At 41.1% G+C, this 64,065-nt stretch overlaps 5 protein-coding genes and 1 long non-coding RNA gene across 8 annotated transcripts; 5 read left to right on the forward strand and 1 right to left on the reverse strand.

Moving 5' to 3' along the window:
• The first annotated feature begins 16,856 nt into the window (after nucleotides 1-16,856).
• si:ch211-153b23.7 (TNFAIP3-interacting protein 3) lies at nucleotides 16,857-24,742 on the forward strand. Its single transcript, XM_035411700.1, has 8 exons — nucleotides 16,857-16,951; nucleotides 17,242-17,376; nucleotides 20,615-20,765; nucleotides 20,898-21,041; nucleotides 21,341-21,475; nucleotides 22,286-22,522; nucleotides 23,161-23,286; nucleotides 23,462-24,742. The coding sequence occupies exons 2-8, from the start codon at nucleotides 17,261-17,263 to the stop codon at nucleotides 23,750-23,752; spliced, it is 1,200 nt and encodes a 399-aa protein (XP_035267591.1). The 5' UTR covers nucleotides 16,857-16,951; nucleotides 17,242-17,260; the 3' UTR covers nucleotides 23,753-24,742.
• A 2,196-nt stretch (nucleotides 24,743-26,938) lies between these two features.
• LOC118224002 (probable alpha-ketoglutarate-dependent hypophosphite dioxygenase) lies at nucleotides 26,939-31,473 on the forward strand. The gene is made up of 7 exons (XM_035411149.1): nucleotides 26,939-26,988; nucleotides 27,792-28,071; nucleotides 28,378-28,690; nucleotides 28,792-28,883; nucleotides 29,071-29,210; nucleotides 30,782-30,886; nucleotides 31,164-31,473. The coding sequence occupies exons 2-7, from the start codon at nucleotides 27,858-27,860 to the stop codon at nucleotides 31,254-31,256; spliced, it is 957 nt and encodes a 318-aa protein (XP_035267040.1). The 5' UTR covers nucleotides 26,939-26,988; nucleotides 27,792-27,857; the 3' UTR covers nucleotides 31,257-31,473.
• Nucleotides 31,474-33,269: 1,796 nt separating this feature from the next.
• Nucleotides 33,270-36,929, reverse strand: si:ch211-153b23.5 (glutamine amidotransferase-like class 1 domain-containing protein 3A, mitochondrial). Its single transcript, XM_035410648.1, has 5 exons — nucleotides 36,856-36,929; nucleotides 35,506-35,614; nucleotides 34,766-34,937; nucleotides 33,829-34,030; nucleotides 33,270-33,643 (listed from the first exon to the last, which is right to left on the reverse strand). The coding sequence occupies exons 2-5, from the start codon at nucleotides 35,608-35,610 to the stop codon at nucleotides 33,451-33,453; spliced, it is 672 nt and encodes a 223-aa protein (XP_035266539.1). The 5' UTR covers nucleotides 35,611-35,614; nucleotides 36,856-36,929; the 3' UTR covers nucleotides 33,270-33,450.
• An 884-nt stretch (nucleotides 36,930-37,813) lies between these two features.
• On the forward strand, nucleotides 37,814-46,743 carry LOC118223725. The gene is made up of 2 exons (XR_004764489.1): nucleotides 37,814-37,914; nucleotides 46,442-46,743. It is a non-coding gene; the product is annotated as an uncharacterized LOC118223725 (long non-coding RNA).
• si:ch211-153b23.4 (uncharacterized protein LOC335392 homolog) lies at nucleotides 38,992-45,934 on the forward strand. Of its 2 annotated transcripts, XM_035410647.1 has the most exons (10): nucleotides 38,992-39,117; nucleotides 40,351-40,464; nucleotides 41,063-42,742; nucleotides 42,871-42,970; nucleotides 43,213-43,361; nucleotides 43,688-43,800; nucleotides 44,343-44,432; nucleotides 44,552-44,674; nucleotides 44,813-45,019; nucleotides 45,188-45,934. In XM_035410647.1, exons 1-9 carry the CDS (start codon nucleotides 39,051-39,053, stop codon nucleotides 44,978-44,980), a joined length of 2,604 nt encoding a protein of 867 aa, XP_035266538.1. In that variant the 5' UTR covers nucleotides 38,992-39,050; the 3' UTR covers nucleotides 44,981-45,019; nucleotides 45,188-45,934. The 2 variants fall into 2 exon arrangements, with proteins under 2 accessions (XP_035266538.1, XP_035266537.1); XM_035410646.1 differs by having other exon boundaries at nucleotides 44,813-45,934.
• A 653-nt stretch (nucleotides 46,744-47,396) lies between the features above and the next one.
• LOC118224020 (probable alpha-ketoglutarate-dependent hypophosphite dioxygenase) lies at nucleotides 47,397-52,098 on the forward strand. Of its 2 annotated transcripts, none has more exons than XM_035411169.1 (7): nucleotides 47,397-47,825; nucleotides 48,604-48,858; nucleotides 49,153-49,462; nucleotides 49,564-49,655; nucleotides 49,850-49,989; nucleotides 50,753-50,857; nucleotides 51,568-52,098. In XM_035411169.1, exons 2-7 carry the CDS (start codon nucleotides 48,669-48,671, stop codon nucleotides 51,658-51,660), a joined length of 930 nt encoding a protein of 309 aa, XP_035267060.1. In that variant the 5' UTR covers nucleotides 47,397-47,825; nucleotides 48,604-48,668; the 3' UTR covers nucleotides 51,661-52,098. The 2 variants fall into 2 exon arrangements, with proteins under 2 accessions (XP_035267060.1, XP_035267059.1); XM_035411168.1 differs by having other exon boundaries at nucleotides 48,607-48,858.
• The last annotated feature ends 11,967 nt before the right edge of the window (nucleotides 52,099-64,065 follow it).

The raw sequence follows: 64,065 nt of genomic DNA on the forward strand, positions 1-64,065 counted from the left end.
AGGATATGTCCACCAGAGGGCACGTTCCTACTACCAATCCATAGCATTCCGTGACATCACTGCCAACAAACAGCCTCCATGTAGATGAGCATCGCAAAACATAATGCAATCACATAGAGCATTATGACTTCTTCATAATACATTTGTCAATATCTTGTCATGAGGCTGTTCTGATATGGACTTCAGAGCATATTAATGAATGGATATTGAGCTCTTCATAATACATTTATTACAGCCATACAGAACAATACGTGAGTATGCATTATGTCACCCTCCAGGATAGACCTGATCTATGGATCACAGTAGAAAGAATGTTGCACACATAAACCATTCTCATGAGTACTCCAAAAAGACTTACATTTAGGACTATATTTCCATTTTAATTCCAGTATTCACATATTTCTGTATTTATTTCTCATTATGCCCGTCTGTAATGAGAAGAGTGACAATAAACTCAACTTGAACTTGAAAAATCTTTTTATTTTAACTATATGTAGATGTAATGATAACTACATGCAAGTTCATCTGTGTCTTTTCTTTTGACCCACATGACTTTTTTGCTAATTTTCCACAGATTTTTCCATGTGTTGTTCTATCGGTGTTAATATCCTTTCCTTTGTTGGACCACCACCTTTGCCTTTCACCCTTAGGTAGCATATAAAAGTTTTTATTTTATATGCCACCTAACAATCATGACATATTTTATTTACATCCTTTATTATACCTGATGAATAAATTTTGCATGTGATGTCACTCCAAATTTTTGTCCTCTCCATTGTATTATATGCTGTAGTATGGCGTTGTTAAGCTGTAGTTTGTTGACCATTGCTTGTATGTCCTGATGTGTTAATTTTATTGATTTAAACTTATCTTGTTCTTTACATTACATTGCATTTATTTGGCAGAACTTTTATCCAAAGGTCTTGCACTCCCTGCCACCCGGGTGAATGGTTCTCACTCGTCCATACCACGGATGTACTTTAATTTAATCTTTATCTTGCAGTTCCCTCGTTACTTGTGACTGGTTGCTCAGCAGTCATTTCTTAGCACCTTGTAATCTGGATGTGCAATTACGCCATATTGTTTCTCACACTTTTTTGTGTCTCCTACCACAAAATTGCGAGTGAGGGCATTTCAATTTGATTGCGTAAATAGAACCAGTGTTGGTAAACTGCTTGTTACACGCCCATATCTGTGATCACAGGGCCGCAGCATAGCGAATGTTTTTTTGGTTGTGACTATTTCCTTTGTAAATCTGGCTCTAAGTGTTTATGGATGGTTCTAAAATTATGTGTCATGGAGTTATGTATTTGAAGACAAAAAATGCTTGTGTTACTGTAATGCATTCATAATCAATTTAAAGACTAGATTATTCCACCTTCCAAACCCAAGTTAAATTCCTTCAATACCTCTCTCACAGCTGCTATATATCAAGGAGCTCTTATAGTGTGCAGCTATGCAGTTACTATAGCATACAGTACCATCAAAAGAGAAAAAATTATTTTCAGTGCTGTATGTACAGCATTGGGAGGAGTCTCAGTAGTGTGTTTTCTCCTGTTGTGAGATAAGGAAATTGTGACAAAAAGCAGATGGAGCTCTATTTATAGGCGAACATGGGAGTGGTCTTTACAGAAAAGGTTCGGTGTATGGATCTACTTAATTGATTATGAATCCATTAATGTGAATAATGCATTCTCAGTTCTGTATTTTGACAAATATATACAGCTGATAACATGCAATTTTTGTACTATTAAAATACTGTGTGTGTTTGAGTGTGCTATGTGTGTAGCAGTTCGTTATGAGTGATCCATAGATCGGGTCTATCCCAGGTGGTGCATGTGGGCATTTTCTTGTTTGTTCTCCCCACTGTATAGTGTACAAACATCTATGGAAGTAGTACAATTATCTGAATGCAGGGACATTTTCACCATGCCGTTCCTCAATCTGTTGGACGCAGCTTTTCACTGGGGTAGATTTACAGTGAAAACAAACACATTTGTCTGCATTTGGAATTCACATCAATATAAGCATTCATGAATATTGCATGCCATTCCTAGCAACAATGCACAACACAATTTGTTTCGTTTTGAGAGCTTGCCTCGGTACTTTTCTGTAAGTCACTCATAGTCCATTTATGAAACTACCCATATATTTATCTTTTAGGGTGAGCAAGAATCCATCCATTTTCTTAAACCACTTATTCCTGGTCAGGGTTGCAGGGAGCTGGAGCCCTTCCCAGGATGCAATGGGTGAAAGGCAGAAATACACACTGGACAGGTCTCCAATCCATTGTGGGGCCCACACACCATATACTCACTCATTCATACCTATGGGCAATTTAGAGTCTCCAGTTAGCATATGGCTTCGGACTATGTGAGGGAACCGGAGTACCGGGCAGAAACCCACAAATACATGGGAGAGCTCCACACAGAAAGGCTATTGGTCGGGATTCAGACAGTGCTATTCACTGCACCGTCCATGGGGGAAAATGTTTAAGGCTTCATCTATCATTCTCAAAGGGTTACACTGAAAACTTGATCAATACAGCCCCAGACGGAATTTTAAAGAGATTGCAGGAGAGTCAACCGCGACTGTGTATTCTCTACACTCTGCCTTATGTTTTTCAGCAAATCATAATTTCTGCCTCAAGGCCATATAACATACATCTTGATGCAACTATATTATCCACCTTCCATCATGTAGGAAATAAAGACCTGACAGGATATTTTTACTTACGGAACATATTAACTTTTTGAAAATTATTAAATTGTATTTTATAACTGAAAGTGACATCACATAAACTCCTAAGTTCTACCACAAATTACATAAATCTACCATGTACTTAGCTCCCTTATCTTACAGTGTCGGCCTCCCTGATTTTGAAACCAAAACAGATTTGTGCTTGATATGCCTTAGAAATATTTGTGAAGGAACAAATACAATACTGTGGTGATAGATGTTCTGTACAGGAGTATAATACCAGAACCTTCTGATGCCAATATGAACTGAAGGATCACAAGAGTCGCCCATCTTGGTTAGTCTATAGAATCTGGTTCTCCACTAAATGGCAATTAGTTCGGAACCAAATGGGAACTCAGTCTCATTTCTCTTCTGATAAACAAGCATGTTTATGCACCACTGAGTGAATATATTGTATGCTTGCCCAGAACTAGTCAACTTTATTGTATTGTCCCCTCTGTCAGACATTTGTAGTTCCTCAGTGTAGGTTAAATGGTTCCCTCTTCCAAGGGTGAGATTGCATGAAGCAAGCGCATCTATAAGGCCTATATCTGTACCCACATCGCCAAGGAAACATCAACACTTTGTTCCAATCAGCTGTGCATTTGACTGGGAATCCCTTGTAATTCAATATGTGATGGGAGAAAGAAGTCTCGGCACAGATGGGATTTCTGGGGATAGTTCTGGGATTAGCTGCTGCAGTGCTCTTTCTCTCTCCCTGCCTTTCATTATAAAATCGCTCTACAGCAAGAGAACGGAGGATCCCAGTAATGAGCAACGCCTGCTTTGGAGACTACAGTGCCTAGACACATAATATCATTTCAACTTCAACTAGTACATGGAAAAGCAGCTAAGGGCTGGGGGGAAGCAAAGGGAACATGGGTTGGGAGGGAGACCCACCGCACAGCCTGTCAGACATCACACAAAAACATTTAGTTTAAGATGGTTAAGTTTAATGTTCAGTTGTAGATGCTAGTCCATGGTCCTGCTAATTCCTCTGGCTCCTGGCGTATTGTCTCTGACAGAAAAAGGGAGGCAATGCTTTAGCAGAAGCTCTGAAGCGTGCGCTAGGTGGGGCCGGAATCAGTTTACTGTCTGTTTTCACAGTGACATCTCTTTCCTTTATGGGGTCACTGGTCTCTTGTTCTGCCATTTCAAAGATGTGCAGCACAGGCTTTTGAAAAGGTTCTCAGTGACTCTGACTTATTTTGAGGAATCAGAGCAGAGCCAGTGAATGAAACAATTTGGCACTGAGAAAGAGGGTGAAATAAAGAGAATGAACCACTGAGAATTTGGACAGCAAAATTGATCACTCTGGGCACTGTGACAGGGGTACAGGGCATGGGGTCATTTTGGAGAAGCCCCTCATTGTTAGTAAGTGATTCACACCTGGAGGCAACACTGACCTTTTTGATCCACTGATCCATGATGAAGGGAAAACGTGTTTTTATTGCAGGCTTTTTTGGGGATAACAGTGTGTAAGAGAGTAGCTCTGTTTATGTGTGTGTGTGTGTGTGTGTGTGGTTGCATAAATCATAGTTTGTATTATTGCCTCTCTACCATGTTGTATTAAACAGTTATTATTGTCCGGGGTCTGCCGAGGCAAACTTCCCATTGGTTAAATCTCATACGATAAATAGTTTTTTTTTTACCAGTTCATGGCCCGGAGGAATTTAGAGCCATTGTAACCAACACCAGGCTAGGATAACACACTAAAAAACAGGTGAAGCTCACTTCACTGTACAGTCAACATGTCAGTGCAACTACATAGGTACAGTACATAGTGACTAGCCTCTAACCAGTTTCCCATTTCATACTGCTTCACGTGCAGCAAGAGTGACAGATGGTTATAAAAAAGCCTATACATTACTGAAAATATCTCTTCTGTCATATTAAACAGCCACAAAAATAAATGGTAGTTTACCATGTGTTTATATATTTTTTTTTTACAGTTTACTACCGCTTGTTTTGGCTGTTGTTGATCTCCTTGTGTGTTTGGTAGAGGTGGATTGAGGAGGGGGTGGGGGGGGGCTGAAATGCATAGTTCCCATATTGGAGTAGTGTCTGTCTGTCTAACTTCACTAGCTGCACTGTTTTAACACAATCAATAAAACACAGCCATACTGAGGTGCAGTGACCAAGTAAGTGCCATTGAAAATTAATTTCCATCTAATGATAGACACTCCTGCTTGGGATTCATTGGCAAGACCACCTTTGAAATATTTGCCTTTATATGCCAAAACTCTGTTTGGTCACGTTTTAAAAAATATTTATAGTGCGATATAAATGAACTTATTTATGCTAGCATGCTCGCTAATGTTTTCTATTGACTTGAATGTTGAAAGTTTCAGAGAATGCCTCTGATGGAGATCAAAACAAGGTCACAACAATAAAAATGAATGCACAGCTCATGGTTGTGTGCTATATACGTGCGGACGTGAGGTGGAGTTACTTGACTGTCATGTGTACCATTCAAATCACATGTGCAGAATATGTAAAATCACACCACTTGCCTTCTCTGAACCTCCGCTCTAGTCCTCTAAAGTGAGTTTTGTGTGTGTGCGCGTGTGTGCGATTGTGGAGTTGTGTATTCCCCAGTCTCAAAGGCAATCAGTGGAGATTGCACCATATGGGAAGCACAGTCAAAACCTAAAGCACCTCAGTTCCTGAAACAGCTCAGCCTGCTGGAGAGCCGGATACACGGCAGAAAAAAAACTATTTCCCTGAGCGCAAACATAAGTACAAATTATCAGGAGCTGGTGCAGGAAAGCAGAGTGTCAGTCTGGAGCTTCCTCCTGGCAGTAAAGCAATAACCTTCTCTAGCATGGATTGCATTCACAATTTATAACAGGAGGCCTTCCAGGCAGCCATCATCAAGCAAGGCATAATTAGGCCTGCGGCGCATCGTAGACTCAGTAGCCATTAATGCAGAGGGTATGCAGACTGGAGGCATGAGGAGTGAAGCTCTACCTCGAATCGGATTTCTCACATGGCATATTGCCTGTTGCAGTCATCAGGGGTGCTTCAAGATCCAGTTTGCTGGCATACACCTCTTTTGCTCCAATCACTCTGATCTCATTCCCCAGTGTTACTAGCATTCCTGTTCCAAACGCGGCCTTGCCGGGTCAGGCCAAAATTTGATTACTTTCCTTAGAAACCGAAAGCTAGCGCTCTGAATTCTCCGGCGGCCTTCTAATCTGGCGCAGTGCAGGTGATGGGTTTTGAGTTCCCGACTCCGATAATGCGTCAGGGCCGCGGGGCTGGGATGTGCAGCGTTGACCTCAGATTATACCAGCCCGGTGGCTAGGGAGGAGATAGCGTTTGGAGCGTCTCCTGAAGAGCGTGGAGCCGTCCTCAGTCTGCAGTTTGCGCAGCGATGCTGAGGTGGGCAAAGCCGGGAGGGACTGTCTGAGTTGATTTGCCATGCAATTTTTCAAGTTGGAGCCAGTCAGTCATGTAGCTGAGGGCCTTCTGCCTTCTGCTATTGGTCAAGGCAAATGCGCAGTGCCGCCTTCCCCCTGCCACAATCTTTGAACAGTAGCATGAAGCAGCAGCAGAATATTTATTTCCCATTTGAACTCAGTACCAGGATTTCGCCGGGATTTAAAAACCCTGCACTGCAACACAATACTTCATTCCTGTCATTCCATACAGTATTTAATTCAGTGTGACGAGGTGTGAACTCCAGTCCAATCAATGTTTTCTTTAAGCCTGCGCTTAAAACGTTTTTAGCCAATGTAGAAAAATTGAAGTAGACATGCTGTACTGGATTTCATTCTCAGCCACTCAACAAGTAATGATGGTCCGTAGTTGCGACCGTATGTGGATTCATCACGGTCTCCTTATCTCTGCTTTATTTTGCGAGAGGAAAGTATCATCTGGCAGTGAATGGTGTGCTGGGAGGACTAGTCATTTCTGCCCCAATGGCCCATTGTATGTCACTCAGAGGCCACAACCGGTCTCATATCAATGCTCGGGGGGGGGGGGGGGGGGGGCAGTGTGGAGGAAACAATGCCCCATTCCCTCAGCGTATTGCTAAACTGCTTCCTCCTGGCATGATTTAGACTGAGAATATCTATTGACAGTTCGATTGGGCTCCTGGAGAGATGCCTGGTAATGGCCGCAGCAAAGAAACATTCCCCTCTCTCAGCATAGCATTCTCACAGTCTACAAAGATCATTTACTATTTAGATTGCAGCCTAATTGTGTAGTCTTTTCTGAGTCCATTCTTCTAATGACTTTTAGATTTAATTTTCGTTCAGTAATTGAGTACCATTATTCATTTCTTTATGTTATTTTTGCCACAGTAAGATAACTTAAATACGTTGGGAATGATAAAAGGAAATGAGCTTCCCAGAAATTACATTTAAAAAGAAGCATTTTATTTTATATAGCACCATTCAAGGATCTGAAAGCATGGTAATGTAACTCATCTTAATATTATCCAATGTAATGCTCCCATTTGGTTCAATTAAAAAAAATGTCATTAAAATCTTATTATCTTACTGGAGGGAATTATTTGGCAACAAATTGGCATCAAATTAGTGTTACCCTACCAGTTTACCAAAGGAACTAGCCCTTCATATCGACCAGGGATTATCAAACCATACAGAGTAGCCAGACCCCTCTGTTCTGTTCTACACCTCAGCTACTCCACACCACCCCCCTCTAGCAATTTTTTGTTTTGCACTAACAGCTGTTTTATTTGCCTGAGTTTTTTTTTGCTGTTGTTTGCTTAATGAAGCTTAATGCTCAGTTGGGTCATTTTATTCTTGATTGTATTACTTAATTTATTGTTCGACAGGGTTGTTGATGAGTTGTCAATCCAGACGAGACTTCCTGCACTTCTTGTGTCTCTCTTAGGACTGTGCTTTCCCCCTCTAGAGTTTCTGCTAAATGCCAGTAAAGTAAAATAATGTAAATGTTGGATTGGAAACGTTGGCAGTTTCCATGTCGTTGCAATAGACACAATGAGCCCCTTCCAGCCCTTCACAGAAAAATTTGATTTTACACTTTGTCCACAAGTGGGAGCACTGGCTAATCACATAATGCAGCCACCTGATATCACTTGGGGGTTTCTCTCTTGCGTGGGAACCAAATCCAGCCATGTCACTCATCCAGCAATGTATCAAAGTTAAAATGTTATTGATATGTTGCCTGCTGTAATATCCTTATTATGATTATTTATTTTCCTAAAGGTGCCGTTGTACAAACACAAAATAGGATTTAAGAGGTGATTGAAACTGCAGGGATGGTGAGTCACAGCTCGTGGTCAATGGTTGGTCAAAGTTGACATTCCCTAACTAAATATACATATGCAGCACAGTTTGCTCTGTTTCTCTCATGTGCTTATACTTCTTCTCTTGCCAAGTAAAAACAAGAACTGGAACCAATAGTGCATCATGTTGCAGAATCATTTACCTAATTCTTCATGTTACAGTGGATCTATGGAATCTTAGGCTGGAAACATGGAAAAGTCCTGTATAAAATTCAGCACTGGTATAGAGTAACACCGCTGTTAATATCACAGCACCTGTGGCAATGCTAAAATGGTCTATAGCAAGAAAAAGTTTTAAATGAGTTTGAAATCCAAGAAAACAATTCCATGTTTTTTGGATGAGCACTACAAAAGACAATGAGAGTCTGTACAATGTAGATACCCAATGCTAAGAGCTTTGTTGCTTTTGTTAGGAATCATCTTGGGCTGTACTAGTGTTCTGATACACATTCGGTCAGCTAATAAACCTAATGTTAGGCCAGTTTGTAATTGGGTAGGCTGCCTATTTTCTTACTGAATTGTGGAGGGTGCTTTTGTATGAAGTATTACTTTTCAGCACAATTTTCTTGAAATACCCATGACTTTCCCAAAGGATAAAAAGGATAAAAGCATAGTTTACCCCCCCCCCCCAAAAAAAAAAAAAATGTTTTTGCCTTACCTTACCTGAAAAAATGTCTTTTGACCTAGCAATGGCAGCTCTCCCAGGCATCTCTTTGCAGATTTGATTAGATTGTCAAATAGGTTCCACAGGGCCTCATTTTCAAAATTAATGGAAGTCTATAGATGAGGAACATTCAGCTAAGGCTCTTCTTTAAAATCTCATGAAAATACCAAATAAAACAACACTAATTGGTACCCTTTACAATGCATTCAAAGGCAGTATACAGTATATTCAGCTACAACCATATCTATAATGATTTAGAAACTTGCTAACAAGCACATGCTACCTCATCAGAATCTGGGGAAAGATGATTACATTTTTTTTTAAAACCACAGTGACAGATTGTGTACTTCCACAGTAGTTAGTTAATTTGATAATTCCCTGTCAAGCATGCTTTGATTCATTTCATACCAACCTCCAAATTGGGACTAGCAAAAGTTGTACCAGGGAGACCTCTCTAATAGCCCGATCTACTTGCAGGTAATGGCCAACCACCCCCCCCCCTCCATAAAAGGTCACTCACCCATGCCTCATTGTTCTTTTAGCATTCTTAAAGAAGGTATTTCAAAGTAGAATTTTGCTGGATCAGACCTTTGCGCAGACCTTGGCAACTTCAACCATTCATTTAGCTTTGTGGAGCTTTTGGACGAATCAAATCTGACAAAAGATTCAGTGAGCTGTCGTTGGGTCAAAAAAGGAAAAACTAATCAATAGCAAAAAGACATTTCTTGAGGTAGGAAAACTAATCAATAGCATTCGTTTTTAGAGTGAACTATTTCTCGAAAATATGGCTTTCTTTGGTTGAGAACAACTCTGCATTTGTGAAGGACAGTACTTGAGCAGAAAATCAACCTTTTCTGCTAAATGGAAAACATATCCATTTGAAACACAGGAGCCAAGACGTTGATATAAATTAAATTCATTTCTCATGCTCACAAAGATGCAAAAGAAGAAATATCGAAGATAATATTTCTGGTCGGCCATCAAAGTGTAGTGTAGTGCAATGCTACCTGATACACAGTGAGAGCAATGGGAAAGCAGGGAACGTGGCATCACTCTCTGGGAGAAGCACCGTGAAAATGGAAGGAAGCACTTCTCCCATGGCACCCCACACAGACAGCACCAATGACAGATTCATCTGGGCCTTTGTCACGTGTCCGATCCTCTCAATTTGGCTCTGAAATCCCCCAACGCCCACTGACCGTGACTCCATTACCCATTCAGCACTGTGTCCGCCCCTCCTACTCTCCACATGCACATGACTGGCACATCTGAGTGGATTTACTGCATGCGGTCTGTACTGTATAAGTGTGCTTCCCATGGCCGAATCATTATTGAGCTTGTCCATGCAGCTATATGTGTATGATTGAGGTAGCCCACACCTGACAAAAACCAGATGTATTATACAATATAAATAAAAGTACCTCCACCCCCCTTTATGTTGGCTGTCTCTCAACAACAACTAGATTTCATGCTTTGCAAGAACAAGGTCTTCAAGGCTGGATTTTCTCTGCGCGTGGAGTATTCGTAGAGTGGAGCGCAGATTGTCGCCAGCGTACTGCATGTGCCGAATAGTTCTGGCTCTCGAAAGCAGGCACCGTCATTCGCCCTGCTTGCTAGGGTAGCGAAAGCCCCCTCCCTCGCTGCAGCTCTTCAGGGTAGGGACATCGCAGGTGCCGTTACACATTTGAGGCCCCATTCCCCCGACTCCCCCCTCTGACAGCTTACCCGGTGGACTCTGAACCGCCCACCGTGTCTGCCAGCACTCGGATTAAAGTGCAGGGGGATGTAGAAGATGAAACCGCTCAGACGCAGCCTACCGTGATATGACTGCGGTCTCCTCCACCCCCACCCATGACGGTACTCCAGCGCTGACGCTGACCTCCTTCTCCATGAAGGGGACTGCGGATGGGTTCTTTAGTCTGACTCTAGTCTCGTCCCAGAGCTGCATCTCAGAGGAGCGAATGGGGTACAAATCTTCGTTTATTCCTTCGTTTTTGCTGTTCACATGGATGGAATTGAGTAAGCATGTTGTCTTCGATCCATTCCTGTTAGCCGTTTCTCAGTCTCTCTGTTCCTCTCTCTCTCTCAATTCAAAATTCAATTGATTTCAAAGTAATTCATTGGCATGACATGCAGTACGTGCATTTTGCCAAAGCATAAACAACCGTCAATGAAAAATGCTGAGGAAATCAATTAATTATGTATTTATGTACTGCACACAATGACAAGCAGTAACTAATAATTACAATTATTACTAAAGTCATCAGCCATAATAAATTAGTATTATTATTGTCACTACCATAGCTTCTAGCTTTTTCATTGCCAACATTACTGGTTATAAATGAATTATAACAATATTAATAACAATAGATCTCTCTCAAAATAAGACATGGAAACAAAATCACATTGATTGTGTTCCAATTCACCACAATGCTATTTTTTTTTCTTTCAATGTCAGACGCTGAGCCTTCTGCAGTCCCATGAGAACATCAGCACAAATATGCAGTGACAAATGTAGATGCAACCTTCATAGGTTTTTCTGTTTGCTGTTTGCTTAGGTACTATTTCTGACATGATGTGGGCTTAATATGTTACCTCAATGGACAATAAAAGTAATAATAATAATAATAATGATAATAATAATAGTAATAATACATTTAATTTGTAATGCACTTTTCATTAGAAATAAATCTCAAAGTGCTACAGAGTGAAAAAACAACAATTAGATAAAAGTATCTAATTAAGAACCATTAACCTTTTGTTACAGTTCAGGGGTTGCAATTATGGTTGAATTGAGTACCAGCATACACAAAAGAACCCTGCACAGTAAAATGCTCAATATTAAATCAACTCTTACAAAGCACGTATGATCCCAGTTGGACTCTGTTAAAGTTGAATTAACACTGGACATTTTACTGTGCAAGACTTAGTTTGAGTAAGACTGGTTCAATGCATTACAATGAGCTTGACAACTGGTAAGTATCAATAAACAGACAACATTGCACGGTCTGTCTTTCCTTGTACCTGATTAAGTGATAATTGAATGATTAACTGAGATTATTGCCACAATTAATGTAATGATTGTTTGACACACGGCTTCAAATGGAGACCCCATGGACCACTTAGGTGTAGAGGACCGAAATACATGCAAGATGAGCTGAGATTTTCTTTGGGCCCTATGGACACCCAGTGCAATTACTTTCGCATACATCCGACATTTTGTAAACATAAAGGAAAGTGGCATCATTTGGGTATACATTGACCAGGGAGGTTGAATTTCAATTTAAAATGAATACATTCTATTTACGTACCACATCCTGTGAGGGCATGTGGTATTGTAAGTATTCAACGAGGGCATAAGACCCTCCTTATGGATGGAAACGAACAGGGAAACAGTTACTGTATGTTACTGGCTAGGGGAGGGGTCACAGCTCAGTCTCATGAGGGACTTTTACTTTCAGTCCTCTCAGTAGGTTTGAGTGATGTGTCACAGGCTTCCATTTTTTATAAAATAGACAGGCAGCAAAATAAATCTGTTCCGCATGTCGTTAAATGTTGCTGAATAAGGCGCATTAATTCTTTATTGGAATATTGAAATCCCCAGTTAATGTGGACTTGTGATTAACTGCACAGATGAATAAAAAGGATGTCACGGTAAAACTGCACTGACCTCATTCGAATACTGACCCTGTTTGAGCCTCACAGGAATGTCCCTGTCGTGTGAACTGCACTGCAGAAACGGATGACCAGGCTGTGCTAGTGAGAACAGCCCATCAGCCTTGTTCGTGAACACAGATGACCAAGCAGTTTTTGCGAACACCAATAAGTCCCATATAAGGGCCCAATTAAAGATAGATTTAACAACCAGTTCTAAATTGCAATTGAGTTTCTATATGTTTTGTTTTTAAATAGCTGTGTAGTAATGTTTTAAAACTGCATTTGAAGGACTCATTTTGCATCATACATTCTGACTGCTTTTTATTTTTATAACATTTTATTATAGCCCCTGTCCACTTGCATCTCTGCCTTCACTGCAATTAATTGCATAGCTGCCCTTAACCTCCCCACTCCCCTCCAAAAGAGAAACATCATTACTCATTCTGTTCTGTTTTAGTTTGCTGTCAGTAATACACTATGAGGCAGCCATTACTTATTCCACTAGTTTTTCCTCAGGCCTCTGCCATCTATAAATAAATACACCTTGGATGTTTAAAATGTATCCTTTAGCATGATCAGACTTCTTCCATATAATCAAAAGCCTGAGGTACAAGAGTATGCCTGAGTGTGCGTGCTTTTGTGTGTGTGTGTGTGTGTGTTTGTGTGTGAGTTTGTAAGCAACTGCTTGTGTATGTGTGCCTGTATGCATGGACAAACAACAGTCCTGTGTGTGTGTGTGTTTGAGAGAGAGAAAGAGAGAGAGCAGCAGGATGTTTGTGCATTATGCGTGTCTGTGTGTGAGACAGAGAAGGAGAGAGAGTGCATGTGACACCGTGCACCTGTGTTTGTTCATGCGTGTGTTGTGTCTCTGTGTCTGTAGATAAGCATGTCAGTATCGTGCTTTACTACTGGTGGTGTGGTCCATTGTTGTGATGTACGTTTGTGTGTGTGTGGGGGGGGGGGGATGAAGGATGAAGGATGAAGGTCATGTACTGAAGTTACGTCTATGTGTCTGTCCACCGTAACAATATATTGGCTATGGCTTTGGCAATTCCTAACAATCAAAAGGAAGAAAGCAACAGGAAGGTGAGGTTGAAGAAAGGATTGAGTTAAATGACTGTCTATAAAGCTCTTAATGACTTTTATTGATTTTGATCAAGTCAGAGTTGTTTAAGGAGAATCTGGCTAGTGATTGATAGCTCCAACATTTTCAACACATGTGTGCGCACATACACATGCACACACATAAAAATGTGCACAGACACACAGACACACACACATACTGCACATCCATGCAAACAAACAGACATTTTCATGTGCACACAAACATACAGTATAATACATCCAGGAGAATAAGCAAATGCCCCACCCTGCACTCTACATAATGACTTACATTCAGTACATAATTAGCAGACAGCCAGTAGAAATTTAAAGCTGGTAGGTAAAACTAACATGCAAGAGAAAGCTATCAGAAGCAGTCAAACACAGACACACACCCTTTCACAGATTTTTTGTTCTTCTTCAACTTATCCGAAGAACAGATATGAAACATAAGCAAAAGAATAGATACAAAGCTTGCAATGTTGTTACATCGAGTTCTTAATTAAAACCTCTCGGTTATTGACAGTGATTTTGCTCAAGTTGACCTTCACTTCCATACTCGTGGGGGTACACTCATTTGTCTTGCTCAGAGGAAAGTGTGATTTATTGCCTGTCCTAGACAGTCACAGAATTCCTGAGATCTGCATCAGGTCAGCACTGAGTCTGCCTCAAATGTGATGTACTACTATTCATATTGCTTCAGGGGTCAGGGGTCATGGGGCCTCGTTAATGTGCCCCCCCCCCCCCCCCCACATTGAATCATTTCACAGTCTTGCAATTAATTTTCAGAATCACACAGTGTCCTCATCAACACACTTGACATGTTCTTTTCTCTCCACATTTGGTCTACAGATTTCCTTACACTGGCCACATCTTGCAGTGTGGCTGCTGGTGTGGTTTGAGCAGTGTGTGTGTTTGGTGTGAATGTGTGGTATTTATGTTTAATGGACAGCACAGCTGACAGGTTAATGCATTGTCAAATACATCCATTATATTTAAAGTGCACCGAAATATACACAAAAACACACGTGTGCACATAAATGCACACATTTACATCCCTACCCTATCCATACAAGCTTGCTAGAAGAGGACAGTACTTATATCAGACTGTCAGGGGATTTATATCCATGGCAATATCATCTCACTGGTCAGGAATAACACAATAATGTGTAACTTCTTATTAAGACATTTCAGTGTTACTGATTTAAGCAATACAAACATTTCCTGTCTGATTTCTATTCAGGGAAGAGTAATTAAGACTACTGTCACACTAATATGTGTGCTACATATACTATTTAGAGACACAGTTGAAGTCTGTAAAACATCACATCACATGCAATAGTGAGAGGCGCTAAAGTCCACAGAGAAATCCCTGCCATTGGACTTTTGTATTACTGGATATGGTTACAACTTCCACATTAGGACCTCCTCCCTTACATAACTCCCCCTGCTTTCATGCCCATTCTAACCAAAGAGAAATAATGAACCTTTGGTTTTGAAATACTGCGGTTCTGCTGAAATCATGTTCAGTTAAATGCCAGAGCACAAATTAAATAGCTGCACACAGAGGGGGAATTATAGTTTTAGCAAGCCCTAGATAGAAATGAGCACATACAGTTACCCAGAAACAATAACATAAAGAGAACTGTAACTAACAATCTAGTTAATGGTGTTTTCTGGCTCCAAGCATGTATTAATCAGAGAGGAGGAGGAGACAGGGGACACTCGCACATCATCAACTTTGGAACAGCTGCTGAATGGTGCTAAATTGTCATTAAGAAAAGCAAGGTGATATTTGACAGTGGCGAATGAATGTCTCACTAAACTTCATTAACCATCTACGTGATCGAGAAAATGCGGTGTCATTTCACAGCACAAACTCAGAAGCTGCTGCTGCTGCCTCTTTTGGAACCAATAAGAGGTGGCCGCCCCATTTTGTGGCCTGCCTGTGGGGCTTTCTCGGAATGCCTTAGTGGCTGTGAGGTTTTCTCCCACCCACCCAGATCTGATCCTGTGTATCCCCCAGGGGCAGGTTGATGGCTCATTTCACAGGCACCGTCACTCTCTCCACCTCCTGTCACATGCTTTGCACCACAGTTGTACTTACATTCAGCCCTCTCTTAAATTGGCTAAAAATAAAAGTGGGCCACACAAGTCCCCGTATTCACAAATTTATTGAAGCCTTCTGATGTCAGGGGACTTACCCATATAACGTGGACTAATGACGATCTTACCAGTTTGGGGAATTCACAATGAAACCTTTGTCTGTCTCATATGTGCCACTATGCAAAGCACCGCTAGGAACAGCACTGAAGCAGGGATGCACCAGAGACCTCTATTTGCCCATCATTGACCAATCCACAGCACTCCCCCCTCCTTCACAGCACAAGCAGCACCACATGTCCCCCATTGCCCCAGCCCGCTGTTTCGTGTTTGGGAAAAATCAATCCCACCCATGTAGCAGCGGGTAATTTGTCCTTGGCCTTGACAGCGGCTCCAGTCAATAAAGCTATTGCACCGGCACTCCCTCTCAGGCCATAGCAGGGGCTCTGCTTGACACAGCAATACACTGACTGGCATTTTGTCATGATGGACGGCACAAGCATGTCCACTCATTCACCCCAGCCTAAGTGCTCCAGAATGCATCCATCCATCTCTCTGTCTTTCTATTGTTCCATGCATTCCGGTGGAGCGAAACGCAAGCATGTGGATGAAACTGTATGATAAACAGGAACAGCGGCCAATGAGCTCAACAGCATTGGTTGTGTTTGTTTGGTGACTTTCTACTATGAAGCACATGACGTTAAGGGCTGGAGGATGTTGTCTCTTGTGCATTGATATGACAGACCCAATTAGGCCCTGTGAGCAAGTAGCTGTATTAATGAGGAGAGGGTTCAGGTTTTGGAAAATACAATGTTGCTTTGTTCATGCTCTTCATCAGATTGCAGTACACTTGAATGTCTTTCCCTATCTTACAGCATGTGATTTTGATGTTGACTATCTAGATTTCTGCCTGCTTCAAATTAATCACTGTGGTGGAGGGGGAAAAAACTAATGTATGTTAAAATCTGAACATACAAACATTTAGTCTGGGAATTTCTGACCAGACCAGAATTTTACAAATGAAAATACAGAAACAAAAAAGTCCGTTACTCACTTCTTTACAATGTGAGTCACTGTCAGGTGACTTTAACCTTCACATCAAACATTTTTTATCATTGCTCAGAGTAATATTCCAGTCATACTCCACACCCATATACCCCCAACCGCAACATATTACCGATTAAAGAATACAGTCTAGTGGTATGTGTTCTTTGTTTTGGAATGGTCATATAGAAAACATCAAAGTCTGTTTCCACAGAAACTCAGCATGTGCTAATGTTTTCATTGTGGAATTTCCCCTGTGTGATGGTTCTCTGTATTAGGCTGTACTACTTCCTTGTTCTTGACAGATCGCTCTGAAACCTCAGCCTAGACTTTCAGATAAGACGAGCATAATATCATTGCATCAGGTAAAACAAATTATTTTTACATTTTGCTCAAAATGTACTCTTACAGTACCCTGTAGAAGCAGCCAAACATTGTTGCAACATACGGTAAATACAGGTGTAATTCAGCGTTCTTAACTTCCTATTTTGCTTTTCTTTATAGTACTGCGTGTGGGTAGGTAGGGGATTGTTTCACTTTTGAACTTCCTCTTTGAACTCTGGCTAAATACACAGCATTTGTTACGTATCACACGGTATTTTGTTGAATAACTATAAAGGAGTGAAGCAGCCAAACAGGTTTTCTCTTTAATCAGCTGAGATTCAGAATCCAAAATGGATGGGACTTCTCTCTCTTCGCATTCATCATCCTCTGAACAGGAGCCCCAGTCGCATGATGACAGTACTCTTCAGGGTGCACAGGAGCACAGTGATGCACATACTGTTACGAGGTAAGCGCAGGTTTTCTGCAATAAGAAGAACGCAACAAACGGTCTTGACATTTTCCTTGCGGTCGCCTGTCCGTTTAAAAAATAATGAAGTAACATACAACTCCTGAAGCCTCGCATGCTGATCTTACACAAAATGCGATAGGCACTGTGATGACCACTAGGTTTCGCGCAAAGCTAGCGTAGTCATATAGTAGAGTATTAGAATTATTTTGGAGACAGACCTAAAGGCAAGAGTAACATCTCTCATTGTTCGATCAGATGATAGTCCACTTGCCTTGTAATTGGCTATTGTAAGGCCTATGTACAACTGAGTAGGCTATCATACCTAACCAGCGAATAGAAAAATACTACCAGATAAATAAAAAGTAGGCGACTTTAAAAATTAAAGAACTAACCGTTAGAAAGCTACATATGTGGGAAGTATGCTTCCCTGAAGTAACTAAATGTGACAACACTGGTTGCCCCGCATTAATTTGAAGATGAATAATAAATTAAGGTTAATTTCTTTGAAACATTAATGTTATTGGGGATGGGGGGCAGGGTGGTGTAAGGGATAATATACATTTTGAGATGAAGATAGCCAGGTTTGGAGTATCAGCTGTTCCTTTGGCATTGTCTGGTTTTCACATTTTCTTTTCCTTCCTTCCGAGCTTGTTCCTTGGTCACCTATTTTATGTTAACTTGAGTTATCAGCATAAGAGCTTAGAATGAGAGAGTATGTCCTGAGGACTTGGCAAAGTCTAGTAACGTGTGAAACAGCAGATATTATAAGGAATGAACGGTCATTTTTTGCTGTTTTGACCAATCACAATGGAGTATACGCAAAGGCTGTACAGTATAATCATCAGTACAACACAACTGTTGTGTTGAAGTACTGTTGAATAGTGTACTATTTTGTAAGTAATACTACTATAATATGACTTTCTTGTGTACCTGTGACTTAAAGTTATTCTGACATAGTTTAATGTTTTATTATATTATATAAGAGATCTGAAAAAAACACCTTTGGCACTGGCAGATGGCTTCCCACAGTATTTTATTCACTGAAATTGTTGCTGCTTCTGACCGCCTGAGTGTATGATGCATTATTCTGATAACTTTTTGCCTTCCAGAGTTAGCAAGTGGGGAAGATATTATTTTCCACTTTTTCACATCAGATGACAATAAATTCTCATTTTCCCAGCTGGGGGGGTTAGGGGGGACAATTTTGGTGTCCTTCCAGGAATGCAGACATGATTGAAAACTCAGTGAAACTGGGTCGCATATTTGAAATTCTGAAAGAGAAAAAATATACTGTGAAAATACTGTAAGAAATAAAATGAAAGAAGACCCTGTGCTTTGAGTGTGTCTGTAAAGATTCAGAGGATTAGCCTGCTGGGTTTTTTTTATGATCCAGGTGCAGCACTGTGCAGACTAAACGTGTCATGCAGGGAGGCTGAACCATGGGTGGTAGTGAAGGGAGAGGGAAGGGGGTTGTGATGGATAGCTACTCTATGATGGAGTCAAGGGAAGGAATCAGCCACTAAACTGTGAAAAGCCTACAGGCTCTGAAGTAAGGGGTGAAATTTGGGAAATTCGTATCTGTAATTACCAGCTATTGAAGGCTGGCCTACTTTCATTGTTTCAAAGATTTATTTTTATTTTTATTTTTTTCCGTTTTAGGTCTATTTGTAGTTATTACAGCAAATATTTATTATTTATACAATTTTTATGTTCTTTGTTGACATCGAAGCCCTTTGTTAGGGGGCTACTCAGTGTACTGTCAGTGTAGGATCTGATTGCTGTACACTTACATTAGGGTCTGAGCTTGGGGAGTAGAACTGTGAGAATCTGATTACATCACTCTTTTTTTTTGTTTGTTTCCTGGCTGTGCTGTTTACCCCTGAGCAAGGCTTTTGTTTTTTCACTCTCATTTTCTGAGCCCTCTCAACCGTAGTGGTGGAAGACATTTTCAGAAAAGCTATGTTACCATAAATTACCATTGTACCAGATTTTTTTATTTTATTTATTTATTTATTTTGAAGTCATTCAAATATATAATACACCTACAAGTAGTGGAAACCATGTTCAAAATACATTCTGCTAAATCTATTTTGGAAAATGTAGTGTTTTGAGAAAGGTAAACTAAATTAAGGGGAAGGCTTTTGGATTTATAAACAATGTTTTCTTATTGTTTCATGAATTAGTTGTGACAGATAAAAGTCTGTTTGAAATAATGACAATATGAAAACCATGTTACATCAATGGATAAAATCTTAAAGCAGGCTTTAGGAAAGTGTCTGTCAGTATATTTAGCATGAATGTATTCATTTTTATTTGGCCATACACCAGCAAACACTGGCCAAAAGTATGCATTTTAAAAGGTGATCCCTTTAGTGAAATATTTGGCGGAATAGGTAGGAATATGAATAGAGCTCTCGGCTCTCCGGCGTAATGGAAATAAAGTATTAGCAACAGTCCACACAAAGAGGAAGTTGTTTTGGTGAGTCAGACAGCCAGCAGCCGTGGTGGGGAACTATGGGTTCTGGACTAAATGTGACCGTGGCTTGAAAAAGAGGAAGTTGTTGATGAGAGGTCATGGGCGTCACACCAGGAGCAGCGGTCCGGGCCTCCATCTCCTAGACTGATCCCAGATAAGCAGGGCGGCCTCACCACAGTTTCACATTGATAGAGACTTCTCTTTCTGGGTAATTCTGCGCTGTCCGGGTGCGTCACCAGTAAATGGTGAAACACAGAAAAAAACATCAGGTTAGGTCATCAGGTCTCACTGCAGTCATTTTGTTCATTACTGTGACTAACCATGATGATGTAGGCTAAACAGGCACGGCTTCAGGCACAGTGCCCTAATGAATCATCAGCGCTTTGTATTAATCTCTCGCAGCAGCAGGGTGGTGATAATTGAATGCCCTTACACATTTGTGGACTAATGTACTATTGTTTTTGCTTTAAGTGCTCTGCTGTGACCGCACTCAAGTGTGTCGATTGTGCGTGCATTTGTGTTTTATCAGGTTTATTTCAGTTCATGATTGTGCACTCCCTGTGCATAGCTATACTGTTTGTGCTTTTCAAGTCACTTTTAATCAGTTCAGGTTTTCTTGTGTGTTTTTATTTTGTTTTGTGAACAGTATTAACATTTATGTTAATTACACTTTAATGCTGATGATTGTTTTGACTCATGACGGTGTAATCACTGTGCACAGAGCAGGTGAAAGAGTGTTTTTGTTTATGTGGGTTCCAGCGCTGCAGATGAAGTCTTACAAGGGGACAGGCTATTGTCTGAGGAAGAGCAGGTGACCCTGATCACAGAGAGCATGTCCATCACTTCAGCCGATGAGGAGAAGCTCCTGTTGTTGAACAGGAACACAGAGTTACGCAGACTCAACAAGGAGGTGAGAAGCATGGCGGATATAATACTGTGCCCTCCCTTAAATATTCCATTAACTATTTTTATGGGCAACATTCCCATGTATCCAACCTGTGGGCCGCGTTCAGGCACTTAGCACCTGGCTTGTGTTTGTCAGCTGATGAAGCTGAACGAGGACTGGGACCACATCTACCGTAGCACCACCCTGGCTCTGGAGCAGCGGCTAGCGGCCATAGAACAGGAGAGCTCCACTCTCAAGCAGATTAACCACCGACTGCTTCTCAAAGTAGAGCATGAGCAGGTACCTGTGTGTGTGTGTGTGTGTGTGTGTGTGCATGAGTGTGTGTTTGTGTGTGTGAGGGTTTTATTGAGTGTATGGTAAGATGCAGGTTTATAGTGTGATTGTATAGGTGTGTTGGAGGGTCTGTTGTATGCTTGTTGTGTAAACGTGTGGGTGTGTTTCTACTGGGTGTGTGGGAGGATTTGTGGTAGGAGCGGTGTTTGTGTTTATGTGTAGTCTGTATATACATTAGTGGCAAGTATGTATGTCTCTGAGTCTGTTGTGTTGGCCACTGACATGCCTGTGGGTCCTGTCTCTAGAGTAAGAGGGAGTACTATGAACAGACCCTGCTGCAGGAGCTCAAGAAGAACCAGCACTTACAGGAGTATGTCCGACTTCTGGAGGCCCGTCTGCATCACACAGACACTGACAGGGACTGGCCAGGAGGGGCACTGGTGAGTATTTCCCTGCTTGTGTGTCCTTTCCGGCGCCACCAGGGCTGCTTTCGGATTCCGTGTTTTATGCTTTCTGCCCAATACTCCCTTCCCTTGCTTCAAGGGGGGAATTCTCAAAATGGCAGGATGAAATATGGCAGCCACTCCAAGTGACGTTATGAAAAAGGAGGGAGCAATTATATTCCCTTGCTCGCTCGTTTTTCCTCCCTCCTGCCAAAGATATAAAAAAACACAGCTTCCAGCAAGAAGGGAATCCCACAATGCAATCCTCCAGACATGAAGAAAGAACTGAATGCACTGTTAAACAGAGGACACATTTTTTTCCCCGTAGGATAAGTTTGGAAGGTTTGTATGTAATTCATGAGCGCATGTTGAGGGATGGGGGTGGGGGTTAAAAATTGAGAAATGAACTTTGTCAGATCCTTTAGCCTATCCATTTTAGTGTTTGTGTTCCTCGTTTAAGGTGCCCCAAATACCAGCAATAGTGTTTTTATCAGGCTGGTACATTTGTATTATCACTCCAGATAAGCTAGAGTAAGTGTTGCTATGAACTATTCATGAACCTTCCAAAGTCATCCAATGAAAAAACCGAGCAGACGTTGCTATGAGGTAGCACTTCCTATATAGGTTCCTATAAGGGCAGTTCAGTTCCGTTTTGGTTTGTTCCTCGTCAATGCTCTATGCAAATTTCATCACACAATAGGTCACTGGAGGGAAGAGAGCAAGGAAAGGGAATGTGTTCAAGTAGAACCAAATGCAGCACTACACTCGGTGCCTGGTCTCAGTCCTCACCTGTTGGCCCTCTTGCAGAACGGACTGGAGGTCGCTCGGCCCCCAGAGATAGCTGGTCCGTCAGAGCCCCCACGAAGGCAGGGCCAGGGGCCCAGCTGTTACCCTCCTCTGCTGGTATCGCCCCCGGCCGTTTCAGACAGGAAGAGCAGGACGCAGACGAACAGGAGAGGCCCTTTCAGGGAGACCGATAAGGACGGGGTCACTCTGAAAGAGGTGCAGGAACTCAAAGAACAACTGGAGGCACTGCGTTGCCAGGTGAGTTGGCACTGGTACACTAAGTGCCCACATACAGTGCATGCACTCACGGGTATATACACACACACAACCTAACAAACTGACACACATGCACAGTACACACGCACACACACAAACGCACATGCAGTATACGTCCATGCACAGACATACAATACGTGCAGTTCAAACATACGTTCAAACCCTTTGCAGTTAAATACAGATGATTTTCCCCTGGGAATCGCTGGTTATTTTCACATTGATACCCCAAGTACAGCATATCGATCTTTTTTTATTTTTTATTTGCTGTATTCATTTTTTTTTTTTCTAAAGCAGGGTCTGGATGGCTGTTTTTGTGCTTGTTTATATGTGAACAGCAACATCTAGTGGTTACCTACCATTACTACAACAAACCTCTCTTTGCCTTTGTTTTTGGTTTGTACCCTTGGTTGTCAGATCACAGCTTGTAAAATTTCCAAAGGCTTCATCATCATTTATTATTGCACCTGCATATTTCCATCACACTTTACCCCCTCAGAACTGTGAGTCTGTTGTCACTATACAGCAGTGAGAATGGATTTTATCTTCACCTGTGTTGTCTCATGTCGGTAAAAACGTTAAGCAACACTTTTGCCCTGACTGAGCCTGTTCCCTGCGTGCAGACGCAGATCTATGAGGCCGACTACAAGACAGAGCACAAGGACCGGCAGCGTATGGTGCTGGAGAACAAGAAACTGCGCAGGAAGGAGGGCGATATGCGCCAGCAGATGGCGCTGTTGCAGGAGCAGGTCAGTGTGTGGCTCCTCTGTGGAAAGAGCTGATTCAATGTGAGGAACTGCATGATGAGAATGTAAATTTTATTTTTTAAAAAGGATAATCAAAACTATTAGGGCACAGGGAAGATGTGGTGGAACAAAGTATACTTGGCAGCACAGTCAAACTAAATTCTTTTTCTTCACGCAGCTGAAGGTGTACGAGGATGACTTCCGGAAGGAGCGATCGGACAAACAGGTGCTGCAGCGCCTCCTGATGAAGAAGGTCCCGGTCAACGACCCCATACTCATCCACCGCTGCAACAATGACCACGACCGGCCAGCAGGGGGCGAGAGGGACCAGCAGAAAGAGAGGGAGAAAGGGGGCGACCAGGCCCGCCCACGTGACCGACATGTACGCAAGGCGGAGTGTCCCCACCACCCGTGCCTGCAGCGGCACGCGGAAGGGAAGTGTCCTGCATACTCTGCGGACTACAGCTAGCCTACCACGCGCACGTGCCTAACCTTTCACAGGCATGCAACAAACACACTGCTCACACACAAAATAATGCATTCAACTTTTGTTTGCATTTTGTAAATGCCAATAAAATGTATAAGCAACAAAGAAACAGGAGCCGATTGAGAAATTATTACACTGAGTGCATTTTGAGTTCATGGCCACGAGAAAGAAATAGTTAAATGTTATACTGTCAGACTGCAAAGAGCATCCACAATGGTATTTGAATGTGCTCTGCATTAACAAATGATATTAATGGCAGCTTTTGTTACTTGTCTCTGCACCTTTTCACTTAAAGAGTTGTTAGGAAACCCTTGTAGGGCATGTTCTCTCTGCGTTTGCGACAGGACTTGTAGGCTGCTATTCATTCTCAAATAATTATCCATTAACTTAATTGAGCCTGTCCTTTCAGAGTGAGCTGGCATCATGCAGGCGTGAGAAGCGGAGAATATTTTGCAGTCAGAGTGAGAATATTTCCCAGAGGAAACAGATTCGCTTGTCAGCTTCTACTCAGCCGGCTTAAAGACAAAATGTCACCTTCGCCTACGGAGGTTTCTCCCTAGCCAAGCTTAGGAATGGTCATAACAGGGCTTATCACATGTTTCATTGTAAAGTGTTATTACGCTGCAGCCATTTCAGACAGTGCATTTATAACTTCCCAAAATGCTTTTACCAGCAAGCCTTCCCATGTGCTTATTTTATTACTTTTAATATTTTGCTTTTTTACCTTTTTTTCTGTGAAGTGCTGCAGATTCTCAAATATGCAACACAAATGTAAAAAGTAATATAGTTTTGTAAGTGTATTGTTATTAATTGTAATTGTCAAATGTATTACATATTATTGTGGTGTTTTTTTTATGTTTTGTATTCATTATACAATTAACTGGGCATATTTACAACAACTTTGGTGGCACAGCAATTGTTTCATTGATGTGCTTTGGAATAAAACAATTTTTTGTAGAGCACTTTTGTACAGCAAGCCCACTGTCTCATTTTCTTCTTGTGTACTGTATATATTAACAAAAAATGTAATTTATGTTGTCAGTGAGTCATTAGCTGGACATGGTTGCCCTGGAAACAGACCTGGAATGTGTTGTCCTGTCTTTATACACAACGGCCTCAGAGTCTCCAATCTTGTGACAGGTTTCATTAAACAAGACGCTATAATTAACATGCCACACATTATATATCCTGGAAGTGTGTGTGTGTGTGTGTGTGTGTGAGGACACGTTATGCCACTAGGTGGAAGTAGAGTTTCACAGATATCAAGATAACCCCTTGCCAGCTATATTTTATAGACTTTTGCACAGCTTGTCGGTACATGACAGAAATACAATTCCCTACTTTAATTGTCTTTTAATTCTCGTAAAACTGGAGTTTTCAAATAGGGCAGGGGCCTTTATTTTTTCTGGAGCGCTTCATATATTGCTTCATTTTTGCTAAACTATATTAATGCAGGTGATTCAGACTTTAAACGGTTTACTGTGGAAAGCCTTGAGCTTATGGTCTCCAATATGCACATTCTTTGTCTCATTTATGGCATCGATGACACAAAAATCAGAGCTAAGCCTGCACCTGGCATAGACCTTATTGATTACTAAAATCAAGATCATTCAGACTTGCCAGCAGTCATTTTACCTTGTAAGGTAACTGTCTTCTACATAATGGTTAAAGATCATAATTTTTTTAAACCATTTATTTGGTGTTTTTCTGCAGATTGTGCTCAAAGTGCTTTAAAAACAATAAAAATAAGATAAAATGAATAAATAAACACAATTTAAGTGAAGATTGACTTGGAAAAATACTTGGAAAGATACCCCGGGAAAGCCAGGTTACTGCATCGGATAGTGGTCTATGCAGTCTTATTACCTGCAGGTCCCACGTGCTTGAGCGCAATGTTTTAAAAGATACTTTAAGAAGGTGGCCAATTATATATTTGGATTGTGACCGGTCAGAGATGACAGAGACGGACTATCGTGATCACATAAAACCAGTGTATAATTTCACTGGAACTTCCCATGGTCTACCATTGTTACATTGCTGAGCTTGTTTCTGGGAGCCTATTTTCAAGGTTCTTATTCACCCCAGGAACTTCCTCATCATAAAAATTATTGTTCACAACTCTATTTTGTGAAATAAGCACAATTCCATAGTCGACAAAGGAGGAATCCACTAATGTTTAGACTCATTGTGTTACAGAATTTATATTGTTAAACACAGCCCTTTTACAGCATTGTGTGGTTAAAATTCTTGCCCTAAAGTAAGAACCTTTGAAAATCCTGAACAATATCTGAAGGAAGTAAAGAGTAATATTCAAAAGAGTGATGACTTAATTTACGATAAAAAATCTAAATTCTAAATCCTGTTCAGTAATATCGTAAACGTAGCCCTCAGGTTAATGGCAGTTTGCCAGAACTGACAAAAAAAGACATAATGCTTTACTCATTGACCTTTCTGTACCTGCGGTCAATGGAATGGATTAAACAACACTTCAAAAAGCAACGTTTCACCATCTAATAGCAATTTAAATACCTCCATATGGTAATGTGGATGCTCTGACTCAAATGCAAAACTAATTTTCTATTTGCGCTGCTCAGTGTTGAATTTCTAAAAATTCAACGCTGAATACTGTAGATTACCATTTATGTCATCTTCACCAGAGGCTTTGATTCCTGGTGAGTTTCTTACCATCACTAGGAAGCTTCGGCAGAAATATCCTACGGAGTAATACTGTAATGGAGAAATTCCAGGGCAGCAAAGCATTTAAATCCCAGGTATGATAGAATTAATAAATCACAGTGGAAACTATCTTGGACATAAATGTGAATATTGATAAAAGGAAGCCTGTGGTTTTCCGGGTAGTCACACCTACAGTTTGGCATCATAATTCAATGGAAAGTATTCATCTAATCCTGGAAAACCCCTTGATTCATTGGATGGACTAACAGTATTTAAGAATCCCTGATCCAGCTGTAGCAAGCATCCTTCTCTCAGCTCTCACATCAGCTCACCCATCACTTGGGAGTTCAGTGAATTATTTATTTAAGAGAGGATAAGGAAGCTCAGAGCCTCCTGTTGCCTGTTCTGATTTTGTTGGCACTCTCGTATTTTGCGTAGTCTTGTTAAGGTAGTTTTCAGAGAACATTTTGCTTCACTCGGCTGCCTAGTGTTGATTCAAGGCTCGACCACAGCACACTGAGGCACAGTGGTCCTGGACACAGGTAAGATTCTTCCTCCACAGATTTCAGGCACTGTATGCTTAACATAACCCCTGTTTTTATTTTAGTATAAGCCCTTCAAATTATTGGCTGTTGTTATGTGCTCTGTATTTTATCCACTAGTTAAATTGCCACTTCAAAGATTTAGCTCTAGCAAATGTTGACCTGCAGAAAAAATGTTCATTCATTCATTGTACTTTGGGGAAAGAAGAGGTGTGATATTACAAGATGTGGGGTAAAATAATGGTGGTGATAATCACCACATGGACTTTTACCTCAAAAACAAATTAAATCAGAGTTATCCAGTTTAGCATCAAGAGACTTAGTGTAACTGAAAAGATGCTGGGACCCAATGTGAAATATATGCCAGCTGAGTCAGCGGGTAAACAGCAATAATCCTTATGTTGCTGCTGAACATGGTATTCTGAACACTATTCTGGACGCTGAAGTAAAGCACTGTTGCAAGGCTGATAACATCTGCGTTTTGCAGGTCCCCAAAGGGAGGGGGACTCCCTCTAGTTGGCTTAACCACTGAGATGTTTTTTTTCCAATTAAGTCTATCATACACACACACTTCCCCTGGACACCTAGGAATTTTTAGTCCCTTCACAAACAACCCAGAGTAAATTTGTGTTGAAGCAGAGAGAGAGAGACCAAGAAAGAGAGAGAGCAGAAGAGAATATCAGACAGGGAGGTTTTTGACGAGGTACGGAAATACCTCTTTCACCTAGGCTTTTAATGGACTGAATACATCTCTCTCTCTCTCTCTCTCTCTCTCTCTCTCTCTTTATCTCTGCCATAAGCAGGAACACACTGCACATTTTGAAACAGCAATTTGTTTGAGGAGCTGACAGTAGGGCTGTCCGTTTAGCATGGGACAAAAGCGTGGGACAAGAATGAAGGTACAAGACCGTGAGCCAGCCGGTTACCAGGAGCAGGAGACCAACGCACAGACAGGGGGCAGTAGAGCATCAGACATAAGTGCATCCTATGCACAGCAGGGATTCCTCTCAGGGCTGCCTGTGCTAGATGCCCTAGAGCTGCAGGCAGCCAGGGAGGCATTTGGAAAGCTGGAGAGGGAGTTTGGTGAGTATCAACTACAGGTAGATAATGATAAGGCAGGTGGGAGGGGTCTTCCACCTTATATTTGCTTATCATGTAGCTTGTAACCTCTGGAAGCAGGCAGTCTTGGTCCTTTGAACACCTCCAGGATACAATATGATTAGGAAGACAGAATTGTTACATTGGACTGCATTGCCATATTGCTTTTACAGGTTCATTATTTTTGCACTGTTCAGCAGACTGGGAGTGAAAATGATGGGTGATGTGATGGGGTTGGTTGGGTATTTGTGTTGTATGTTTATAAAAATGCATATGTTTGCCTGTGCACAGGTAAAGAGTACACCCAGTATAGTCTCCACAATGTCCATCTGCAGTACGACTGGGTGATGGCTCTAGCAAAGCACCCCAAGGTCCTAGAGCCAGTCAGCACAATCCTTGGGCCAGATGTCATCTTGCTTGACTCCCGCTTCATCTGCAAATATCCTGTTGGCGCCACTTCCAATGGACAGGTGGGAAATGACATCACAACTTCTGCCAAGCAGAACAGTGCACTCGACAATGAGGAGGGGAATTATGGGAAAGCTCATGCTGGACAGCAGGATAAATCAGGGTTGCCTTTTGTTGCCTGGCACCAGGACATGAGGTGAGTATAAAAGAGTATGCAGATTGTGATTCACACCATTGGCACAATTATTCATAAGCAAAGTGTATATCAGTGGCGATCAGGCATATTATTGTTTATAGGTACTGGGGTTTGGCTGGGGGGCCAGTGCTCTCAGTATGGCTGGCTCTTGATGACTCTTTGGAGGAAAATGGAGCCCTGCAGGTCATTCCAGGTATTGCCATTTCTCAACAATCAATATAATCCTCTGCCTTCCTTTTCTTGCTTAGAAAATGGGCTACATATTTATCAGATCTGGGATTTGTAACGAAATATCAGAACCTAGTTTGAGACCCTATATTGTGCCTTAGCAATGCTTAAAGATATATATGTGAACTCCAGACTTTGTCTCTCCTCTACAGGCAGTCACTGCTCTGGAATCCTCCCCCACCAGCCCTCACCCCACTCAGGAAACATGCTGTCTGTCAATCAAGAGATCCCAGAGGAGTTGGTGAAAATTGATGAAGCTGTACTTTGCCCACTGCTGGCAGGGCAGATGTCTGTAAGTGTGACCTGTATTTCTGTACCCCTTGGCTACCTTTTCTTTAGGATAGGATGTTAAACTGAGGCCCTGACTTGTGGTCATTACAGATCCTGTGGCACTTCTAATTAAAGGGTACGGGTCCCCTAGTGTTCTGGCCATGATTCCCAATCCAGGTCTCTCAACCCAGTCACATAATTAACCCCCAGTTTAAATACTTTTAATAATCTCTGCTCCTAACCTCAGCTTAAGTGAGGCGAACTATTGCTAAAAGTAGCTGCTGTGCATCACGTGGGTGTTACACATTTTTGCTGGTTGAGGCGAGCTTCCCCTTTACTGTAAAACACAGCGATTGTGAAAGGCTGTTAAGAAACACCGTCCACAAAAACATTGTGCAGTAGCTATTTGTGGGTGTGATTATCGACATCCTGCCTCAGACAGTATGGTTTCAGCAGTCCATAACAGTATATCACTCAAGTGGAACACTTAAACCTGCTATGAACAGGGGCACCAGCTTATATGACCAACAGGGACATAAAGTTATGAAAGGCACAGTCAAGTGATTCATTATGCAATCGAGTAGCTAAATGTGATGTTTAAAAAATTAGTTGACCTATCACAGGGAGTGAAAAGAAAGAATGAACACGGATGGAATATGAAATGCACACACTGCAGAAAAACATGTTTGAGTGGACAGCAACAGTATCTGCCCCCTTCACTGAACACAGACCACTGCATTGCCAAATATATAAATTCAAGAACTGATCAAAACAACAGCATATCTGTGGTTACAGACAAATCAACAGGTGACACAGATCATTACGTTTGACATGTTTCTTTTCAAATAAAATTGTTGCCACTGTCAAGAAGGTTTTAAAACCTAGTCCAAGCTGGGAAATGCTCTACTACATGGAGCATATTATGAGCATTGTAACAAGGTAGAATTCATTTTTATCAACAACAAATAAACCTCCCCTGGGTCCAGTATATAAAGGTGGGGCGATTGGTATTCTGCTGTAGTGTACACCTGTTTTTATATCAGATATGAGGAGTTGGAGATAGATATCACACTTAGCACCATTGTGCTGGCAGAGCTCTTTGATGAGTGATAAGGGTTTGGGCACACTGCTGTAGTTAAATGGTGAAAATGGCAAGAGTCTGATTGACATAGTGTGGCAGTTTGAAAGCTGTGATGTCAGAACACCAAATTGAACAGCTTACAAATGAAAATAGTGCACTGTCTCAGTGGATGCAAAATGAAGTTGCATAGAAACTCACAGTGCATTACAACCCCGAGCCACTAAAAATATGGTACATTTCTGTCAATCATTATGCCTAGATAATCAGATTGAATTTCACACACTTGTAAAAATTGCCTTCATTCACTGTCTCTGCTAAATCACTGATAATTGCTTGATCAACATAGATGATTGTGGTAGTTCAAAAGGGACAATTGTTTGACATGTGGTTTGACACAAGGAATAACAATCTCTTGTTGGTGGAGGACTGAAGGACATGTGAGAAAGCAAGTGTAGACAAAATGGTGGCACTAGTTATGACCTCTGAACCTTGACTTGAGCTGCTTGTGCTAGGTGCATGATGGACTGCTGATCCATGGCAGTGACCCCAACACGTCAGGAAGAAGGCGTTGTGGGTTTGTCATACGTTTTGTCCCCACCTGTGCCTATCCCATTCAGGTAAGTGCATCTATCCCCAGCCAGGAGAACACTATCACATTAAATACATTTTCTTCTTTTTTTGGTACACTATGATACAGTACCTCTACTCCAAGAACGTGTTTGTTTGTTTATGTACTATCTGAAGCACTTCCATGCTTTTCTATGCACTTCTTATGCAGTTTAAGACCTTAAGTTGTCCTCCTCTTACTGGCCTGCATGTCATAGACAGAATGTGATGAAAGAACAAAGTAAGCATTGATATGAACTTATTATGTGTTTTGTGTCTCTTTGATAGGACCCGGATCGTCCTCGCAGTTTCAATGCCACAGTGCTGGTTTGTGGCACTGACAAGTTCAGGAATTTTCCCAACAATACCCAAGAACTGTAGAAGGCTGTGTGCACCACTATTCAGTGCCTGATCCTTCCTTGAAGATGGCTCTTCATATCACTCTGCTGATGTAATTATTGTTTCAGCGAGCCTATATACTATAGGCTGTTTGGCATTCATTTTGTTGGCGTTGTCTATTATACCAAGCTTTGTTTTCTGCATGTGACTTTATGTGGCAGAGATGCACACTCTTCAATAACTCAGGATTCTTTTTTTTTTTAAATCTATGGCATGGCTTGTATAGGATCTTAAGTGTTCTTCTATTATTTATCAAATGACAGTGCTAATGCTAGATTCATCACAATTGAGGTGGATGCCCAGGCCTAACTTGCAACCATGCTCTGCTGATTCCAGAGATCATAACAAATATGTTCACATGCAGTACAGACAGAATCTCCTTTAGTGTTATGATCTCATGAATAATAGCAAGACTTCATGAATCTGTGGTAGTCACAAAATTGTATTTAATGATTATTTGACTGCTACAGTCTGATGTATGTATGTTAATCATTTCATAATTAGCAACACTTGCTGAATCCAACAATGGCCTCAACTTTATTGTTCCATGCTAAATATCAAGTTCATTATGTATTCTTTTTCTGCTTCCATACAATAAAAAACACTAAACTCCAATATCAAGCCAATTAGCTGGATGTCTCATCATTGTTTACATGGATGCAAATATACCTCAGGATTATTATATTGAATGCCTTAAGGTAGTTAATTAACTATACTGGTTTGACAACTGAAGCTGGGTACTAATAGCTGTCTTTTGTTCAATAGCTGACAATATATCGAACAAACGGCGATTTTTAGATAGCTGAAAGCTGATAGATAGAATGTCTTATTACAAAAATGCATTATGATGCAGTCCCTTTAGCTAGAAAACATTAGCTACATTGTTTTAAAATATATGTGGACTGAAAATATCCAATTTGAGCATCCACATATGTTGCATGGCTGCACATGTGATTTATTTCCAGGTGTGACACAAATCAGAGCTGAAACGATACAAGTCTGGGTGTTTTTTTTTCCTGTTGACCTGTTCTAAATACATCCAACCTGTCACATGTGAGGGAAAAATTGGAAATGAGCCACTTTTAGCTGCAGTTTGAATGTAGCCTTGAACTCTCTCTGCCACAGAAATTCGAATGGAAGCCCTTGCAGGCCATTCTGCCCTATAGGCTACAGTTAACTTACTAATATCCTGACCGACAGCTATGAGAACCCTTATGAAAAAGTAGTACATAAAAGTATACTTGTATGTTTTTAAAAGTATACTTAAACACGTCAAGTTTATTTGTAAATATATTTTTTAGTACTTTGTAAAGCTAAATTGGCCCATTTTAAACATACTTTAAGTATTTCCCGGAACTATGCTTTAAGTATACAATTTATGAACTAAGTTACTTCTAAACAATATCCTGAACTGGTAGATTTCAAGTATGTAAAACCTCAATCTAAGTTTACTTCTGGAAAGTAATGCGAAAGTGCACTTCAAATACAATACCTGGCATTTAGTGTAGAATAAATGTACTAAAGGAATATTTTTTAAAACCTCTTTCCGTAAGGGAGGGTCTATTCATGCCCTTATCCAAGGCTCCAAGGCGTGATGTGACCATCTGTAGTGTACATTGTGCTTCACAAACACTGAGCTATAGTTATTGACTTAGTCAAACTAAAAAGCAAGACAAAATACTATAAACACTACCTTGTTATTGGAAACTGCTATTGTCACTGCAGTTGCACTTGTTAATCCCTTCTTGCTCAAATAAATGCCATAAATAGTCATTTTATTACAATTTTAGTACAATGTGATAGCTTTTTGAGCAAAAAATATTGTTGGTTGAAAAAGGGAAAGGTTTATTTAAATCAGCATGTTTTCATTCTTATGCATTACAAATAGAGCTTATATTCACAAATCAGACCATATGGAAATAAACTTGGGAGTTTTTTTTTTTTGTCCAAACAAATTTTATTTAGACAAGCACAAAACAGACACAGATTTAAAAAAAATAAATTTAAAAAAGACAGATTAGATTACCAACACAGGAAAATAGCAGGTCATTTTTTCCTGTACTTATTGTTTTTCTGGAGGATCATTCATCATTCATGCAAATTACAAATGGATCAGTGTCTAGAACAAATACGTCAATTTTGAAATGATTTTCCCATACCTCCAACCTCACAATCCTTAGGCCAATTTGAGCACGCCTGTCACCATGACACCCACCCCATCGAATACCTCGTGAATAGGGGCATTGCACATGAAGGCACTGGTGGTCACCAGCTTGTTTTTGACATCAACATGTGACTCCCCGACATTCTTGTTGACATGTTTGCAGCCCATCTCCTTCATGGTGCAGGCAGTCTGAGCATAGGGCCATCTAGCAGTAGGAGGGTGGAAAAGCAGACAATTAGAAATGCAACAAATGATTTCAGGTAAAATGCTGGAGATCGATGCCATACACTGTAATTCTCTTCTTTGTCTGATGTTCTCAGCTTTATGGAAATTACATATTTGGCCTTTATTGAGCAGCTATTCTGTGGCCTCACATATGCCCATACTCACTTCTCACACTTGCAGTCATGGCCCACAGTGATCTCACAGCCGGGCAGCGTCTTAGCTGCAAGCACAGGCGCGATGCAACACAGACCAATGGGCTTTCCAGCTTTGTGGAAGCTCTTTATGGCCTTCTCCACTTCAGGCTGGACTGAGCAGTCTTTCCCCTGCGTGGCCCATGTGGACAGGTTCTTAGCAACTCCAAAACCCCCTAGCAAAAGGTATAAGGGGGAGATCATTTAGTACAGTATACTGTAAGCAGACTTTCTGGCAACCCTAAAGTGTGCTTGTGTGTGTTGGTGCACGTGTGTCTGGCACTAACATGTTGTGTCTGTACAGAAGAATTAAATAGATTAAGAGTGTGAGTGTGGTGTGCCACAGTGTCAGTGTTCAGTGCTGTTGTTCCGGCTTTCTTCATTCACAGGCTGGGCCAGTGTTGAGAACGAAGTTGTACTTTCTATGCATCTCAGTGCAAGTGTTGAGTATGTGAGTTCTCCAACTCAGGGCCGGTATTGCGCCTGTGAGATCTCTGTGTCTCAGTATCAGTGCTGAGTCTGTGAATTTTCTGTGCATGTGTAGGTGTTGAGTGCGAATTCTATGTGTCTGTGTCGGTGTTGAGTGTTAATTCTATGTGTCTGTGTTGGTGTTGAGTGTTAATTCTCTGTGTCTGTGTAGGTGCTGGGAGTGCTCTGTATCTCGGTGTGAGTGATTGGTATTCTCTTTATCTCTGTCTCAGTGTTGAATTAATTAGTTAATTAGTTAATTAGTTAATCCGTTAATTAGTAATCTGTCCTAGAGTCAGTTTTGACTGTATCGTGTGTCTCCATGTATATCGTGAGTACATGGTGTGCTGCAGGACCATGTATCTCTGAGTGGGACATGGTAAAAAAAAAAAAGTCCCAAGATCAAGCCCTCGCTCCTGGTTGTGCCGTTCCCTCTCCCTCACCAGGGATGATCAGAGCATCATAGGCCGACACATCCAGTTTACTGAGGTCCATGATATCACCACGGGCGATGCGGGCGCTCTCCTGCAGAACATTGCGCTTCTCCTCCGTGGGCTTCCCGACTATGTGGTTCACCACATGCATCTGGTCCACATTGGGAGCGAACATCTGGACCTGGAACATACAACTGGTCGTGTTCAGCTCATGCACTGGCAGAAAAACGAATCCTATATTTAACCTATAACATGCCACAGTAAAAACTAAAAACTATGTGTTCTCTGCTTTGTGATCCATCAAATTCCTTAATCTTTTCAATTACTGTGTCTTAAAATAATTCAACTAATCTGTAATATTCCACTAATAGTGATTTGGTTTGTGTCATTTGTTTACCTATTAGATTTACATTAGAAAGATTGGGTTGAGTTTTGAGATAGTAGCCAGCCCTTGTGTGTTAAGTTGAGTCACACTGTACAAAAGCATTGAAATTAAAAATGCATGGCGGAAACACCAAGCGCAAAATCTGATAAAAAAATTAATGTTGGCCAAGAGTCAAATATCAACACAGTACATTCACAGAATGTTAAATCTGATAAATTATAATTATAGGCATAGATTGGATGAGCTCTGTGTGTGTGTGTGTGTGTGTGTGTGTGTGTGTGTGAGCAAGTGTGTGTGTGTAGGCTCTCTATAAATGGTGGATGTATGAAGGCCTGTATGCGTGCGTCCATGTGTGAACCCTCACCTTGGCCCCAGCCCGGCTTAGGTGCACCAGAACAGCAGAGGCCTCATGGACCTCTGTCCCATCGTACACTCCACACCCTGCGAGCACCACAGCTACACTCTTCATGGTCCTAAAAGAAATGTACAGAGATACACTCAGCAGTTAGTGCCCATCTCTGTATATTGGCCGCACCTGTTTGTTTGACTGTTTGTTGCAGGAGGTCGATGGGCAGGTTTGGGAGGGTTGTTAGCTGGGCCCTGCAGGCTGTAAAAGATGGCCACATCGGCCAGCTCTCTCTTTTCCCCCACTCCTGGCTGGCTCCATCGTCAGTTTTATTTGGGTTTCTTTAGTTTGTATTTAACAAATCCTCATAACACGTTTCCCACTTATCCTAACACTGTATGCACTGCTGATCCTACAGGCTCTCTTTTTGGTGTACATTTTCATGTTGAGTTTATTTTTTTGACAGACTCACACTCAAAAGCAGACACAATACAAAGGCATTGCTATCACCTCAATCCCCACATGTACCCATTACACAAATAAACAGTTACAAGAGCAACCATGTGTTATAGATCACATATTAATAAGGGTCCACTTTGTATTATCAGGCAGCCCTTCATATGTTGCAGTAATGCGAAACAATAAAGGTAAAAAATTAACAGAGACCTGGAACTGTTCCATGTTTGACGCAGAGAGAAAGCCCTTTCACATTAATTACACTAGGTCTCTCACTGCAGTCTCAGGTATCCTAAAACTGGCAGGTGTTGTAGTAATAGGCACGGTCTTGTGTGCCCCAGAAAGGTTGCCGTAGTTCTATGCGCAGGTCATGTGTGAGCGGTGGAATAAAGTATGGAGTTGCAAGCATGAAAGTCTCCAGCTGAGTAGCTTAAAAATCATACTTCTACAGGTGTAGCAGTGAAGCATGTGAACTGAAGCCACTAGTGATGAGACAGCACCTTTCAGCAGCTGATTGTTTTGTTGACTAGGTGAAAACAGTGCCATAGCAGCACATCACAGCCCACGCAATTCCCAAGATGGAAGTTTTACCTAGCAGAGATGGAGAGTGGGATATGGCTGCTTTTTTAGCAGCCTATTGGTAGTGCCTTTAATCTTCAGTGCTGGTTGGAAGCTAAGTCAAAGTAGCCTAAAACTGTTGAAAGAACTAATCTGTCTAAACTAATAGTCATTTTCCAACCAGCGCAGCTACAAAACTCTTGCATTCAAATGACTGTATTTATCATGTGTTAGCTTTCCGAAGGAAAAGTATTTAATCATCAAAAAACTTTTTTATACTGCAACACAAATAAGACACATCCTGCCAGGGAGACACAAAAAGTGTAGTTGGATATTGGTGTAGCTTTGTCTCACCTTGGTAGAGTTGAGTAAGCAGGCAGTATGTCTTCTTTGCTGGCTCCTCCTGTGACAGTACAGGGAGTTGAGAGCCGCTATATATCCCCACGAGGGTGGGGTTGAGTTCTTTGAGACCTCCCCTTTCTGAAATAATGAGCTCATTCTCTCCAATTACAAACAAGCGGAGGAGGAAAAAGTAAATAGTACAGTGACTACTCCTCTTAGAAAGAAACTGCTAAGTCACCCCTGATCATTCAAATAATATGCTCAGTGTATTTGAAATCTTTTCACTGTAGCCAAATATTGTCATTCCATGTTTGTTGCTAGATTAGACTTTGAACAATATACCTGTTGATTATATCTACCAGCTTCCTGGTTACCCAGATAACATTTACTTGTTTTCACTTTAACACAGAAGCAGTCTAGGCCAGGCTTAAAAAAAAAAAAAAAAGGTGTGATTGTCCAATTTTAGCTCTTACAATATGTTCAAATGTTTTTTTTTACATTTTACTAAGCTTACATTTGGTCATTCCTGTTTGATTCCCCCCCCCCCCCCCCCCCCCACCCCCCTCATGCACATAAGATGTGCCACACCTGTTGCAAGGGAGAAAAAGCACCGCTGTTTAACCCTCCTGTTCTGTTCATTTTTCAGGTACAGCAAAAATGTTCCCGGGTCAATGTGACCCGGTGCATGTTTAAACATCCAAAAGTTGTCAGAAACCAGAAAATCCTAATAAACATTGTTTGGGTACCTAATTACTAACAATTCCATCAAAATTTAGTGCAATGGTGTTATTCACCTCTCACAGATCATGGTTTCATTAGGATCATGGTTTCAAATCTCCGTCCAGATGATGAACGCATTGTAGGCCGATACATCGATTATGTTATAAAAGATGCCTAAAGGCCAGCGCGCAGTCATTCGCTTGGTGCTGTAGGACCCCGTTACTTTGTCCAAGTTGTTCCACTTTCTCGCACTTTACAGGTGAGGTAGGGATAATGGATAATAAGGAGAAAGAGTGTTTGTATGTATGTGTGTATTTGTGTGTGTTAGATTGGGGTGAAATGTGTGTGTGTGTATCGGCATGTATTACTATCTTTGTGAGAACCAAATGTCCCCACAAGGATAGAAGGATGAGGAAAATTACGCAAGGTGGGGACCTTTTGCTGGTCCCCACAAGTTCAAGAGGCTGTTTTAGGGTTAGGACTTAGGGTTAGGCATGTATTGGTTGGGGTTAGGGTTAGGGTTAGAGGTTACGGAATGAACTGGGGCGACATAGCTCAGGAGGTAAGACCGATTGTCTGGCAGTCGGAGGGTTGCCGGTTCAAACCCCACCCTGGGCATGTCGAAGTGTCCTTGAGCAAGACACCTAACCCCTAACCCCTAACTGCTCTGGCGAATGAGAGGCATCAATTGTAAAGCGCTTTGGATAAAAGCGCTATATAAATGCAGTCCATTTACCATTTACCAATGTAAGTCAATGGGAAGTCCTCACAAGTATAGCAATACAAACATGTCTGTGTGTGCGTGTGTGCATGCGGGTGTGTGAGTGTGTGTGTGATTGGGGTGAAATATGGTGGGAGGGAGTAGGAAATACCTTATGTCTCACATCTGCAAAGAAAGAAATGGTCTAAATTTGACACTTTCTGACCCCTTTTAGCCTCCACTTTCACTGTCGGGTCAAATGGACCTGAACAGTATCTCTGTGATATAAACATGCAGGGGGGGTTGCAAATACATAAAATGAACCATTTTCATTTCAAATGTTGATTACACTAATTAAGGCCAGTAGAAGAAGTTTCATACTGAAAAAATACTTTTAAGTATTTTTCCTAGATTTTCAAACTTTACAAAGGATCAATTTGACCCGCAACATAACAGGAGGGTTAAATAGGAATTTTATGTCTTCATTTGCTTTTCAAGAATGTATTACTCATTTAGTACTTACAGTTAAAAATAAGTTTAAACATATTTTAATAAAAACTGACTATGAAAGCTACCAAAACAAGATCCAATCTCATAGGGTAACTTCCTTCCGGAAAAATAACACATCTTCAACTCAATTTCTAAAACCTCTCCAATTTCGACTCCTGTATGTGGGTGTGGTTTTAACACATACATGGTTCTGTGAAATGACGCAAAACTGGTGGGTGCTTAAAATGACAGCGACTGAGTAAAACCTGAACCCTTTTGCTACCGGAGTGAAGTCGCGATGGCGGAGCCGCGAGTGGAAATCGAGTCGCTGCATTTCTCAGTTGGTATTTTGGGAATCACTGGAGGTAAATAACTTTTCGTTCTGTTTTTTCCGTCGCTGTGTGCTTTACTAGCTAGAATACGTATGTGCAAAATTAAGGAGTGAAAATAATAGGAGTAATTCACAAAACTTTAAAAGCGGAAATTTAAAACCTACACACAAAATGCATACATTTTTATGTAGGCTATGTACTTTTAACTTTTTTTTTTTTTTTCAGATAGAATGCCCTAGATCAGGTCTTGCACTTGCATTTGGATTGTAGATATTCAGCGACACCCTATGCATGTATTTTGTTCAGTTTAGTAGTGAATCAACGTTTATATTTCTAGCAGTAACAATCTCAGGGAGGTTGAATTTTGTTTTTTCAGTAGGCTAAAGACGAAAACCAGGTAAGATGAGTTAGTAATACCATACGTTTACAGTAAATTATCCGTGTAATTAAACAAGCTTCCTGACAGGTAGCCTATTGCACATTCAGAAATTGACTATTTATTTACCCGTAACGGAAAAGTGTAGTAAAGATAATTATTATATGATTAAATAAAAAAGCTACAGATAGCAGTGCTGCTGATTTAAGTCTTCTGAACCCAACGATCTAGAAATTAGATGTTTCTTTTACGTTTTTCTATCGACTTGATTGATTAACAGTGTACAATTTGAGATGGTAATGTAATATACTGTAGCTATAGCTAAATTTCAAACAACGCACATGTTTAATATGATACTATTATCAGAGGTGGGTAACCCGGCTTTAACGAGTAAAAAGACTGACCATGTATTTGCTCCACCACCATGCACTAAACCAGCTGATTCTAATTAGCATAACTCTTCAGCATGATGGGAGAACTAATTATTGTGATCAGCTGGTTTAGTGCATGGTGCTGGAGCAAATGCATGGTCAGTCTTTTTACTCTTTGAAGCCGGATTACCCACCTCTGACTATTATATAGCCTAACATTCTTGCTGATATGAATACCTTTTTAATGATGGCAAATACTTTTTTTTTTTTAATACTCCATATTTATTAACATTTTTTTGTTGAGATGTGGATAAATCGTAATAGAATTCGAACTTATCGCATGTTTAGATTCATCTTGACCGTCTTTTGTCATCACAGTTCCTGGGAACAAAAGCGCGCGTCTGTTTAACAGTTGTAATTCATAGGGACCACCAGCAGAGGTCGAAGATACCACGATGTTTAGGCAACAGTTTAGCTTTGTGAATATGCCAACTAACTTCTTGTTTTTTTCACGTGTAGGTTCTTTACTGCTTCTTGTGAAGGATTATGCACAGGCTTCCGGAAATGACTTGATCCCCAGTACTGCACTGGGAGTCCTGCTCCTCATCATTGCTGCCCTCTTGGCATATGCAGGTATAATACCCTTTGGAATGGGTGTTAGATACAACTTTAATGAAACTGTTTGAAGATCTCAGGAAAGGGGTTTGTGGGAAAACGTTTAGTGGTAGCAACATCTATTAAACCCATTAAAAACATGTGTTCAGATTTAACAATTAAGAAACATTAAACTATCTTAAGTTTGTCCTCATTGTGACTTCCTCAAGTTCTGAGCTGTCGTGTGAGAATAAATGGTCGTAAATTCTTTCTGTGCCAATAGCAACTGTGGTGGCCAGCACTAGTTGTGCAAGAAGCGTCACATGCAATGATTGCACATCCCAGCTGAATGGTTGCACTTATAGGCAGTTGCTGGTATTACACAATTCGGAGGAGTGCTTGTCTGCACTACTGAATTATGGGAGGATGTTGCAGTGAATATATGGTCTAAATACAATTAGATTTTTAAGGATCAAAAATAAAAATGTTATGGGATCTTTGAAATAAACATGTTAAACATGTGTCCATCCAGTGCTTGTACAGTATATACGATACTTATATGTATTTGAGTGTGCTGATCATTTCTAATCCCCATCCCCCCACCGCCCCCTCCCTCCACCCCCCCCCCACCCCACAGGAGTGCGGCGCAGCCTGTCCCACACCCCGCTCTTTGTGTCTCTCTGTCTCTCCATCTCTGCGCTGTGGTGCGGCTCAGGGCTGGTGTACATTTTGGCTGGGGAGGGGGTAGTGATGGGTGAGGCAGCGCTCCGGACGGCCTTGGTGCCAGGGCTGGCTGCCTTCACGCTGGCGCTGCTGATCATGGGGGTGGTGGGGGTCCTGCAGAGGGAGGTCGTCCTCTCCATCATCGCCTTCTCCATCAGCCTGGCCTGTGCCCACCAGATCGCCGGCCTGTCCGACGCCGGCTTCGGCCTGGGCGCCACCGCCGCCAACTACCTCCTGGTGTGCCTGGTGGGGGCGTACTTCGGCAGCGGCCGCCTGCTCTCCTACATAACTAAGGGGAAGGTGCAGCCGCCAGGGACGGGTCTGCAGAAGAAGAGCAAGCTGACCCCCTCGCAGGCCCAGGAGCTCAATGACGCTATACCCATTGGCCTGGTCATGAACCTGCTGTCCGCCAGTGTGCTGGCCTGCCCCTTGCTGGGCGTGGTGCCGCAGCTGACCCCCGGCCTGGTGCCGTGGCTGTGGATGGCGGGTGTCTTCCAGCTAGGCGTGTGCATTCTCTCCTACCGTGCCATGGACACTCTGGCCGCCACCTTCTATGGTTACACAGCAGTGCTGAAGTTCGCAGAGGGGTACAGCCTGCTGCTGAGTGACTTCAACCTCAAGGTGTACTCTCCCGTGCCCTTCCCCACCGTCTTCTCGGTGCTGTTCTTCATCCTGGCCGTGTTCAGCACACAGAAGAGCCTGGCGGAGGGCCTGTACCAGCTGTTCTACGTGGCCTACTGCATCGCCATTGCCGCACAGCCCCTGGGGTTCTTTCAAGCTGGCACGCAGGGGGTGCAGGCGGCCATCTTTGTTGCGTCCGCCCTCATGCTGCTGGTTACCCTGCACAACATGGTGCTACCCTGGAGGCTGCCCACAGGCGAGGGCCTGCTGAAGGCGGTGCTGAGCCGCACCGGCCGCCTGACCCTACGACTCCACGACAAGGACCTGCACGCCCCCTACCTGGGCTACTCCAAATACGCTGACGCTGAGGTGCTGGGTCACGGCTGCAGCGTCCTCGCGGCCTTCGCCATTACCGCCACGGTGGGCGTCAACGGGCCCCGAGAAGTGCTGATCCTGCCGTGGGCCGTGGTGGCGGGCGGAGCCCTGCAGCTGCTGTGCGGCTCGGTGGCCTTCGCCCGGGGGAAGACGCTGGAGAGCACCGCCTTCATCCTGTACGGCATCATGTGGACGGTGTGGGGGCTGACACGCTACGGAGGGCTCTACGGCACCACCCGGGGGTTCAACATGGCCGTGGGCATCATCTGCTTCATGCTCTTCAACTGCTTCGTGACAGCCGGCGCTCTGTTCCTCAGCAAGGCCTGGTTCGCTTACGCCCTCACCTTCCAGCTCATCCTCATCAGCTTCCTGCTGGATGCGGTGGACGCCTTGCCTTATGGCTACGATATCGGCGTCACCATCATCTTCGGCCTGGTCAGCTTCTATTGCTTCCTGGCCAACCTGTTCAACAGCAGCTTCCAGACGCCGCAGCTTCCGCTGGGCGACCCCTTCATCAAGCTGAGTGGCTTTGGCGGGGGCAGGGAAAGCTGCCCACATGTGCCCGCTCGCAAGGCCACCTCCGTTCAGCAGATCGCAGGTGATTTTTAGTCCCCTCTCACAAGTAAATCAAAAACAACTTTGCTTTAAATTTTATGTTCTAAAGCTGTGCTGCTTGAGAGTGTTCTTAAGCTCTTCATGCTGCTTATGCACTTGCTTCTCTTTCAGAGATCCTGAAGAATGGTGGCACCTGTGGGATGCCCACGGACACGGTGTATGTGCTTGTGGCTGCTTGCAACAGGCCAGATGCAGTGGAGAAGGCCTACAAGTAAGTCTCCCTGGACATGGGTTTGTTCTGCAAGGACTTCCATACCACGAGCAGGCAAAGCTCAGCTGAATGACGGTCCCCACATCATTCCCTTGCCAACATTGCCGGGGAATGTAAATTATGCAAATATACTGCTGCAGATAATGGTCGAGCCTCCTCACCCCACTATGGGTGGGTTGGCTGAATATATAAGACCTTCTCTCCTTCAATTTTTACTGGATTGTTTTGGCTCTCTTCTGCAGGATTAAAGTGCACGCCCAGGACCGGCCCATGTCCATGTGGATCTCCAGCACTAAGCAGCTGGAGCCAGCCAAACACCTGATCAATCCAGTGCTGTGGGACTTCATGGAGGCTGCCTGGCCATCCTCCATCAGCATGGTCATCCCCAGAGGTGGGTGGGTTTCCCCCCTTACATCACCTGGTTGGTTTTCAGAAAGGAGAGAGTTCTTCATTGTGGTTCATAGCTTTTACCCTGTTGCTGGAGCAATTGAAATCGAGAACCTTGTTTAACAATCCATGAGAAATACCCTGTCGTGGGCTGTTAAGCTGACCTGTAACCCTTAGGATTGGAATCCAACACCCACCCACCCCTTCCGCTACAACCAGTGTGTCTTATTCAAAGTGACTTATCTCTTACAGCAGGGTGGAAATCAAACAAGGAACTCACTGGTGTTCTCGCAATATCTTAAACCAGCACTTCCTCATTTCCGTCTGCAGGTCCCTGGCTGGATTGTTTTGGTCTGGGAGAATCAGCAAAGTACATTGGCACACCGCAGAGTATTGCCATCCGAAATCCAGACTGCACTGTGGCCACACACCTCATGGACCTGGTATGCATCTCCCAATTCAGTCCAGCTGATCCTCTACTAGGCTTCCCAGGGCCAACTAAAATGGCCATAAAAGGACCCCCCATCTCAGAAAAATGGATGACTGTAAATCTCTTTAACAGCCAACAATGCATTCATTATTGAGCACTTTGTTGAATCATATACTGTGGGCCTGAATCAGTTGTTTTAGTACAAAATAAAGATACTGTAAATTGCAATGATCCTAATGTTACCACTGCATTTGTTTATAACTGAGTTATGACATGTAATTATGAAATATTTTACTATAAATAAATATTTAATGATTCCGTGGGATCTAGTATTTTCCATTTTAAATTTTCCTCTGTTTTATTATGTGTTGTACAACATGTAATTTGTTCCAAAAACATTGTAGGAAGTGTTATTATTATTATTATTATTATTATTATTATTATTATTGTATGTACACTGTCCTCCACTGTGTCCTTGTTACCTAGAGGTACTAATGTATATATGGAGTAGCCATCTACATCTCATCTACATACTTTCCCTCTCTGTGTTTCTAGGTGGGGCCCATTGCCACAATGTCAGCCAACCCCACTGGAGAAGCGGACACAACACATCATAACCAAGTGTATGCCAAGTTAGGGGATAAGGTAAAGGAAGGCTGCTGCATTAACCAGGCTCTGCCTTTTTCCTTATCTGATGAGGCACCCAATCTCTTTCCCCCTGCTGTGCAAGTGACTGCAGCTGTTCGCATGTGTTCTGTGTCTAGGTGGATGGAGTGCTGTGTGACGGCCCATCGCCTGAGAACATTGCCTCCACAGTAGTAGACTGCACCAAGATTGACAGCGGCCACATTGGCTTCTTCAGAGTTGGTGTCATTCCTAAGTCTCAGGTATTTATCAGTCCTCCTAGCCCTGAATTCCCTTTTCCACTGCAGAGCTGGAATGGGTTAGCTTATTATTAGTGTCTGATCACAAAACTGTTTTTCTTTACACCCAGTGCGATGTGTTGATGTGTCTGCCTCTTGCAGGTGCTACGGATTTTCGAGGAGGTGCAGAAGAAGAAAATGACGGGGCAGGTGAATCCCACCTTTGAGCCAGACTTTTCGGAGCCCATGGAGGGGCAGCAGGAGGAGCTCAAGACAGAGACAGCACACCCAGTAGAGCTGGACCCTGTGAAAGAGGAGGATGAATCATAGGTCCCATGGGCCACTGCAGTTATGCTACCTCTCACCAAGGTAGTGAACCTGAACTGCTTACATTAAAAAATAAATAAATAAATAAAACTGTATATTTACTATAGTGTTAATAAATTAATATGTAAGCAATAACCCTAACTAAATGTTATGGCCAATTAATTCTGCCCCCAAGCTTACTGAGAGCAGATTGCTGTTTCTGCTTCACAGAAGTCATTTCCTGGCTGACTCACTCACAATAACTGGCTCCTCTACAAACCAGGTGCTAACTAAAATTTCTGGGGAACCTTTCGTGGGACATTTTGCACCGAGCTGTGTGACCATAGGTGAAACTGGAATTATTAGAATCAATCTGAACCAATAATCTTTCAGTGCATGTGCAAATGCATTCCTAAATTTAAAATACTTTAGAATATTTTTGCCAGGTTTGATTGTCTTTGTATGTTCATTTAAATTTCTTATTGAAATTAATCTTCCTCTAAATGATTTTAATTTATTGCCTACATACGGTACTATGGGGATATCTTTGCGGAGCTCTTTGTATAATTTGATGATGAACATATTGTCAAATCAATTTTTTTATCTTATAATGTAATCATTTCAACTGTACTATTCTATAATGTGTAAATGCTTTATGATGCTGTTCTACCTGTTTTTCAAGTGCAAAAAGCATGCCTGTATGTGGTGTCTTTATTTAATTTCTGCAGACTAAATTAATAAGTTGATTTTTTTTTTCAAAGTAGACACTTACTACTATATAGTAGGGGTGGAGTAGATGCCACTATTTGTATTTGTATCTGTATTTGTTCAACCAAAAATGTTTTTGTATTTGTATTTGTATTTGGATAAAAACTGGAAGTGTGTGGAGTTTAACCAAAAGCTTTATAAAATGCCAAAACATTATAATCACTGGCACTCCTATTGTTGAGGTATTAAAGCATTTATTCAAAGTCTCAATTTCAGAGAAAACCTGAAAAAATGTTGGTGTTATCTCCACTGAGTCATAAGCCTATCATTTATATGACTACAGCATCCACAATTATTCATCCCCACCCTAAAGGCTTTATCAGCTTCATCAGATGATTGCAGTGAATGAATTATGTGTGATTATATGTGCAAAGCAAGTTTTGATAACACTTAATTGGGAAACTCATATCAAAGCGCTGGTTATTCAGTTGCTGAACAGCATGCTGGATAAGACAGCGACACATTTGCACCTGGGTAAAAGCACCTGTTGTTTATTGTCGGGGGATTGTGAAGAAAATGGCACGAACTGCCTGATTTTTTTTAATTTAAAAAATGCAGTTAGTTTAAGCCAAAATATTTAGTGAAGTCTCGGGAAAGCAGGAGGATATAGCATTTACGGCGCTGGAGTAATTTTAATTATAAAGTCCCCAAAGCACGATGGCATCCCTCTGGCCTATCTAGTGTTAAGGGAAATTCTCACTCGCTCTCTCTCTGCAGGTGTGTGTGTGTGTGTGTGTGTGTGTGTGTGTGTGTGTGTGACTTCTGAGCAAATCACATCAAAGATATAGGAAAAAAAGATCTGAATCCAAATAATATTGGGCAGATTTGAGAGGAGAATCTCATTTTGGGAGATCTCATTATTCGAGTGTTGCCGAATATGGTATTTGTGTTCTGCGCCTCCCTACTACATGGGAACAATCACCTCAGTACAATCATATGACATCCCATTCACCCTGTAAATATACAGGAACATGTACAGTGAGCTCCATAAAGCTTGGGACAAAGACATTTTTTCTTGATTTGCCTCTGTACTCATATTTTGCATAGGTGTCCATATTTGTTTATTTATTGAAGCATACTTACTCTCTTAAGCATATTCACTCAGGGGAAAACACAAGATCTCCACCCCATACATTTTTTTTTATACCTGAGTTGCTGAGTTCTATTATCTTTCCCGTGTGGTCTCTCTTCCTGCCATTGGGATCTACACGACACATAAGTGGCACAGTTTTTTATTTAGACAATGGAATAGATTAAACAATACTTCAAAAAGTTAGGTTTCACCAACTAATAGCAATTACACTACCTCCATATGGTAATGTGGATGCTCAGACCCAAATGTAAAAATTATTTTATATTTTAACTTCTTAGTGTTGAATTTTTCAAAATTCACTGCTGGATCTTCACAAGAGGCTTTTTTCCTGGTGAATTTTTAACTTTGGCTTTAGCGGAAATACCCTATGAAGTAATAATATATGGGAGAAATTCCAGGGCAACAAAGCGTTTAACTCCCAGAAAATTGTGTTGACAAAAAAAAAGGAATTTCTGGGAAATCAAAACATGCAGGATGTACATTAAATAAGCATGTATAGATCAAGCACTGCCACATGCTGCAATGTTTGTTAAAGCAAATAAGTAAAAGTTAAAAATGTAAAGTTAAAAATACCTTGGATATACATGTGACGATAGATAAAAGAAACCCTTCTTTTTCCTGGCAGTCACACCTACAGTTCGCTTTCATAATTCATGGGAAAGTATCGTAATTCACTTCCTGGAAAACCCCTTGATTCATTGGATGGACTAACAGTATTTAAGATTCCCTGATCCAGCTCTAGCAAGCATCCTTCTCTCAGCTCTCACATCAGCTCACCCATCACTTGGGAGTTCAGTGATTTTTTTATTTAAGAGAGGATAGATAAGCTTAGAGACTCAGGTTGCCTGCTTTGATTTTGTTGGCACTCCCGTATTTTGCTTAGTCTCGTTAAGGTAGTTTTCAGAGAACATTTTGCTTCACTTGGCTGCATCTCCTAGTGTTGATTCAAGGCTCGACCACAACACACTGAGACACAGTGGTCCTGGACAGTGACATTTTCTCACACAGGTAAGATTCTTCCTCCACAGATTTCAGGTACTGTATGCTTAACATAACCCCTGTTTTTATTTTAGTTGAAGCTGTTAGAATTATTGGCTGTTCTTATGTGCTCAATATTTTATCCACTATTTAAATTGCCAGTTCAAAGATTTTATTCAATCAAATTTTGACCTGCCGAAATTTTTTTAATTCATTAATTGCACTACAGGGAAAGGGGAGGTGTGAGACCACAATATTAAAATGATGGTGGCAATAATTATCACATGGACTTTTGCCTCAGTAGTAAGTTAAATCAGATTTAACCTGTTTGCCATCAAGAGACTTAGTGTAACTGAATAGATGCTGGGATCCAATGTGAAATATATGCCAGCTGAGTCAGCAGGTAAACAGCAATAATCTTTATTTTGCTGCTGAACATGGTGTTCTGAACACTATTCTGGGCACTGAAGTCAAGCACTGTTGCAAGGCTGATAACGTCTGCATTTTGCAGGTCCCCAAAGGGAGGGGGACTCCCTCTAGTTTGCTTAACCACTGAGATGTTTTTGTTTTTTTCCCATTAAATCTTTAACACACCACAGTTCTCCCAAGCACCTTGGAATTTTTTGTCTCTTTTTGTCAGCCCAGGTACATTGAGTAAGAGTGAGAACAAGAACAAGAGTGAGAGAGAGAATATCAGACAGGGAGGTTGTTGAGGAGGTACATATTTCACCCTGGCTTTTAACGAACTGAATACATATCTCTCTCTCTCTCTCGCTCTCTCTCTTTTTCTCTCCATCTCTGCCATAAGCAGGAACACACTGCACATTTTGAAAACAGCCCTTAGTTTGAGGTGACAGTTACTGTGGAACAAGAATGAAGGTACAAGACCGTGAACCAGCCGGTTACCAGGAAAAGGAGACCACCACACAGACAGGGGGCAGCAGAGCATCAGACATAAGTGCATCCTATGCACAGCAGGGATTCCTCTCAGGGCTGCCTGTGCTAGACGCCCTAGAGCTGCAGGCAGCCAGGGAGGCATTTGAAAAGCTGGAAAGGGAGTTTGGTGAGTATCAACTACAGGTAGATAATGAGAAGGCAGGGGGGAGGGGTCTTCCACCTTAGATTTGCTCATCAGGTAGCTTGTAAGTGGGCGGTCTTGGTCCTTTGATCACCTCCAGGATACAATATGATTAGGAAGACAGAATTGCTACCGTATGTACATTGGACTGGATTGCCATATTGGTTCATTTTTTTTGCACTGTCCAGTAGACAAGGAGTGAAAATGATTAGAAGTGATGGGGTTGGTTAGGTATTTGTGCTGTATGTTTTAAAAATGCATATGTTTGCCTGTGCACAGGTAAAGAGTACACCCAGTACAGTCTCCACAATGTCCATCTGCAGTACGACTGGGTGATGGCCCTAGCAAAGCACCCCAAGGTCCTAGAGCCAATCAGCACAATCCTCGGGCCAGATGTCATCTTGCTTGACTCCCGCTTCATCTGCAAATATCCTGTTGGTGCTACTTCCAAAGGACAGGTGGGGAATGGCATCACTGTTGCCAAGCAGAACAGTGCACTCGACAATGAGGAGGGGAATTATGGGAAAGCTCATGTTGGACAGCAGGATAAACCAGGGTTGCCTTTTGTTGCCTGGCACCAGGACATGAGGTGAGTATAAAAGAGTATGCAGATTGTGATTCACACCATTGGCACAATTATTCATAAGCAAAGTGTATATCAGTGGTGATCAGGCATATGATTGTTTACAGATACTGGGGTTTGGCTGGGGGGCCAGTGCTCTCAGTATGGCTGGCTCTTGATGACGCTTCGGAGGACAATGGAGCCCTGCAGGTCATTCCAGGTATTGCCATTTCTCAACAACCAATATAATCATCTGCTTTCCTTTTCTTGCTCAGAAAATGTGTTAAATATATATTGGATCTGGGATTTTTCATGAATTAGCAGGACGTGGGACCTAGTTTAGGACCGTATATGGTGCCTTAGCAATGCTTAAAGATGTATATGTGAACTTCAGGCTTTGTCTCTCCTCTACAGGCAGTCACTGTTCTGGGCTCGTCCCACACCAGCCCTCACCCCGCTCAGGAAACATGCTGTCTGTCAATCAAGAGATCCCAGAGGAGCTGGTGAAAACTGATGAAGCTGTACTTTGCCCACTGCTGGCAGGGCAGATGTCTGTAAGTGTGACTTATCAACATCTGGTAAATCTCCTGTATTTCTGGACTCCTGCCTCAGACTGTATTGTTTGAGCAGGCCATGACAGTGTATCACTCATATCTATCAACAAAAAAAAAAACTCCCCTTGGCCAAGAATACAAATGCAGGGCAGTTGGTGTTCTGCTGTAGAGCTGGTTACCATTCAAAGTTTGGTAATTCCCCACATTTTTATACCAGATGTGGGGAATTTGAGATAGATATCACACCTAGCACCATAGTGCTGGCAGAGCTCTTTGATGAGTGATAAGGGTTTGGGCACACTTCTGTAGTTAAATGGTGAAAATGGCAAGAGTCTTGACATAGTGTGGCAGTTTGAAAGCTGTGATGTCAGAACACCAAATTGAACAGCTTACAAATGAAAATAGTGCACTGTCTCAGTGGATGCAAAATGAAGTTGCATAGAAACTCACAGTGCATTACAACCCCGAGCCACTAAAATATGGTACATTTCTGTCAATCATTATGCCTAGATAATCAGATTGAATTTCACACACTTGTAAAAATTGCCTTCATTCACTGTCTCTGCTTCATCACTGATAATTGCTTGATCAATATAGATGATTGTGGTAGTTCAAAAGGGATAACTGTTTGACATGTGGTTTGACACAAGGTCTAACTATCTCTTGTTGGTGGAGGGCTGAAGGACATGTGAGAGAGCAAGTGTAGACAAAATGGTGGCACTAGTTATGACCTCTGAACCTTGACTTGAGCTGCTTGTGCTAGGTGCATGATGGACTGCTGATCCACGGCAGTGACCCCAACACGTCAGGAAGAAGGCGCTGTGGGTTTGTGATACGTTTTGTCCCCACCTGTGCCTATCCCATTCAGGTGAGTGCTGCTATCCCCAGTCAGGAATTTTTTTTTCTTTTGGTTAATACAACTTTTTTAAAGCATACACAGCCACAATTACTGGTGCACATTTTTTTTTTAATTATTGAGGATAACACAACAAATTATGTTGCATAAAGTGATTTTTTAAAAATCTTTGTGCATGCACTCATGTGTGTTCTACTATAAAAACTTTTGCTATTAACTTTACTTGTATTTAGATGGGCAGATTAATGCATTAAAATTACCTGCGCACTGAAGCTTTGTCAGCGTGTGAGCATAAGAAGGATGGCAGGCAATTAAAAACCATTGCCACCTGTACCTCTAATTGGTATTAGTCAGAGAGTTCAATCATTACATCACAGGCCATTATCTAACAGTCAACAATGGCAAGTAGATTCATTCAATGTAAATACATTATTTTATCACTCAAAAGAGGAAATTACCAATGGTATGATACCACAGAACACTATCGCATAAAATACATTTTCTTCTTATTTTGGTTCGCTAAGATCCCTCTACTCCAAGAACATGTTTGATTGTTTATGGATTATCTGAAGCACTTCCATGCTTTTCTATGCACGTCTTATGCAGTATAAGATCTTAAGTCGTCCTCCTCTTACTGGCCTGCATGGCGTAGACTGAATTTGATGAAATAACAAAGTAAGCATTGATATGAACTTATTATGTGTTTTGTGTCTCTTTGCTAGGACCCGGATCGTCCTCGTAGTTTCAATGCCACAGTGCTGGTTTGTGGCACTGACAAGTTCAGGAATTTTCCCAACAATACCCCAGAACTGTAGAAGGCTGTGAGCACCACCATCCAGTGCCTGCTGCCTCCTTGAAGATGATACTTTATATCATTCTCTATCATACCGAGCTTTGTTTTATGCACTTTATGTGACAGAGATGCACACTCGAATAACTCACGATTCATTGTTTATCTGTGGCATGGCTTGTACCATATCCAGAGATCAAAGCAAATATGTTCACATGGAGTTCAGGCAGAATCTGTGTTGTGATCTCATGAATAATGGCAAGAATTCTGGCATCTGTGGTAGTCACATAATTGTATTCAATGACTGTTTTACTTGCGACTGTCTGATGTATGTTAACCAGTTCATAATAAGCAACCCTTACTAAATCCAATAATAGCCTCAACTTCATTGTTACATGCTAAATATCAAGTTCATTATGTGTTCTTTTTCTGCTTGCATACAATAAAAAAATGAACTTCATTATCAAGCCAATAAGCTGGATGTCTCATCATTGTTTATATGGATGCAAATCCACCTTAGCATTATTGGATTGGATGGCCATTGTCACCAGAACAGCAGAGGCCTCATGGATCTCTGTCCCATCGTACACTCCACACCCTGAGAGCACCACAGCTACACTCTTCATGGCTCCTAAGAGAAACGTACACAGATACACTCAGGAGTTAGCACCCACCTCTGTATATTGGGCCCGCCTGTTTGTTTGTTTGTTTGTTGCAGGAGGTCGATGGGCAGGTTTGGGAGGGTTGTTAGCTGGGCCCTGCAGGCTGTAAAAGATGGCCACATCGGCCAGCTCTCTCTTTTCCCCCACTCCTGGCTAGCTCCATCGTCAGTTTTATTTTGGTTTCTTTTCATTTGTATTTAACAAATCCTCATAACATGTTTCCCAATTATCCTCACACTGTATGCACCGACCGCTGATCCAACAGGCTCTCCCACAACATTTTTTGTTTACATTTTCGTTTCTGGCTTAAATACAATACACCTGTTGATCATATCTACCATCTTCCTGGTTACCCACAGTGGCGGACTCAGGCTGTTTGAAGGGCAGGGGCAAAAAAATAAAAAGGGCACCTACTGCACAACATGGGGCCCGAACAGTGTGCAAAAAGCTATGATGCATTGTGTTTTCTCACTTGGAAGGGCATCTAAGAGGGCACTTCATGAGTTTTTTTTCACCACAAAGGCACCTGTAGGGCACCTCAAGTTTATCCCATTGTAAGGGCACCTATATGGCACCACATCACATTTTCTCCACTGGAGGGGCATCCATTAGGAAACTTCCCCACATTCTCACGCATGTAGGGACACCCTTTACAGCACTGCACCACATTTTATCCACTGGATGGGGCACTACTCTATTAGAGGAGCACCTAATTGGGCACTACATGATGTTTTCTCACCTGTAGGAGTACCTTATACAGCACTGCATCCCATTTTCTCTACTGGAAAGGGCACCCTTTGGGACACTGTCATAGAGGGCACTTCATAACGGCACCCTTTTCCATTGGAAGGGCACCTATAGGGAACATCAAGCTTAGACCATTGTAAGGGCACGTTATAGGGCACTGCATCATGTTTTCTCCACTTGAAGGGCACTCATTAAGACACGTTATCAAATTTTCTTGCTCTAGAGGGCACATCATCATAATTTATTGCATGAAGGAGCACCCCCCCCCCCCCCCAAGCCCACCAGTGGTTACCCAGATAACATTTAAATGTTTTTACATTGTAATTGTAATTGTTTTACATATGTAATTGACTTGCCAAAAGAAATGAATGGTAACATAAAATGTACGGAGTTGTGAAAAACTGAATTTGAATAGCCTAGGTGTACGTAAAATCTTGGCCTCAAATGTAAGTATAACTTCCTTGGATTTATACTCAATACTTTGGCTATATATCCCAGCATCCTTTTGGCCTTTTTTTTGTTTTACTGCCACAGCACTGTGCCTAGAACCTTAAATGCTTTGATCAACCATTATTCCCAGATCTTTTCCATATTGAGCACATTCCAAATTTGTTCCTCCCACAAAGTAATCCTGCCTAACGTTTTTATTTCCCAATATGCAGAACTTTACATTTCGATATATTAAATTTCATTTGCCAGGTATCTGCCCACTTCTGGATTTTATTTAAATCTTCTTGGATTACATTAGTAGATTCCAAACTATTAGCTGTGCCTCCCAGTTTTGTATGAACTGCAAATTTGACTAATGTACTTTCTATGTCCATGTCAAGGTCATTGATATACACGAGGAAGAGCAGTGGTCCCAGTATCAATCCTTGTGAGACTCTACTTCCAACAGTTGCCTGCTCAGATAATATGCCTCCTACTACTCTTTGTGTTCTACCCTGTAGCCAGTTCCGAACCCACTCTGAAATACGTCCTCTAATTACTACTGTCATTTTACTAACAAGTCTCCCATGTAGTACCTTATTAAATGCTTTTTGGAAATCAGATGGTACCAGAAGGTTTGTTAAGCATGACCTTCCCTTGCAAAAACCATGCTGCGTACCCATTAGGATGTTGCTATTTTTCAAGAAATACTTCCAACTTGTCTCTAATGATAGATTCCAGTATTTTACATGTGGTTCCAGTATCTTACATGCACAGTTGATTTACAGTTGATTCGTAGTGAAATATATGATTATGTTATGATCTACAGTAATGAAATAAAAAGAATTTAAAACATGTGTTCAGTTCTTCTGAACAGGAACTTAACAAGCACTTTTTGGTAAATTCATGTGAATCATATGCTTTTGTTAGCTGTTTAGAATGCATGTGACCAACGATAACATCTCATTTCTTAATAAATGGGCTACTTTACATGTACACATGGGTTAAAGCAGGAAAAATTTTGGGCAAGATGAGGAAATACATTAATTGAACATGTCTGTAAATACCGCACCATTTGTTGAATTGCTGCAGTAAAAAAAACTTAAGTGAAACATGTCTATGCTGAATCAAGATAATAAACAATCAATTCACTCTGGGGAAAACACAAGATCTTCACCCCATACCTTTTTTTAACCTTCCTTCTTCCAGGCTCTTTCTCTCCCTACCGTTGTGATCTACACATGACATGAGTGGGTAATAAACACATTAATATAGCTAGCTACACCAAGATGTTAGAGATAGTAAAAGGACATATTATTATTATTGTTTTCAGCCAGGTTAAGTACCTTGCTCAAGGGTACAACAACAGTGTCCCAACCTGGAATCAAACCTGTGACCTTTAGGTTACAAGACCAACACAAAACAGCTGTTTCTGAAAAATGTTAAAATATATACACGTGCAAATACCATGAAATAAAAGCAGGTTGTCTGTACTCTTGTATCATATTCATCTTATGATCGCGAATCCAAATCACTTCAGTATACAGCAAAAATAGCCAATTTCAGTATAGAATATATTGAATAGATTCTGTGGCAATAAAATGTATTCAGTGTATCAGAGTATCAGAGCTCTGAGAATTTTGCTGATAATAGATGAAATATCAAAGAAAGCAATTACGCTGCTGGAGTACTACAGGTATAATTTCAACGAGGAAGTCTTTTTAAAATTATTATGAAAAACCGAATGTGGTGAATGTGGGATACATCACGTACAGGTAGAGGAACTATTTTTTTTCCTGGTGTGACACATTTGTGACACATTTGTGAAACAATTGATTACGTCTTGCCCACTTTTTCAAAACACCAAGTTGGCAGTAATTTATTGTTTAATAAATGTGGGACTTGTCCCACTGTCTGTATTTTATGATTGGGGAATTCTGAACACTAACATGGTGTGGGAGAGTTAGATAAACATTTTCCTGGTGTTTTGAAAATGTTTATTTATTGAACCTTGTTGACTATCTGGGTAGTTAGCTAGCTGTCTATGGATAAAACGATTTCATTGTTTTGAAAGGTATTAGCCACCCATATTTTAAATATAGATTTTAGCAATATCTCTGGGTGATCAAAATATATTTTACTATGTTCTTCCCTGAACAAATAACAGCATAATCTAATCATCTCTCTAAGAGGAACACAACCACACCATGGTCAATAAGGCCAATGCGGTTTAATGGTTAACACCTATTTGTTGCTGATTAATTGTTGAAAAAAGAGCACATTGTGCTTAGAAATGAGGCAGATTGATCATTTACAGAATTGCCAGGCAGTTTTATTCTTCCTTTGTCGAGGAATTGCTTCCTTGTTTAGTTCATGCTGACATACTGTTAAACTGAAACCCTAAATTACTGTAGTAAGTAATAAATTAAAGGAAATCTACAGTCTATTACATTCCTATGTACTTACCACAAACACTCAGCTTCTAAAATTGTGTTTATGGCTTTAGTCAGGTCTTTCCTATCAGCCAGTCATGCCATTCACCTTCTGGCAGGGTTTTTCTGATGGTATGTTGCTGTAAACAATGACTATATTTGCTCTATTCGCACGGGACTATTATTACCTGGGGACTTCATGTGATTAGAAATTACCCTCCCACGTCAGTATTTCGTGCGGCGCATTCGCACGGGATAAGCGAAGTCTGTATTTTCCTCGAATTTACTGACATTATCCCCCCAGATATGATTGAAAATGTCAAGGCTCTGCTCTGCGTAAGAGTAAAATACGACCTCAAATCACAGCGATGCCGATTCGCACGGGACTAATATTATCAGATTACCTCTGTGTTTGGCGAAATATGGTAGGTAATTTGCGGTGGAATTTTTACTTTACAAATTACAGACATGGCAGATTCGCATGGGATTAAGATCACAGACGACCTCCACAATTATTAGAAGTTAATAGAGGTCCCCAGGTAATAGTAGTCCCGCGCGAATAGGGCTTAAGTTTGGAATTCTATGCCATTCTCAAATACGCTTCACGTTCTATCAAGAGTAATCCACTGATCGATGTTTGATGAATCAAGATCTAGCCCAAATCTCACATCCAGGACCACCATGTAAAAGAGACCTACATCCCAGCACACCAGTCAGTGACTTTCAAGAAATCACTTTATTGCAATCCCACACTAGCAGCTCCACAATCTTGGAAGGCCATTTTTAAGAAGTTAGGGCCTTCCAGGTGCGGTGTCGAGCTGGGTCCCACAGGATAAAGTTTTGTAACAGCATGGACTAGTGAGTGGGGTGATTCATTGAGAAGGGTTTCTTCATATAAGAGCATTACAGCAACTCCTCTGGACATTGAGGAACCTGAAATCTGCCTGCCTGCCTGCATGCATGAAGTGTCTTCCCCTGACATAATAACAACATAGCTCAGCTAGTTGACTGCTGTCATAAGGTTGATAGAACTTAGTTGAGTTATTAAATTTAAATTAATTTATATTATTTTATTATTTCAAATTTAATTAGGGGGTCACCCTCAGCTACCCTGTTAATCGCACAGCACTCTGAATACTGAACCCAGAATAACTGGAGATCACCCTTTATCAACCTCAACATGCACTTATTAATTCAAATGCCTCTATTTGACTTCATTGGTGGATCATTCCATCAGCATGAGAGAGGAAACACAAACACACATCTACAAAAATATATGCTTTAATGACAAATAATTGTTATTATAGTTAAGCAGTTTGGTTGTAATATGGGATAGGGTACTGGCACAGTACAGCACGATACAGTTCAGTACATAATGCAGAATGTAGTGACTAGTCAGACCTTATAGTATTAGTATTAGGGTTCATAAGCGATATGCTCTCTCTCAACAAGGTTGCTGGGTATCTCTATACAGAAACTCACTATGAATGAACTAATACCATTTTACGCACATAGAAACTACAGAGACTACAGAGAAACAACTTACAACTGCCCTACACTGCATTGCGGACGCTGAAGCACAGCTAATCTGGATTATTCAATGACTAACCACAATGCACGCTATCCTTCAGTTTTACATACAAAATTAAGCCTGACTTGCAGTTGGCTTTCCATCTGATACCAAAGGCGTTGAATGGGGTTGAGGTCAGGGCTCTGTGCAGGGCAGTCAAGTTCTTCAAGGGCACAACAATCATATTGTACCACCTGAGGTGTGCCTCAGTTTATCTCCTTTCATGTCAATCTAGTATAGTAACAGCTTGAAGTGAGGGCGTTTAGTTGTCAATGTGATTGGCAAATATGTATAGAGCAAATAGGTTTTTATTGAATATGTTTCAGTGAGCCTTCATGACCTGTTTGCATCATATTTCCTCATTGACTCCGAGAAGTGTTTCAAGAAAGACTTTCAAGAAATCTCTTTATTGCAATCCCACACTAGCAGCTCCGCAATCTTGGAAGGCCATTTTTAAGAAGTTAGGGCCTTCCAGGTGCGGTGTCGAGCTGGGTCCCACAGGATAAAGTTTTGTAACAGCATGGACTAGTGAGTGGGGTGATTCATTGAGAAGGGTTTCTTCATATAAGAGCATTACAGCAACTCCTCTGGACATTGAGGAACCTGAAATCTGCCTGCCTGTGTGAGAATGCATGAAGTGTCTTCCCCTGACATAATAACAACATAGCTCAGCTAGTTGACTGCTGTCATAAAGTTGATAGAACTTAGTTGAGTTATTAAATTTAAATTAATTTATATTATTTTATTATTTCAAATTTAATTAGGGGGTCACCCTCAGCTACCCTGTTAATCGCACAGGACTCTGAATACTGAACCCAGAATAACTGGAGATCACCCTTTATCAACCTCAACATGTACTTATTAATTCAAATGTCTCTATTTGACTTCATTGGTGGATCATTCCATCAGCATGAGAGAGGAAACACAAACACACATCTACAAATATATATGCTTTAATGACAAATAATTGTTATTATAGTTAAGCAGTTTGGTTGTAATATGGGATAGGGTACTGGCACAGTACAGCATGATACAATTCAGTACATAATGCAGAATGTAGTGACTAGTCAGACCTTATAGTATTAGTATTAGGGTTCATAAGCGATACGCTCTCTCTCAACAAGGTTGCTGGGTATCGCTATACAGAAACTCACTATGAATGAACTAATACCATTTTACGCACTGTAGTAGCCAATAATGTAATAACTACCGTTAATGAAATAACTGCCAATAACATAATAATTTTTCTGTTCTTAATGTAATAAAAGTCAATAATGTAATAACTGACCAATAATGTAATACATTTTCTGAACCAATAACGTAATAATTTTTTGCATATAATGAAATAAGTTATTACATTATTGGCTGGTTATTACATTATTAGCTGGGTTTTTAAAAAATCATAAAAAATGTGATGTATTGTTTATAAAGTGTCACACTTCCATGACACTTACCCTTGTTTCCTCTTTCAAATAGCTGCTCAAAAACCTGACCACACGCACGCGCGCACACGCACACACACCTACTCTCTCTCTAGGAATTATGACTATTTATTTGTTTGTGGTGCTTGGTTAGACTTATCTCTAGCCCTGCCTTCTACTCCTTAACCATTTGAGTACCAAATGAAGTGCGAGCACATATGTTTGAAAACACAGACAATTACTCTTATGTCATATAATATGAAATCTATACCTCTTTGAAGATGCTTTGTCCACGAATACAAAGACCACCATTTCTTTTCATGAAAAATATCATCTTTAATTAAATGTATTTAAACAACTTTTTCAAGCAAACTGTTTCAACCACACTATTATAGCTATTCAGCACTCTCTCTCTCGATGTATATATACCAAACCTGACTCCTGAAAGGTTACATGAAAATGTATTACCAAATCAGAATCCTTGCCCTATTGACATCCCTGGCTAATTGAATACAGTCATGACAAGCTCAACAAAGAGTCTAAAACCGAAGCAAATGATATCTATAGTTCATTATTTTTTATTTTTGCCATTTTCTCCAATTTTAGTCGTTATACCAATTCTCTGTGTGTATCACGGTCCTGGTCGTGATACACACAGATGTTGATCTGTTGATCTGGGGAGGGTGTAGACTACCACATACCTCTGATACATATAGAGTCGTCCAACTGCTTCTTTTCACCTGACAGTGAGGCAGAGGTGGGAGTAAGTCACACTTGTGCAAGTCACAAGCAAGTCTCAAGTCTTAACCTTCAAGTCTCAAGCAAGTCCCATGTCACTGTGTTTAGACTCAAGCAAGTCAAGTCGAGTCACTAGTAAACGTCAAGCAAAACAAGTCAAGTCATTGCTCAGGTCAAGCAAGTCACAAGTCAAGTCACCATGAAAGAAGTGCTTAAAACAAGAGAGAAAGGGGCACAATGGCAAGCCATGTCATGAGAAAACTGCACCTGTTAGTGAGTTAGTTAGTTTCTACAACTAGGGATGGGCATGGTTAGGATTTTATCAATACCAATACCACTATTGATACTGCTTATCAATACCAATACTTAACAATACTCTTATCGATACTTCCTAATTTGGAGTGCAAAATACATGTTGTTAAAATAATTATCAGTACTACTTTTATATTAGTTTGGGCAAAAAATATTTAACAAAATAGTTCTGTTGAAAAAATGACACATATTGTTTTCTGAGACAAAACATGATGCTGGGACCAATTGGTATAGATACTGTAAACGTAATGTGTATCAAGAGAATGTTTAGTTCTTTAAAAAAGGGACGGTAAACCATCCTTTATTATTATGATAAAACTGAAAGATGTGTTACCAAAGTTATCTTTGTAGGTCATGTTATATACTATATTTTACAGTTTAGAATTTTGCATTAAGAGATTGAAAGTTGAGCACAAGGGATAATAGTGCCAGTTTGGTTGAAGACGTTATTTAAATACACTTGATTAAAGATTATATTTTTCATGGAAAGAAGTGGTGGTCTTTTTTATTTGAGAACACAGCATCTTCAAAGAGGTATAGATTTCATACTATACAACATAAGAGTAATTGTCTGTGTTTGCTAACATGTGTGCCCCCACTTAATTTGGTACTCAAATGGCAAAGGAGTATAAGGCAGGGCTGGAGATAAGTCTAACCATCAAGTTACACAAACAATTAATTCCTAGAGAGAGAGAGAGTAGGTGTGTGTGTGTTTTCTCAGAGTTAGGACTAAGATTCAGGGGTCAGGATTGGCCTGGATTTTGAGCAGCTATTTGAAAGAAGCAACAGTAAGGGTAGGCCTAAGTGTTATGGAAGTCGGACACTTGATAATAAATAAAACTTATACATAGTGATACAAGTATATTATTACATTATCCCTAAGTGTTATGGAAGTTGGACACTTGATAATAAATAAAACTTATACATAGTGATACAAGTATATTAATACATTATCGGCTCCTATTATTACATTTTTACTGATTTTTTTAACCCAGCTAATAATGTAATAACCAGTCAATAATCTAATAATTTATTACATTATGTGCAAAAAGTTATTACGTTATTGGTTCAGAAATTTTATTACATTATTGGTAAGTTATTACGTTATCGACTTTTATTACATTAAGAACGGAAAAATTATTACGTTATTGGCAGTTATTACATTAACGGTAGTTATTACATTATTGGCTGCTACACGCACATAGCCTATGATTAGTATGAGACAGACAACAATCAGTTACACTCGACTCATAGCACAAAGTTCTTCAACCATACAATTAGGTTTACGGTCTAGCCGCTGTCTGGCTACTGCTGGGTCTGTATGGACGTACACATAAATAACTAACGGTAGGTTAAACTTTGAATTATGGCATTACTTATGAGTCGGAGTGTGGAGAGGAGAGGAAGAGAGGAAAGAGGGAGGAGAAAGTGATCCCCGAGACCCAGCTGGGGGCAGCACGCGCTAAGTTCAAAGCCAGAAGATGCTGCTTGAGACAGGCCAGCTTGATCGGCGACACCGGTCTCCCAACACGAGCCCGTCAGTACTTCAAGGCGTAAACACACGGTTCCAAAGCGGTGCGAAGTCCAACAGTACAGCGATCCAGGGTTATTCGGCGGGGACACCGAGGCTAGATGGTAGCTTCCTAAAAATCAACCTGAGCCACGGCTCAGGTACGGAGGAAAAGGTAAAAATTGAAAAAAGAAAAAGAAGAGGGCTAGCCTCGGTGGTCATTGACTTAAAAACCGAACCGGGAGAGAGCGGTCTGAGCTGTCATTGCCTGTTTGGAGGGCACACCTTCATATCACGTCTGCCTTTCCCATTGTGGGGCGAGTTTCAATAACATTGGTAAGTATTTATTCAATTTTGATCTAGTTGCATAATTATTTAGCAATGCAAGAAAGGTGGATATACTTTGTACCCTGACCTTCGTTGTGAATATTAAAATATACCCATACCAAACATGATTACTTTAAGTTCAGGTTACGAGAAGATGAAGAATTATTTCTAAGTCGTGCAGGCTAGGGAACTAAGAAACGTGATACTGTAATATTCTAATAGCCTACACTCACTTTGAGTTTTTTAGACCTGTTGGATATTGTAATTGTATTTGCTAATTATTAAATTAGACTTTGCTCCATTATTAAATTAGACTTTGTGAATGGAGCGGCCTTGAAATACTGACGGTGCCCGCTAGTCGCCGGTGGTGCTCTATAGGGCTATGCAGCAGTTATCTAGGCACCGAGTTGTCACAGTCCAGAGATTTCACACTGTGGGGGGTTCACACTGCGAGCGTGGTTAACAGCAAATGAACATTTGTTACTATGCCTCCTCTATGTGCAAGGACGTTGTTAATCCCCCCCAGTGTTATCTATAGCTTTGATCTTAGAATTATGAGTATCTGGCATGAGGGGTCTGGGTGATCCTGAAAGGAAGTGGAAGATAGTGTTGGAATGTTGAAAGTAACAGACACAGGCTGGTTTGGGAACGTATGCAGAAATAAAGCATTTGAGCCCTCAGAGAGAGGACTACAGAGAAACAACTTACAACTGCCCTACACTGCATTGCGGACACCGAAGCACAGCTAATCTGGATTGTTCAATGACTAACCACAATGCACGCTATCCTTCAGTTTTACATACAAAATTAGGCCTGACTTGCAGTTGGCTTTCCAACTGATACCAAAGGCGTTGAATGGGGTTGAGGTCAGGGCTCTGTGCAGGGCAGTCAAGTTCTTCAAGGGCCCAACAATCATATTGTAACACCTGAGGTGTGCCTCAGTTTATCTCCTTGTCAATCAAGTATAGTAACAGCTTGAAGTGAGGGCGTTTAGTTGTCAATGTGATTGGCAAATATGTATAGAGCAAATAGGTTTTTATTGAATACGTTTCAGTGAGCCTTCATGACCTGTTTACATCATATGTTTCCTCATTGACTCTGAGAAGTGTTTCAAGAACATTGAGTATTTCCTTATTGGAAAACTCATGGCTACAAATGAGAAAAATTCAATTCATCAACATTACCGAACATGTAATCCTTCATGATGGCCTTCAAGGACAGAAGTTGGCACAGTTTTCAGAAACCGTAAGAGTGAGTGCTGGTAATTTTCTGTCAGCCTGGATACCTAAAAATAATTAACTAAAATGTCAATGCCCTTGTAATGCTGTCTACTTAATCTCAGACTGATGGGATGAAAAGTCAGACATACATCTAATGATTAGCTGTACAATTTGGCTTTCAGGTGTGCAGCAGAAGCAGAGACGAACAAGGTGATTTGAATAAAAGGTTTTTTTTTGTTGTTGCTTAAGTGTGTCAGTAATTTGATTTTTTCTTCCAACTCGGTGTCAACGCATCCTGCATGCCAACACATCATACAGTATGAGTTCTTCTAGTAATGACTAATGTACATGTGAAATCAAATAATCAAAAGAAAACTGCATCAATTTGAAGTGTTATCATATTGTAATCAGCTTTTTCCAGTCATGAAATAACCTCTGAAACATGTGCCACTTCTCAGGCTGATGAAATTAAGTTAATTTTTGTAGTCATGGGTTGCTTGAGATGTCAATCAACCGCATACTGTAAATATTGTCATGTCCTTGTATACCAAGCCATCTCGAACAACAATCAGATAAATGTAACAATGATTTGAATTAAATTAACAACATAAAATTCCATATAGATTTTAAAATGTTCCACGTTTCAAAATACATATTCTGTACTACAGGTTCCATAAAAAATATTAATCTGGTCTGATGACTCAATATATTGGTTCCTGAACAAAACAGAGATGGATGTTTTGTCCTTCATAGTGATGGGTTTAGAGCAGGGGTGTCTAGTCATATCCCAAAAGGGCTGGTGTGGGTATTGATTTTTGTTTAAGCCCCTGGTCTAGAGCTACAGAACTGGGACCTGTCAAATAATGAAACAAACAAGGCCAATTAACTAATTATGTAGCTGGTAATCTATTAATTATTCCTTCATGTTCTTAAGCGACATCTAACCACTTATCTTGAGTGAATGCCTAAAAAAATTAACTAGCAGATCCCAGTGAAAAAGAATTACATTTCTTTGAGGGTTTTTTTTTCTTCCTTTTTTGATATTTTTGTTTTTAGCAGTGA

This window comes from Anguilla anguilla, chromosome 3, assembly GCF_013347855.1.
Source record: "Anguilla anguilla isolate fAngAng1 chromosome 3, fAngAng1.pri, whole genome shotgun sequence".
NCBI lineage: Eukaryota > Metazoa > Chordata > Actinopteri > Anguilliformes > Anguillidae > Anguilla > Anguilla anguilla.

What these genes read in the sequence shown, in the direction of transcription:
- si:ch211-153b23.4 (XM_035410646.1), top strand. Translation starts at nt 39,051, where the DNA reads ATGGCGGAGCCGCGAGTGGAAATCGAGTCGCTGCATTTCTCAGTTGGT. An exon ending in CTCCGTTCAGCAGATCGCAG is followed by an intron (nt 42,743 to 42,870) that starts GTGATTTTTAGT and finishes CTTCTCTTTCAG; the next exon opens with AGATCCTGAAGAATGGTGGC. An exon ending in ATGCCAAGTTAGGGGATAAG is followed by an intron (nt 44,433 to 44,551) that starts GTAAAGGAAGGC and finishes TTCTGTGTCTAG; the next exon opens with GTGGATGGAGTGCTGTGTGA.
- LOC118224002 (XM_035411149.1), top strand. Translation starts at nt 27,858, where the DNA reads ATGGGACAAAAGCGTGGGACAAGAATGAAGGTACAAGACCGTGAGCCA. An exon ending in GCCTGGCACCAGGACATGAG is followed by an intron (nt 28,691 to 28,791) that starts GTGAGTATAAAA and finishes TATTGTTTATAG; the next exon opens with GTACTGGGGTTTGGCTGGGG. An exon ending in TGCTGGCAGGGCAGATGTCT is followed by an intron (nt 29,211 to 30,781) that starts GTAAGTGTGACC and finishes TGCTTGTGCTAG; the next exon opens with GTGCATGATGGACTGCTGAT.
- LOC118224020 (XM_035411169.1), top strand. Translation starts at nt 48,669, where the DNA reads ATGAAGGTACAAGACCGTGAACCAGCCGGTTACCAGGAAAAGGAGACC. An exon ending in AAAGCTGGAAAGGGAGTTTG is followed by an intron (nt 48,859 to 49,152) that starts GTGAGTATCAAC and finishes GCCTGTGCACAG; the next exon opens with GTAAAGAGTACACCCAGTAC. An exon ending in TGCTGGCAGGGCAGATGTCT is followed by an intron (nt 49,990 to 50,752) that starts GTAAGTGTGACT and finishes TGCTTGTGCTAG; the next exon opens with GTGCATGATGGACTGCTGAT.
- si:ch211-153b23.7 (XM_035411700.1), top strand. Translation starts at nt 17,261, where the DNA reads ATGGATGGGACTTCTCTCTCTTCGCATTCATCATCCTCTGAACAGGAG. An exon ending in GATGCACATACTGTTACGAG is followed by an intron (nt 17,377 to 20,614) that starts GTAAGCGCAGGT and finishes TGTGGGTTCCAG; the next exon opens with CGCTGCAGATGAAGTCTTAC. An exon ending in TCAAAGTAGAGCATGAGCAG is followed by an intron (nt 21,042 to 21,340) that starts GTACCTGTGTGT and finishes TCCTGTCTCTAG; the next exon opens with AGTAAGAGGGAGTACTATGA.
- si:ch211-153b23.5 (XM_035410648.1), bottom strand. Translation starts at nt 35,610, where the DNA reads ATGAAGAGTGTAGCTGTGGTGCTCGCAGGGTGTGGAGTGTACGATGGG. An exon ending in TAAGCCGGGCTGGGGCCAAG is followed by an intron (nt 34,938 to 35,505) that starts GTGAGGGTTCAC and finishes TGTATGTTCCAG; the next exon opens with GTCCAGATGTTCGCTCCCAA. An exon ending in CATGACTGCAAGTGTGAGAA is followed by an intron (nt 33,644 to 33,828) that starts GTGAGTATGGGC and finishes TCCTACTGCTAG; the next exon opens with ATGGCCCTATGCTCAGACTG.